The sequence below is a fragment of the Scyliorhinus torazame genome, chromosome 7, assembly GCF_047496885.1.
Source record: "Scyliorhinus torazame isolate Kashiwa2021f chromosome 7, sScyTor2.1, whole genome shotgun sequence".
NCBI classification, from domain to species: Eukaryota; Metazoa; Chordata; class Chondrichthyes; order Carcharhiniformes; family Scyliorhinidae; genus Scyliorhinus; species Scyliorhinus torazame.
In genome coordinates, this window is record NC_092713.1 from 248063657 (window position 1) to 248135745 (window position 72089).

General features: G+C 47.7%; 1 protein-coding gene across 3 annotated transcripts; it reads left to right on the plus strand.

The window, feature by feature from the left end:
• The first annotated feature begins 5526 nt into the window (after positions 1–5526).
• Positions 5527–45725, plus strand: LOC140426934 (CXXC-type zinc finger protein 5-like). Of its 3 annotated transcripts, XM_072512233.1 has the most exons (5): positions 5527–6094; positions 18826–18892; positions 27172–27216; positions 27343–28133; positions 42896–45725. In XM_072512233.1, the coding sequence occupies exons 1-5, from the start codon at positions 5873–5875 to the stop codon at positions 42938–42940; spliced, it is 1170 nt and encodes a 389-aa protein (XP_072368334.1). In that variant the 5' UTR covers positions 5527–5872; the 3' UTR covers positions 42941–45725. The 3 variants fall into 3 exon arrangements, with proteins under 3 accessions (XP_072368334.1, XP_072368335.1, XP_072368336.1); XM_072512234.1 differs by lacking the exon at positions 18826–18892 and having other exon boundaries at positions 5528–6086; XM_072512235.1 differs by lacking the exons at positions 5527–6094; positions 18826–18892 and adding an exon at positions 7677–9869.
• Positions 45726–72089: the final 26364 nt, after the last annotated feature.

The following is a 72089-nucleotide window of genomic DNA, read 5'->3' on the forward strand; positions in this document are numbered from 1 at the left end:
CTCTCATCCTCAGTCCCTCCCCTGTCTGTCTTAGTTACCTCCTGCCTCTGGCTGCTTCTGCTTCTCTTTTCTGAATGGTTTCATGACAGGACCCCCTTACAGCAATACATAACAATCATTTTGAACACTGGTCAACCCCCACCCCTGCCAAGCCCCCAAATCTCTCCCCCCCACCCCCATTTGCCACAGTGCTCTCACCCTGTCTTCAATAGGGAGTTTCGGGGAGCCTGGGAAACTTATGGATGCTAGGTTAAACTTCAAACTGAGTTGAAATATCACTCTATTGAGCATTTATGTTAATGGATAACCCGCCTCTTCCAAGGCGGTCATGTGCAAGCAACCCAATAGCTCAAGTTAAAAGTGAAGGTTGCTGGTTCAAACTGGTCTCCCAATGTACTCTCATTTTATCAAGTTTAACCACCCACTAAAGAATCTGTACCTGAGTGATGCAACTCTGCACCACTGCAGCCTAGAAGATTTTGCAGAGATTTTCCAATGCTGTTTTAAAGGATACAAAGGCATAAAGGTTTGGTGAAGTTGTTATCTTTGAATCTTACAGTACAGAAGAGGCCCTTCGGCCCATCAATCCTGCACAAAATAAAACTACTCTAATCTACACTAACCCCACTTCCCAGAACTTGGCCCATCGCTTTGAAAGTTATGACATTTCATCCAACTACTTTTTAAAGATTGTGAGGTTCCCTGCCTCAACTACCCTCACAGGCAATGCATTCCAGATTCCCACCACCCTCTGGATGAAAATTATTTTCCTTAAATCCCCTCTAAACCTCCTGCCTTTCACCTTAAAATGGAACCCTTGTTATTGACCCTTTAACTCGGGGCAACAGCTGCTTTCTATCCACCCTGGCCATGCCACTCACAATCATATACACCTCAATCAGGTCCCCCTCTCAGCCTTCTCTGCTCCAAATAAAACAACCCGAGCCTATCCAACCTCTCTTCATAGTTAAAATGCTCCATCTTAGGCAACATCCGATGAATCTCCTCTGCACCCTATCTAGTGCAATCACATCCTTCCTATAATGCGGTGACCAGAACTGAACACTGGGGTTGGGATTCTGTGATCCTGAGGCTAAGTGTTGAATCCGTCGAGAAACGCCGTCGCGTTTCTGGACGGCATGAACACGGCCTCAGGATCAGCAATTCTGCCTCTTACAGGGGGTCAGCACGGCACTGGAGCGGTTCACGCCGCTCCAGCTGCTGATCCTGGCGTCAACTGGGCACCGCGGGATCTGCGCGTGTGCAGTGGCACCGGCGCCAATGCATGCATGCGCAGTGGCTTCCTTCAACGCACCAGCCCCGACGCAACATGGTGCAGGGCTACAGGGGCCGGCGCAGAAGAAAGGAGGCTGCCAGCCAGAGAGGCCGGCCCACCGATTGGTGGGCCCTGATCGCGGGCCAGGCCACAACGGAGGTACCCCCCCGGGGTCGGACCCCCCTCCCCCACCCCCTACAGGCCGACCCCCGACCCTTCCACACCGCTTTCCCGCCGGCTGACAGCAGGTGTGGACGGCGCCGGCGGGCATCAGCTCTTTTACAACGGCTGCTCGGCCCATCCTGGGCCGAGAATCAGTGGGCCGGCCGCGTAGAGCAGCCCTCGACAAGCGCCGTACCAAACACGCCGGTGCCAATGGCGCCGATTCTCCTCTCTGCGAAGAATCGCGTGCCGGCATCGGCGGCGTGGCGCGATTCGTGCCGGTCGCAGGGATTCTCCGGCCCGCCCCGGGCTGAGAGAATCCCGCCCTGGATATCCAGCTGAGGTCTATTCATGTACAGCTCCAACATAACTTCCCCGCTGTTATAATCTATGCCATGACTGATAAAGGCAAGTGCTCTGTATGCCTTCTTAACTACCCTAACTATCTGTCCTGCCACGTTCAGAGATCTGTCGACAAGCACCCCAGGATCCCTCTGTTCCTCTAAACATCCTCGTATATTGCCATTGAGTACTCCCTTGTCATGGTTCCCCCTTCCAAAGTGCGTCACCTCACATTTTTCAGTGTTAAATTCCACCTGTCACTGATCTGCCAATCTGACCAATCCGTCTATATCCTCCTGTAACCTAAGACCTTCTTCTTCACTGTCAACCACCCAGCCAAATTTGTATTATCTTCAAACTTGCTTATTATCCCTCCCCACATTTTCCTCGGTCATTTATATATATCACAAACAAAATAGTACTGATCCCTGTGGTATGCATGGGACATGGGCCTCCAGTCACACAAACCGTGGGCAGCACGGTAGCATAGTGGTTAGCACAGTTGCTTCACAGCTCCGGGGTCCCAAGTTTGATTCCTGGCTTGGGTCACTGTCTGTGCGGAGTCTCCACATTCTCCCCGTGTCTGCGCGGATTTCCTCAGGGTTCTCCGGTTTCCTCCCACAGTCCAAAGATGTGCAGGTTAGGTGGATTGGCCATGATAAATTGCCCTTCGTGTCCAAAAAGGTTGGGTGGGATTACTGGGTTACGGGGATAGACTGATGGTGTGGGCTTGGATAGGGTGCTCTTTCCAATGGCCGGTGCAGACTCAATGGGCCGAATGGCCTCCTTCTGCACTGTAAATTCTATGATTCTATGATTCTTTGATAACAGCCTTCTGCCACCACCACCCTCTGTCTCCTATCACTAAGCCAATTTTGGATCACGTTACCCTGGATCCAATGTGCTTTTACCTTTATCAGTCTCCCATATGGGACCTTGTCAAAGACTCTGATGAAATCCATATAAACTACATCAACTGCACTACCCTCATCTACACACTTGGTCACCTCCTCAAAAAATTTAATCAAATTTGTTATTCATAGAATTTACAGTGCAGAAGGAGGCCATTCGGCCCATCGAGTCTGCACCGGCTCTTGGAAAGAGCAACCTACCCAAGGTCCACAACTCCACCCTATCCCCATAACCCAGCAACCACACCCAACACTATGGGCAATTCTGGACACTAAGGGCAATTTAGCATGCGTGATCTCCCTCAGACAAAGCCATGCTGACTATCCCTGATCAAACCTTGCCTCTCCAACTGGAGATTGATTCTGTCCTTTTTGCTTTTCCATGACAAATTTAAAACGTACAGTGTTGTGGTCGCTATCACTAAAATGCTCCCCCACTGCTTCCTCGAACATCTGTCTGGCTTTGTTCCCCAGAACTAAGTCCAACACTGCACCATTCCTTGTTGAACCTTTGACCTGTTGATATGAAAATCTCTCTTGAATACATTTCAAGAAATCTGCTCCCTTGAAACCCTTTATAAAGTCACTGTCCCAATTAATGTTGGGAAAGTTGAAATCCCCGATATAATTACACTAGTATTGTTTTTACACACCTTGGTAAATTGTTTACATATCTGCTCCTCTATTACCCGTTGACTATTTGGTGGTCTGTAATACACTCCTAACAGTGTGACTGCACCCTTTTTATTCTTAAACTCTACCCACAAAGCCTCATTAGAAGACCCCCCTCTTTTACACCCTCCCCTGTCCTGCATGAAGATCATATACCCTGGAATGTTGAGCTGCCAGTTCCTGTTCCTCCTTCAACCATGCCTCTGTGATGGCAACAACATCAAAACTCCATGTGTCAATACACACTTTCAACTCATCTGTTTTACCTATGATACTCCTAGCTTTAAAGTAGAGGCCATGCAGCCTCGCCTTACTCCCTTGAAACTCAACATGCTGTGTCCCAATTGCATAAACACTCTGTGTCTCCTCCCCCTACTGAACTAGTTTAAATCCCTCCTTCTCAGCTGCTGATGGTCATCCTTGTCCTGGAATTTGTTTACACAATGGACTGCAGGGTTATGTACAGTGCAGTGGCAGTTTTGAAAAGTAATCATTGTCTTGCCATTGCAAATGTCTTCAAATATACACACGTACGATTCCTTGGCCCAGTACACATGTACTGTGACGTGTCCTCTGTTCATTCCAAGAATCTGAACCTTTACTTCAGGATGCCAATGGTGTCATCCATCAAGATATTGGGGGACATAAAGATGAGTCTTAAATGTGTGTCTAAAGTGAAAACACACCTGCCTAGAATGTCACATCTATTCATTTGTTCAGCTTTTCCTCCGACATCTGCATGGGAGGATCCCCGGAAGGATGCCCATTTGGATATACCCCATGGAAAATGGGCAGCGCTGGCAGATGCTGTTCCACTTGAGGAAACTAAGCTTCCTTATGTGGCGAAAATAGCTGCACAGCAAAAAAGCGGAAAAGTAAATATCAAGTTCAAAATAAATCTACTCTTAGAACAAAGACCCAACATAATGGATGTATTTTCTTGCAGTGCCAATTTTTAAGCTTGCTGTGTATTTGAAGTGCTTTCAGGTAGGTTAAATCCAGCACCTATTTTCTTCAGGCCTTAACAAAGTTACTGCTCATTATGTGTACAGGTTCTCTGTGCTGGGAACATTTTTCCAGTGCATTGTGCCTGATACAACACATGATAAACTTCAGGACCCCATCATTCAGAACATCCAGTGCAAAACAGTGTTACCGGCACTGAACATCAATACATATTTATTCCAACTGCAGCATTAGTAAGTAGCTGCTTTGTAAGCTCTTAATTTAGAATACACCAGCCTAAATATATAGATATTTGTCACTCTGTATCAAAGGTATATAAAATGACATTTTGTTAACCTGCTCCCTAATACATATCCCTCAGATTCTCATGTGGGAACAACTAGCCCCCTTCTCAACCCTACCAAGTATTCAATTATCCAAATGGCTAAAAATGGAAAACAAAGAACCGGCATCAGTTTATTTTCTTCTAAACCTAAAATCCTGGGAGCCAACCCCATTGGCATGGATAGTGATCTTAGCCCAATGACAAAAGCCCTCTTGCAGATCCAGCCATCATGGTAGCACAGTGGTTAGCACTGTCGCTTCACAGCGCTAGGGACCTGGGTTTGATTCTCGGCTTGGGTCACTGTCTGTGCGGAGTCTGCACGTTCTCCCCGTGCCTGTATGGGTTTCCTCCGGGTGCTCCGGTTTCCTCCAAGTCCCGAAGGTTTTGTTGTTAGGTGTATTGGACATTCTGAAATCTCACTCAGTGTACCCGAACAGGCGCCGGAGTGTTACGACTAGGGGCTTTTCACAGTAACTTCCTTGCAGTGTTAATGTAAGCCCATTTGTGACGCTAATAGAGATTATTATTATTCAGTGTTAATGTAAGCCCATTTGGCTTCTGTATAACATTTTACAACCACCTTGAAATGGAGTGGAAATCAAGAATGCCATAGGGAAAATCAATACTGCCCTGACTGAACTCCCCAGGAAAATATGACGATAGTTAAAAAAAGTAATGTGAAGATGTTGAGAAAAGTATTTTTTCCAAGTACAATGGAAGTCATTAAAAGTTTAGTTAATGGTTCTGAGTTTTCATATTAACAGCAATGTTCAGTCTTCGCTGAATCAATTTTCCCACATTTGTCAACAGGGCGAGACTGAAATATGGACTTAATTCACTTCTTTACACGTGATTGGAAATCTGAATTGGCTGTTCATTCAGATTTTGTCACCAAGGCCAACAAAAACCCCAGGATAACGGGGGCTGGGGGGTTATTTCAAAGTACACCGTGTGCACATTGTGTGCAACTGGAGGTCGTCTGGGAAAATATGGAGACTGCCTGAAGTGAGAATGCAAGAGCGGGTCTGTGTGGAGGGCGGGGGGTGGAAGGGTTTCGACAGTCCGACTGTGAAACGAAAGATTAAGGCAGTCAGTGTTGATGTGTTGTTTGCTCGTTGCAGAGGCTCAGTCCGATCGATGCTCATTGATTGTCCCTGACGACCTGCTCCACTTTCCAACCAATGTCAGCCTGTCTCCGGCTCGCCAGGATGGGGAAAAATGAAATTAAGGAAAATCTCTGCCGCCCTGGCGGTGTCGTTTCCACACACTTCACTTGGCAGTCAGCCAAATCCCAAGGAGAAGCACATGGAAAAGATGGACTGGCAATCTGTATTGAGGATCAGATACGTTTTCAAATGCTCTCCAGAACACAGACTCACGGCATTTGAACGTGTTCCACATATTACTTGGTCTCGCTGTTCAATACAGACTGGTCAGTGGGTGAGAGATTGCGAATGTTAGTGCGTTTAAATTACAAAAAAACACGATTTGCACATTCCTGGCCAAACTTCTGACCGCAATTTCCAAACATTTATACCTTCCTGCAAAGGAAATTTGGTGTTTCAGAGACGCGGATGACAGGAAGGGAGAATGTTGTCACCGGCTTGCCTTGATTTCATGTTTGGTTCGAAAGGTTGAGTCTTCAGCTCACCAAGATCCACTTCGGTTTTTGTGGCGCGCTCCAAAAATCTATGAAATGTATTTGCATGTACTTCCAGAGCGATCTGGGATGTAGAGGAAGGCTTGCAGGAATCGGAAGGTTGTAGCCCCCCTCACTTTTGTGTTATTGAGTGAGTTTTTTGCCACACAGTCACCTTGTTGCAGAGTTTCGGACGGGATTGTTATTGCTGCTGGTGAAGTGTGATTGTGATCGGTGTCTCTGGGCTTGTTTGATCCTCAGCACTGCAGCTGTTAGTCACCGGCTGGACTGGCACATCCCTCCCTCTGTTGGTTCTGCCTTTTGGTAGGTGCGGGAGGAGGGGGGTGGGAAAGGGCCTGTGTGTTTGCAAATATGCAGATGTTATCATTGCTGAAATCTTAGTGTGCTGTGGTGGATCGGAGGCACAACAAAAAAAAAATTGCAATTTTTTGGATGGCCGGTGGGAAAGGAAAGTAGTTGCTTTTGAGCGGATAGTGAATGTGCCGTGGTGTTGGGGCGGCTGTGAACATACGGGTTTCAGCTCATTGGTGGAAATTAGAAAAAAAAATGAAACAAAAGTATTTGATGTGAAATAGTAGAGGCAAATAGTCCATGCTGCCAAGCCTGTAACTTGTGCAGTTTGTAAATTGGCAAAGGCGTGTTTACAGACTTTTTAAAAAACTGTAAACATCTGCTTCTTTTTCACTCAGTCTTTCTTTTTCTCCCCTCACCTCCCCCCGCCCCCCGTACAATTTATCGAGGGCAATGTTTGCCAGTTCCACCTTTTGTTGAAAGAGGTTTTCCCTTTCTTTCGGAAGGATGTACGTTTTATTTATCAATCGAGAAGTTGCGGTTATTATCCGTGGACAGAAAAACAACAACCTTAGGACGGTGTCTGTGATCGTTTAATTTTTTTTCTCAGCCCACAGTCACTCGTGTCTTTTCGAAACTAGTTAGTATGTGTTGGTTGTTGGAACGCTGTTGTGGTTCGGTTCAACAGGATAAATAAATAAATTAGCTGGTAGTTTGCTAAACCGGAATAGTGGGCAGGATCAAAGCAGCGTTTCCCCCTCGAGCGCTTGTACAAGACGTTAAATGCCACCGTTCAAAGGATAACCTTTTGTGTGGATCAAGAAGTACCCCAGTGGTATAGCAGCGATTATGTGAAGTTAAATTGTATGAAAGACTTAAAGCGCATCTTGAAATAAGTAAAGCGGGGGGGGGGGGGGGGGGGAAATGTAATGGATATTTATGCTACACCTCCGAGTAATGTTTTCTTTAATATTGCACCTCATCCTGAGAGAAATGGGCAGAATTTCCAGTGGCTCTTTGGGTTCCTGAATCATGTCACTGTGCAATTATAGGTGGGTACGGTTGGCAAAATGCTGATGATATTTGCCAGGTAGGTAATGAGGTGGATATCGGAGCAGTTTTTCGATGGGAACAATTGGTAAAAGGCGCTGCCAGATTATGAGTTGGAAACATACGGTTGTGGAATGAATAATTTATTTCTGTTAGTTCATACAGCAAAAAGTGCAAAAGTCAAAATTGAGATCCTGTGTTCTTATGGTAATAGTACACATTTTGATGTGTTACATGGTTTAAGAAGGTTACCTGAAAGCTGGTTGGGGCATTAGATGTAACTGCTTTAACCAGTTCATAATTATGATGAAGATGTGCTGAAACGTTATTGTTAGTTATTACATGGTTAACATCAAACAAAGGAACATTTTTAAAAGCACTAATGTCGACAACCTTTAATGGGTGAGAAGTTGGTTATGTCAAATGCTGAGCAAGCAGACTAGAAAGGTATGATTGGAATGTTGGTCTGCTTGGTTATCAACTAGCCTAGGAGTAGGAGTGCTATTGTCCTCTGCTTTTTGGCTGGACAGAGGGGGGAAAAGGGGATCCCACAAGTTATCACTATAAAGATATGTATTTTACAAAGGACGTGTGTGTGTGTGTGTGTGTGTGTGTATGCTAGGTGAGGGAGAACGGGACCAGACTTGGTTATATTATCCTTTTCCCTTCTCAGTGGTTGGGTGGCCTATCAACCCTCAATTGAAGAATGTTTATTTGAGTGAGTTTTCAGAGGGCAGCTGGATCCCATGTGCTCCCACTGCAATGCGACTCACTGCCTTCAGGAGGAAAGAAAATTAGAGACAAATTGTACTGAATGTTGTTGCATTCTAATAAAGAAGATTACAGTTCAGATTCTTACTTATTTGTAAATGTTTTTACTTTGGCTCATTGGTGATCCTATAGCTTGTAATAGAAAGGAGTTTATTGTAGGGCAGCACGGTAGCACAAGTGGATAGCATGGGCTTCACAGCGCCAGGGTCCCAGGTTCGATTCCCCGCTGGGTTTCTGTCTGTGCGGAGTCTGCATGTTCTCCCCGTGTCTGCATGGGTTTCCTCCGGGTGCTCTGGTTTCCTCTCACAGTTCAAAGATGTGCAGGTTAGGTGGATTGGCCATGATAAATTGCCCTTAGTGACCAAAAAAGGTTAGGAGGAGTTATTGGGTTACAGTGATAGGGTGGAAGTGAGGCCTTAAGTGGGTCGGTGCAGACTCCATGGCGTGAATGGCCTCCTTCTGCACTGTATGTTCTATGTAAGGAATGGCAACACTAGGGGCAACCTTTACTCTGGGAAGGGCAGTAAGTGTGCCATTGTTGGATCAACTACATGATATATGCACCGTCCAATTGTCCCTTCTGTTGACTTGAACTGAAAGGAGAATTGGGAAGTGGGAAGTCTGATCCACCACTGCCAACTTCACCTTCACTAACACAACTGAAAATGATTTCCATTGACGTTAGGCAATGATAGTTTTCAGTAATGGCAAAGAAATGTGAAACCCATGAGGGTTTTTGCCATGAGGATTGAATATCAATGAATACCCTTTCAATGACAGCAAAAATTTGAAAAAAACATTCCATTTTAATATTTGGAAATTGTCTGGAGAAAGTGGCACTGTAGCTGGTGTAGCATGCTTGTTGAATGCCTGCATGATAATGTGATCAGTGAGCCTGCTTTAGGAACGGTTTAATAAATAGCAATGTTCCAAGTGACGCCTCATTGGAATGAGTAAACCTGCCTATCGTTAGCTTCCTGGGTTGAAAATGAAATTTTGTTATGACCAAGTGTTAAGTTTAGTCAATTGTAAAAATATTGTGATGTAATCTTGACTTTTTATATTGACAAATGGATGGTCAATGTGTATAATTAATTCACCTATTAAAATTACATTCTGTTCCCAAGTATAATTAATTAAACTAACTATGGATCTGCTGTATTTTGCTGTAGTCTCTTAATTTTACATTGATTTTATACACTGCCTGTACTTACACTCTTTGGGTTGCTGTGACTGCACAGAGATCTCTCCCAGTGGCTGTGATTCAGCTTGTACTGACCTCCACTACTGATTAGTTCTGTCTGCAGCAGAGGGAATGAAAGGAGAGCTCTTACCTCTCATGTTTTTTGCAGGACTCAGGGCTTATGATTCTAGTGCTTCAGTGCTAATACTGGATGAGGTTTCTTCAATTTCTAAAGATCTACAGGCTTTATGTGGCAAGAGGTACTTTATTACCACTTAACATTTGTGTCCCTACTTTTGTGGGTCTGTTTCAGATCAGTATATTTAGGGAAATAAGGACTCACAAAAGCTGTTCGGGCAGAGATGTCAAGCAGATTATCTTGTTGTAGGTAAATATTTGCAGCATAGGTAGGTAAATATGTGAAGCATATTTGAGGAATATATGATTAAGAAAATGAATGAAAGGAAAGAACACCTTCACTGGAATAGATTACATAGTACACTTCCCTGACAGTTCTTCTGCATTGCTGGATGGTAATAACTCCTCCCTGACTGTGGTAACTGTTTCAGTCTGAAACCCAATATCGTGCCAAAAGAAGCGGCGCGAGTTGGTTTTTTTTCTCCTTGACCTTATTTGAACTGTATTCATTCATCAATCAATGAAGACCGCCATTTTTAACTCTGAAATGCAGGTACTGCTTGAAATTAATTTTGATTTTTTTTTTGTTAAAATGCCTCTTATTTTTATTCTAAATTGACAAAATGCTTTTTGTAAAAATAGAGAAAATTCTTATTGCTGCAAAATCTTTGAGACGCATTGACTCTTGATTCCATTAAAACCCATCTATAAATACACTCATAAAGTGTTTGAAGGTGGGGAGAGAAGACAGTTCCTGGGTTAATTGAATAGTAAAACTATCAACTGTGTAACAATGATACCATAAATTCTTATTTATATGTCCAATAAATGTTGCCCACTTTTAAAAAAAATTCTCATTGGCAACAATTTATCTGTCAACATTTTAAAATTTAAATGAGTATTTTTCAATAGTGGATATAATTTGTTGAGAAATGTATCAATACTCCAAATACTACAGATAATGTTGCTCTTAAAACTGACAAAGTTTTTGTATCATTCATAGAAATCAGTTAAAGTACTGATATAAAGCAGGAAGAAGTTGCAAAGAAGTCTGTGCGGAGTCTGCACGTTCTCCCCGTGTGTGCGTGGGTTTCCTCCGGATGCTCCGGGTTCCTCCCACAGTCCAAAGATTTGCAGGTTAGGTGGATTGGCCATGCTAAATTGCCCTTAGTGTCCAAAATTGCCCTCAGTGTTGGGTGGGGTTACTGGGTTATGGGGATAGAGTGGAGGTGTGGGCTTGAGTAGGGTGCTCTTTCCAAGAGCTGGTGCAGACTCGATGGGCCGAATGGCCTCCTTCTGCACTGTAAATTCTATGATTCTATGAAATTCTAGGCTATTATTTGTAAGCTTAGATTTAGCTATATAATACTGATTTGCAGAGGTTTGTGATTGCAATGTAAATATAGTCCTCCTGCAGGTATTAGTTTGTTTTATAGTCAAACTGGTGTATGTGTCAGATGTTTTGGGTAATTAGTACTTGTTAATTGATATGTAATTTTACATGTCATGAATATAAAAGATATTATTGCAGAAACAAACATGTTGCAATAGCAAAACATAACCTGAAGGATAATTGAGCATGGCAACATTGGGATACTTTTTAAATTGGTAAAAATATCTATTTTAAATAAAATGTAAGTGCAGTCTGCTAGCAAGAAAGCATTATTGATGAATGTATAAATTAATTGTTCTTTTCACATGAAGAAATACATGTGGATATGTAACTCACTGGACCAGAAACCAGAAACCCAGGATAATGCTCTGGGAACCAGGGTTCAAATCCTGCCATTGCGCGGTAACACAGTGGTTTGCACTGTTGCTACACTGCACCAGGGTCCCATGTTCGAATCTCGGCTTGGGTCACTGTCTGTGTGGAGTCTGCACATTTTCCCTGTGTCTGCGTGGGTTTCCTCCAGTTTCCTCCCACAAGTCCCGAAAGACGTGCTGTTAGGTAATTTGGACATTCTGAATTCTCCCTCTACCCGAACAGGCGGCGGAATGTGGTGACGAGGGGCTTTTCACAGTAACTTCATTGCAGTGTTAATGTAAGCCTCCTTGCGACAATAAAGATTATCATTATGTAGATGGTGAAATTTGAATTCAATACAAATTAAACCATCTAACAATGACCATTAAATTATTGTCGTCAAAAATCATCTGGTTCACGAATGTCCTTTCGAGAAGGACATCTGCCATCGTTACTTGGTCTGGTGTACATGTGACTCCAGACCCACCGCAATGTGGTTGACTCTTAACTGCCCGTCAAGGGCAATTAGTGATGGGCAATAAATGCTGGCCAGCCAGCGAGGCCCGCATCTCATGAACGAATAAATAAAAAAATTACAGCTACACCTTTGCTGAACCAAGCCAGTAGTGTTTGAAGTATTGATGCTGAAGCTGATCTCCACCGACTTTAAAACGCAAAACATACTATATTATTGCTATTTGTCATCACCTCTGTAATTATTATGAGATTATACGGAAATGAAAACAGAAAATGCTGGAATACTCAGCAGGTCTGGCAGCATCTGTGGAGAGAGAAAAAGAATTAATGTTGCAGGTCAAGGATCTTACTTCAGAATTTAGTCCTTCAGGTTCTGAAGGCAGGTCCTTGACCTGAAACGTTTATTCTCTTTCTCCCTCCAAAGGCACTGTCTGACCTGCTGAGTATTCCAGCATTTTCTGTTTTCATTTCAGAGTTCCAGTGTTCACAGTATCTTGCTTATGTTCAGTGGTTACATGGCCTATTTTAGTTCTAGATTTTCTGCATTGAACATACAATTGAACATTGGTTGAACATGAACAATGAAGATTGGGCATCTTGGTGGCATAGTGGTTAGCATAGTTGCTTCACAGCTCCAGGGTCCTGGGTTCGATTCCCAGCTGGGTCACTGTCAGTGCAGAGCCTGAACGTTCTCCCCGTGTCTGCGTGGGTTTCCTCCAGGTGCTCCGGTTTCCTTCCACAGTCCAAAGATGTGCGGGTTAGGCGGATTGGCCATGATAAATTGCCCTTAGTGTCCAAAAAATGTTAAGTGGGGGTTACTGGGTTCCGGGATAGGGTAAATACGTGGGCATCAGTAGGGAGCTCTTTGTAAGGGCCGGTACAGACTTGATGGGTCGAATGGCCTCCTGCACTGTAATTTCTATGATTCAAACGAAAGCTTGCCAATTGCTTGAGCTTAATTCCTTTAAGCAATAGAATTTTGGGAAGAGGTAGAAGAAAGCTACCAAGCAAAGGGCAGTGGCTGTTAAGCAGTTTTCTTCAGTCAAAATTATTTCTGTGCTGAGTCAAGACACAAGAGACTAACTCATGAGATTTGTTCATCAGTTTCTTTTTCAAGATCAACCTTGTGGGTCCTTGATTATTTTATATTAATTTCTTGTCCATAAGATCACTTTTTTGAATGTTTTGTGTGAAGTCAGAAAAAACTAAAATTATGTACATGGATGCCACAAGGTCTTCTGCAAAATATGCTTAGTTTTGAGGTTTTTTTTGATCTAACTGAAATAATTAAATATTATACAATAATCCTGTTCTGAATGTTTCTGGAAACCTAATTAAATGCCGTGGTAATTCATCATGATATCTATTTATTCAAGATTAAATTATTGTTGGTTTTTGAAATGGGCAGCAGACAATTTCTGCTGAACACAATGACCTCTGCTGGGTTCTACAGGTGTGTGCCCAATGCCTTATCTAAGAGTTTATTTCCATTTGTAAGCCAAGGTGGTAATTGTTGACAGGAACTATTTTATTGTGGAGGTATTGCACCATGCCTGAATCTGCCCTCAACCAGCATCCACATTCAACTAAAAGCAGGAATGTAGTTGACTTTATTCTCATTTACCAAAGCCAATTCTAATGCTCCCTATAGCTGTTCAGGTGGGGGATTAGCTAACTCAACCAAACCTGACATTTAACCAACAGAGATGTCGGAGCCATGTTTATTTAGAACTTATGAAGAAAACCATTGCTTTTAAAGTTTTACTCAACCGTGCCAACTTCACGATAGAAGCTCAGAATTATTTTTGATTCTTTCACGGGCATCGTTGGCTAGGTCAGCCTTTATATTTCCCATCTGTAATTGCCATTGAGAAGGTGATGGTGAGCCATTTTCTTGAACTGGTGCACTCAATGTGGTGCAGGTACATCCACAGTGCTGCTTTGGATGGAGTTCCAGGATTTTGACCTAGTGACGGTAAAGGGAAGGCAATAATATAGTTCCAAGTCAGGTTGGTATGTGGCTTGGAAGGGAACTTGCAGGTGATGATGTTCCATAATACCATAAAACATTAACGGAGATTTAAGCTATTTGGCCCATCGAATCTGCTTTGCCATTCAATCATGGCTGACATGTTTCCCTTCACCATTCTCCTACTTTCTCCCCATAACCCCTGATTCCATTATTAATCAAGAAACTATCTATTTATTCAGTTCCTCTGCCATTTCTTTCGATAGGACACATACCCTTGGATATTTAGATCCCCGCCCTGATTCTCTTGCAGCCACCTCTCTGTGATGCCCACAACGTAGTAGCCACCAATTTCATTTACCTTGTTTCGTATACTGCGCGCATTTAGGTAAATGTCCTCAGTCCTGTATTGACTGCCCCCTTCTCATAGTTGTACCCTTTTTTGCTGTGCTTGAAGTTGTATTCCTGCCACTTTCTGTACTCTCTGCTCTATTACGTGTTCGGGAAACTTTACTCTCCATCTCCTTTAATTTTGTTTTTCTAATTTTCCTTACAACTGAACCCCCTCTACGGAACAGCTCCCTCCTTCCCCAGTACTGGAGCCAATGACCCATGAATTCCAACGCATGCATCTGCTGCCATTGTCCTTCCAGGTGGTAGAGATCACGGGATTGGAAGGTGCTGTCAGAGGAGCCTTGGTGCTTTGATGTAGGGCATCATGTAGATGGTGCACATGGCTGCTACTGTGAGCTGGTGATGCAGGGAGTTATGTTGTGGGTGGTGAATGGGATACTAATCCCCTCGATGGTGTTCCGCTTGAGTACGGTTGGAGCCGCACACATACTGACAAGTGGAGAGTATTCCATCACAGTCCTGACTTGTGCCTTGTAGGTGATGGACATGCTCTGGGGAGTCAGGAGATCAGTTACTCACCACAGAATTCCCAGCCACAGACCTGATCTTGTAGCCACTGTGTTTATATGGCTGATCCAGTTTAGTTTCTGGTCAATGGTAACCCCCGGACTATTGATGGTGGGGGGATTGAATAATGGTAATGCCATTGAGTGTCGAGGGGAGATGGCTGGATTCTCTCTTGTTGATGATGGTCATTGCCTAGCACTTATGTGGCATGAATGCTTCTTGCCAATTTTCAGCCCAAACCAGCATGTTGCCCAGGTCTTGCTGCATATTGACATGTATTGCTTCAGTATCAGAGGTGTCACGAATGTGCTGAACGTTGTGCAATCATCCGCAAACATCCCACTTCTGACCTTATGATGGACGGAAGATCATTGATAAAGCAGCTGAAGTTGGTTGGGCCTAGGACACTACCTTCAGTGATGTCTTGGACTATGATGATTGACGCTCAATAGGACATACCTGGGCAATTTTGCACATTGCTGTGTAGATGCCTGTGTTATAACTCAGGTTACAGCTAGTTCTGGAACACAAATCTTCAGTACTGTTGCTGGGATGTTGCCAGGGCCCATTGACTTTGCCCATCAGTCGTTTCTTGCTATCCCATGGAGTGAATTGGATTGGCTGAAGATGGCATCTGTGATGCTGAGGACCTCTGAAGAAGGCCGAGATGGCCCATCCACTCAGCACTTCTGACTGAACATTGTTGCAAACGCTTCAGTCTTCTCTTTTGCACTGCTGTGCTGGGCCCTGTGTCATTGAGGGGATATTTCTGGAACCTCCTCCTCCAGTTAGTTTAATTCCACGACTACTCACGACTAGATGTGGCAGGATTGCAGAGCTTAGATCTGATCCTTTGGTTGTGGGATTATTTAGCTCTGTTCATCGCATGTTGCTTTCAGCTGTTTGATACGCAGGTGGCCCAGTGTTGTAGATTCACCAAGTTGTGATCTTATTTTTCGGTATGCTTGCTGTTGCTCCTGCCATGCCCTCCTGCAATCTTCGTTGAACCAGGATTGATCCCCCAGCTTGCTGGTAATAGTAAAGTGGGGGATATGACAGGGCAAGAGGATACAGATGTGGTTGAATGAAATTCTGTTGCTGCCGATGACCTACAATATTTCATGGTTGCCCAGTTTTGAGTTGCGATCTGTTCAAAATGATCTATTTAGCACAGCGGTCGTGCCACACAGAACGATGGACGGACTCCTCAATGTGAATGCAGGACTTTATCACCACAAGACTGTGTGGTGGTCACTCCTACCAATACTGTCATGGACATGTACCTCTGCAACAGATAGGTTGGTAAGGATGAGGTCATGTAGGTTTTTCCTCTTCTTGGTTCCCTCACCACTGCCGCATACCCATGGTCAAGTAGCTATGTCCTTTAGACTACCACACAGAAAATATTCTGTGCCCCTGGCACCCTCAGAGCATCCTGCAAGTGGTGTTCAACATGGAGGAGTACTGATTCATCAGCTGACAGAGGGCACTAGGTGGTAATCAGCAGGAGGTTTCTTTGCGCATATTTGACCTGTGATCATGAGACTTCATGGGATCCAGAGTCGATGTATCAGAAGGAAGATGTAGTTTTAATATGTTTTTTTTTAAATTAGTGTACCCAATTCATTTTTTTCCAATAATCTACCTACCTTGCACATCTTTGGGTTGTGGGGGTGAAACCCACGCAAACACGGGGAGAATGTGCAAACTCCACACAGACAGTGACCCAGAGCCGGGATCGAACCTGGGACCTCGGCGCCGTGAGGCAGCAGGGCTAACCCACTGCGTCACCGTGCTGCCCGTAGTTTTAATATGTATGAGTAGAATGATCATAACTCACAATTCAGTCTGGCACTTGTTCTCCTTCTGTGGAGAACAATTCAAGAGAAGTTGAATACTTGTCAAAATTGGCAACAAAAAAAGCCACCATTATGTGAAATGGCAAATTTGGGAGCACAGCAGAGAAATAAATGTTGTTATGGTACAACTTAACAGGCAAGTGGAACAATTTAAGGGTGTGGTAGACATTAACCTGTACAAGTTTGAAGAAATAAAAACTTTCCAAAATGAACTTGAGCTCGAGCTGAGTCAAAGCTTTGGCTTGGTTTGCGCAACAAAACCTCAGGATTGAAAATGATGCTTTATACGTGAAAAATAAGAATTGTAAAACAAGGACAAATGCCTTGTTCAGCAATGACCAATAGCAATTGTAAAACTCATGGGGCAGAATTTTCCTTCTGGTGGTGAAAAATGAACATCGGGCTGGATTTTCCGATTCTGGGGCTAGGCCCCCACAAATGGGAACGGTGGCATTTTATGCCAGAAAAACTGGCGCAAAACGGCCACCGATTCCCTGTTTTGCTGGGGGCTAGTAGGAGGCAACGTAGAGCACCCGGCTCTAGCTGCCGATACGCCTCGGAGAATTTCCGGGTCCATGGCCGCACATGCGCACGGTGGTGGCCTGCAGCGGCCGCACCTTGCTTCGTGACGGAGGCCGCTCGCGGATCCGGCCCGCGAAATAGTCCCCCCCTTCGGCTGGCTCGCGCATCCCGGACTGTTTCTGGGTTCAAATCCTGCCTCTGGGGAAAATAATCCCTAATTTTCATAAGAGGCAGACTGTTAATTGGCTAGAGGATAGATTGGGTGGCCAATTAGCAGCTGCAGGAAAGACGCGTGGACCTGAAAGAATGCAGGCCTGATTGATCAATTTCTACCATGGCAGCTAGTCCTGTGACTAACATTTCAGCAGATGTCTGGAACACACGGCAGGGCTGTCTCTCATTTCAGAAGGAGACCGGTGGGTCCTCCTTGGAGAGAAAGGAGGAGGTTCCCTTCCCTGAGCATGGTAAATTGAGGCCATCCTTCCCAGGCAAAGCAAGCCTGAATGTAAATTGTTGCAACAGTGAGTAACGGGGTTTAGTCCGCAGGAACTGGGCCTGGTGCAGGAAAAGGTTCAATGAGCTTATTCGCTCTGGCAAGGTGACTGCAATACTGAACCCTCGGAAAAGACTTCTGGGTTTTCACCCTCCAGCAGACCCCTCAGTTAAAGAGCCTTGGGTCTAATACTGGCCATAATTCTCTGGTTGTTGCGATTCAATTTTCCAGCCAGCAGCACACACCCGCCAGGTTTCATGATAGTGTGGGGTGGTTACAATGGGAAATCCAATTGACAATCGGCGGGAAGATAAAATCCTGCCGCCAATGAATGGCACATGACCGAGAAATACGGGGCTGGTGGACCGGAGAATCCTGCTCCTGAACATGGGAGTAATGTGTACCTAGGGTAGTTACTGATACAGCAACAAAGCTTGGTGCTGCTGAGGACCTGCCAGCACTGACACATGCCGTCTCTTATGTATATGAGCTGTTGACATTGGGCACAGAGGTCAGAAATGTCCTATCTCTTTTTTTCTGTCCTTGGAATAAAAACAGGCACATAATACTGTCAAAAGGGCCTAGTTGGGGGCAGGGATTCCCTACCTGCACAAGGAAGTGGGAGGCATGGAGTTCGCTAGAGTTGCTGATGAAGAGCAAGTTGGGGACGGCGAGAAGGACATTCCTGGTAGAGATTGCGAATGCAGACTAATACTTTTATTAAGAGGATGCTTGAACGGCACGGTGGCACAGTGGTTAGCACTGCAGCTTCATGGCGCTGAGGATCCGGGCACTATCCCACCCTGGGTCACCAACCATGTGGGGCTTGTACATTCTCCCCATGTTTGCGTGGGTTTCACCCCAACAAAGATATGCAGGGTAGGTGGATTGGCTTTACTAAATTGTCCCTTAATTGGAAAAAAAAAGAATTGGTTACTCTAAACTTATATTCAAAAAATTAAGCGGGTGCTTGCACTGTCGTCCATCTGACAGTATGTCGAAGACTCAGCTGTATTGGGAAGTCTCTGCTCTGCAGAAACTTCTGCTCTTCAAGGCTAGCTCTCATGATCTCTTCTTGTGTCTCCCATAGGTGCTAACGTTGAGGTGCTATGACAGATTCCTTCACCAACACCAGAAAAACTGCTGCCAGAGTGGAGGTCAGACCAAGCACCATCACATCTTACAAACGCACCCTGCATCAGCGCAGATACAGTATCTTCGGTGGGTCCTCGTGCAAGATTAGATAGGATGGCACTGGGTGATGAGTGAGTATGTCATGGATGAGCAGGAGGAGGTAAGAGAGACAGCTGTGGGCATTTCCCCTCCCTCAAACATAGAGTACATCAGCTGGGCGCAAATGCAGGGCCTTGGGAGTTATAGGAAAGGATGCTCTGCATAAATCAACAGCAACAGATGTGGCTCCACATGTTGGAATTCCATGAAGCATGGGATGAGCATGAAGGAATCCATTCAGCACATATGAGCTAACATGGCTCAAGGACCTGAATGCATGAACTCTCCCATTGAGTGAGTGACCAATCTCATGGAGAGCTATGTGCAGCAGCACTTGGAGTGCATGCAGGAACTACACATTGACATTCACAGGATGTATGCCACACTGAATCCATGATCGGTCCGTGGTGCTGGTGCCGTAGAGAGGTTTGGAGGGAATGCCAGTTGCACCTGAGCTGGTGGTCCCCAACCAACCATCTGCGGTATCAGCCAAGGGCTGAGGCTCTAGGGAGAATGAGGGTGCCATCCTTGATGGGCATCATCAACCTCCTTGGATCCGCTTACTGAGGGAGCATCCATGCAGCAGGGCCCATGCAAGATGGAGGCTACCTGTTCAATGATGTCCGTGGAGCAGCCTCTGGAGATGTACCTCCATAATGAGGGCGACGGCCACATGCACTATGACAAATGAGCCAGCTGCCTCCACCCGATCCAATGCCAAATGGAGAGGACCAAACCGAACAGCCTGAGAGCAGAGCCATGCTTCACAGAGCGGGTCACTATGCAGTGCCTCTTTGAGCACCATGTAAATATTGACACACATTGAAGCCAGACTTGAGCCTTTTTAAATTAATGATGGTACAGTGAAAGAGAGATGAAGTGGAACAAGTGTCTGTGAATAGTGACAGTTAAAGTTCTGAGCAACTGTGTACCCTTCATTGTCAGTTAGAGTTGATGCTGTGTTTCCAGTGGAAGTGTTCTCAAAGTGATTCCACATCATGCTGCCCCTGGTCTAGAGGGATTCAGCTGAAAGGTGGCTGGATCAGGTGATCCCTGATGTTAATGACACCCTGATGAGATCCTCGAGCTCTGCCATGGCACTGCCCACCTCCTTGTGCAGGGACCTCTATGATCCGCATCTTCTTCCTCCTACTTCCTCCATCCAATGCTTCAGCCTCTTCAAAGTGCGCACCTCTGTGGAGGACCATGTTATGGAGAGCGTGGCAGACCACCACTATGCACAAGGGGCGGGATTCTCCAACCCCCCACCCCCCCCCCCCCCCCCCCCCCGGGCTGGAAAATCGCTGGGGGGCGGCGTGAATCCCGCCCTGACGCCGGCTGCCGAATTCTCCGCCGCCGTTTTTTTGGTGGGGGCAGGAATCACGGCGCGCAGTTCGGGGGCCGTTGGAATTCTCCCACCCCCACCCCGGCGATTCTCCGCTCCGCGATGGGTCAAGCGGCCGCCCGTTTTCGGCCAGTCCCGCCGGCGTAAATTACACAAGGTTCTTACCAGCGGGACCTGGCTCTGCGGGCGGCCTGCAGAGTCCTCGGGGGGGGGGGGGGGGGGGGCCGGGGGGATCTGGCCCGCGATCGGGGCCCACCAATCTGTGGGCGGGCCTGTGCTGTGGGGGCACTCTTTCCCTCCGTGCCGGCGCGGAGAAGAAACCCCCTGCGCATGCGCAGGAATCACGCAGCTGTTCCGGGAACACGCTGGCACTCCTGCGCATGCGCCAACTCGCGCCGGCCGGCGGAGGCCCTTCGGCACCGGTTGGCATGGCGCCAATCACTCCAGCGCCGGCCTAGCCCCCGAAGATGCGGAGGATTCCGCACCTTCCGAGCGGCCCGCGCTGGAGTGGTTCACGCCACTGTTTGGCGCCGGTACGGCCCGCCTGCTGGAGAATCCCAGCCATGACATATCTTCAGAAGCCAGATGGTCTAGGTGAGGGCTTCAGTTATGGTACTTCTGTGTCGGGATCTTGGAGGGGTCGAGTAATCATTTCTCCAAGAGATGTCCCTCGTCTCCATTCACTTGAGTTTGTGGGGCAAAGTGAAAAGCTGGAATACCCAAGATTACCAGCGAATGTAGTACTTGTGGCAGCTGCCAGAAGAATAAGCGCGCACGTGCAGGAAACTCTTGTGCTCTTGACCTTTTGAAAGTTGAGTGAGTGGAAAAACTTCCTACTGACAAATCTAACTAGGTGCTCAGTTTGTGTCTTGAGGGCCACATGGGTGCAATCGATAATGCCCTGCACCTGGAGGATTTCAGCAATGGAGTCAAAACCCAGTGTCCTCCATGCACGACAGGTGTCAGCTGTCTGGAATTGTACACACTGCTCAGCTTTCTCAAAAAAGAGCATCCGTGATCTGCAAGATAAAGTGGTGTGCAGTTGTTTGCGAGACACCAACAAGGTCAGCAGCTGACAATTGGATGGAGCCAGAGGTGAAGATGCTGAAGGACACTAACTTTGATGGCTACTGGCAGGGCATTATGGGTAATATGGTGAGGTGCGAGGTCTTCTGCAAATCTCTGTGGTCATCTGCCTGTCTCATGCAGCGCTGGTTCTCAGTCATCTCCAAGTAACTCTGACTTTGGTGGCAAATTCTATGTGGAGGATATTGACTCCATTGCCTTAAGCCCGAGTCACTCTCATCTATTCGCCTGATGCCCTTGGCTTTAATTCTCTGTGGAAGATGTTGCTTCTCATTGCCATTGGAGGCAAAATCGGAAAGTCACACTCTTGTTGACCCCGTCCTGCTGCTTCCTTCTGCTCAGCTGGCCGATCAATTAAGTTTGGAAGCTTTTTATTGTGCCCCATATGATGCCAGCAGGGTGATTGCCACCTGCACTGCCCAAGCACTTAATGATCACTTTCCCTGCAACCTGTGCTGTGCCAATGGCTGAGTACAGCTGTGCACTGTTCATGGAGTCACTTGATTCCCTGTGCTGGCCATGACTGACTCCCCACTGTGAATCTGCATCCATTCATCTAGTCTGTCCCAGACCCAGCATGCAGGCCATGCACCCACACCAAATTCGGACCATTACCCTGAATGAGCTCTTTAGTAAGGCAGTGATAGGAAACCAGCACATTGTTCAGCGGCAGTATGTACATTTCCATGTCCACCTTCATTCCCACCTCGGCAGGACCTAAAAATCCTGCCCATGGATTTTAATAACTTGATACTGGGTTTTCAATGCTTTTAATTTCAACATAAAAACATTGTTTTGCAGATGTTTGGAGTATATTCAAAAACTGTGCAACCATCAAGATCGTATTATCCATTATTTTTTAAATAATTATGCAGTACCGTCTTAAACAACTGAAATGTCTGAATTTTTAAATATAAATTCTATACTGTCACTGTATATCTGCAGCCTCACTTTAAAAAAATCTATTCTTGATATGAACTGGACCTATTTAAAACTCCTGGATAGCCATCAGAAACTCATGTGGCTACCAAGGCAATAATCAAATCTTCACCAAAATGTTTTAATTTGTTGAAGATATTACTGCAATGTTTTTATTCAAACCTTGTATAGATTGTGAAAAAACGCTTGTCACAATATCACAAATCTGTAAATTATCAGAAGATAAGGCATTTTAGTAACTTGAAGGAAGGCTTTCCACAGGAAAGATTACAAGCTAAAGGAGGATTCACCAACAGCTTTTCAGGAGTTAAGAAGTTGTTCTACTACTCCATGGAAGAGAGCAAGGTCCCCACTGACACTTGTGATTATTTCGAATAATGTTTTCTCACTAACTGCTCATTCATTTGTTTGAATAAAACAGTCTACATTTCACGTTAAAAATAATAATTTTTCTAACTCGGGCTCTGAAATAGCATCCTAAACTTGCTCAGATTGAAATACTCACTGAATAACATTTTCAGCATTCCTAGACCTTATTTAATCGAAAGAATAATGATCATCAGGGAACCTCTGAATATGAATGCATGGTAGTCGCTTTGAAGAAACACTCTAGTCTACTGATATAATTCTGTACTTTTCCAATAGGGCATTGCAGCATGGTCCTCCCAGCTTAAAAGCCACTTTAATCAGTTTGTTTACCTGTGATGATTACCAAGTTTCCTTCTGGGCAAATGATTAAGAATGCTACCCCGTTGTATTTATACTGAAATTACGACATCCTGTCCAAATTTATTAACTTTCGTGTCGCTCTTGTATTGAAGCAGGGCTATATGTTATGTAACATAGATCAAAGGATTCTTAGTCACATTCCTTTGCACGTGTTTGTCCATACTCATGTCTATAACAGTAACATTTATGTAGTACCTTTACCAGAAATAGCATCCCAAGGTACTCCACAGAAGTGTGATCAGAAAAAAAAGTGGACGGTGAACAGAAGAGGGAGATTCTAGGGGAAGTGCCAGACCACTCAGTTAAAGAGATGGGTTTTAACGAAGATCCTAAAGGAGGAAAGAGTAGTAGGTTTCGGAGGAAATTTGAAATCATAGACAGGTGGCTGCATGGCTGCTTTTGGTGGGATGAAGTGATTGAACGATGCTCAAGAACAAGGGATAATGATGCCAAGTACTTTTTCATAATTTTTTATAGCCTCTGATCTTCTCTGTTAAAGCTATTAACTTTATTTGGGGTGTGCTCCTATGGTTACTTGTCACATTTTGGTTCTTTAAATGACCATTCTACAGGTCAGTGGTTATAGACTGAGATGATGTGGGAATATGACAGTTAATCCTGTTTTGGCTTTCACCCAACGTTGATAGACATGCAAATTTGCCAACCATAAGACACAGCAGCAGAAGTAGGCCACTTGGCTCATTGAGTTTGCTCCGCCATTCAATGAAATCATGGCTGATCTGATTAACCCTCAGCTCCATTCTCCCACCTCATCCCCATAACCCTTGATTCCCTTACTGATGAAAAATCTGTCTATCTCAGCCTTGAACATCTTTCATAAATCTAGAGTACCCAATTATTTTTTTTTTCCCAATTGAGGGACGACTTAGCGTGGCCAATCCATCTAACCTGCACATCTTTTGGTTGTGGGAGTGAAACCCACAAGACTCGAGAAGAATGTGCAAACTCTACACAGACAGTGACTCAGGGCCGGGATCGAACCCAGGTCCTCAGCGCCCTAGGCCGCAATGCTAACCACTGTGCCACCGTGCTTGAGCATACTTAACAACCCACTCTCTACAGCCCTCTGCAGTAAAGAATTCCACAGATTCACCACCCTCTGAGAGAAGAAATTCCTCCTCATCTCGGTCTTAAATCACAAGTGTCCGTGGGAACCTTGCTCTCTTCCACGGAGTAGAACAACTTCTCAACTTCTGACTCTTTGATTATGCCCTCTGATCCTAAACTCTCCCACAAGAGGAAACATGTTCTCAGCATCTACCCTGTCAAGCCCCATGAAAGTCCTATATGTATCAATAAGGTCACCTCTTATTCTTCTAAACTCAAATGAGTACAGGCCCAACCTACTCAACCTCTCCTTACAAGAAAATGCCTTATGATAGCAGCTAGGTGTGGAAAAGCTGGATGATTTTCCCCTCTCCAGCTCAGGACTACCAACATCAATTGTAACATTCTCTACTATAATTGGTTAAATTACTCCTGTGCAATGTAGAGGAAAATCATCTTCAAGTCATAAAGCTATTTCTAAATTCTAAATAAAAATATGTCCACCCTTATGTTATCTGACTGTGCTCAAAATGCATCCTGGAAGGCTACATCTAATACAACAAAGTAACTTTTCTATTTCTTGTTTCTTACAATTATGTTGAGTAAAAGACAAGAACAAGTGCAAATAACAGTTAATTTGAGGACAGTCGTACAACACTGAATCATGTAGCATTTTTTCTGGGCTATATCCAGGTACTGGTGATGAAAGAACTGTTCCAACTATCATTTATAATCCCAGTGTTTTTACTGCAAAATCATCTATTAATCGAGTCAAGAATATTGAAGTACCGGAATGTTGAATTCGGACGGTGAAGGAAATTAGTTTTTAACATGGCTTTGGCATTAAAGGCATGTCTACATTAGTCATACATGAGTGGAAACTTAGTTAAACTTGATTAGAACATTCTCTAGTTTGTTAAACTGGTCAAAAAATGTTTCTGATAGTTTACTGTTGAGTAGACATTACATTTTAAACCCTTTGAATTGTTTGGATGAGTCATGTAAATGTTTTCTGCTTAGCTACTTTATGAATTCCTCCTGAAGCTATACTAATACATTTAGGGCTGCATTTTATATGCCCCTGGCTGGTGTGTTTTTGGAGAGGGGAGGGCACGTAAAGTAGGGTAGTTGCCCATTTCACCACCTTCCCGCTCATCCCCATAATCTGGTTGGGGGAAATTCTGCCCATGGTGTTAAACGGTTTGCGTGGGCAGTCGGGCGGGAGTGAGAAGGTACGTTTTGAAGGAAGTGGGAGGGGAGGGGAACTATCTTTGGGATGGGGCCCTTTGCCCATCGGGGTGCAGTCCCTCCTAAGACAGTACCCCACTCACCCCATTTCTTCCTACCTGCCTGCTGTATAAAACACACCACTACCGCTCCCGTCCACCCTAATCCTTAAACTTCTCAATCCTCCCTGCCTAAGATCCCGGACTTACCTGGCTCCAGGTTCCATGGGCCACCATCTGGTTGTGATCCCAGCAGGGCCCACTCATGCGCTCTTGGTGCTGCCAGGACTGCTGGAGTTGTCGGCCAATTCGATTGATTGGCAGCCCACAAGGACGGGACTTCCTTTCCAGTGAGGGGTGGAAGTCCCACGATGCTCAATTCAGCCTGCCCGCAGTGCATTGTGGCTGCAGGGTGGCTCCATGCTGACTTTCCTTCAGTTGGGCTGTGCACGATCTGTCCGTCCTCCTGTAATGTACTGCCCTTAGTTGTTGAGACAATTACTTTATCCAGACTGTTCTGGTTTCAATACATTGCCCCAGGTATAACCACTGCAAAATACTCTTCCTAGATGCTTTATAAAGACTCCCAACTCAAAGATAAGAAGCAATTCAAATCCAATGAATGTGAATCTCATTTTTTACAAACTCAATCAAGTGATACCGCAGCGAAAAAACCTTGTTATAATCCTGTCGATCTAGTGAAAGAGTTCTCTGGGTGCTTTGGAAATCAACAATTGACAAAGCAAAGGGGATGAAATTGAATTCAGCGGGGCTGCAAAATGGTTAGCAATGGATCAGGTACTCATAAACAGTACCCAATTTTGCTTTCCATCAAAATCAAATTGGACCAGGTGTATAATGGGCAGCTGACTCATCACCACATAGGGTGTACCTTCTGCAAAATATTCTTATTCCTACTCCCAAAGTTTTTTTTTCTGTATTAAGGTTCGGTGACTTCCTAGTCCACAAAATCCATGAGATTGTTGTTTTATGTGGGAATGGGTTAACGGGGAAATTCAGTCAGAAATTAAACACGGACATCTCAAAAAATAGCTGAAGGTATGATTTCCTCCCGTTCCTACTGTGGTCACTGGAACAAACAAATAGGTCCCTGCTGGATATTCATACAGAACTTCCTAAAAACAGTTTTCATTCTTCTCTAACACTGTGCTGTGGGCCAAAATCAGACATCTCCCTATTACTCACATAGCAAGTACAGCTGAAATTAAGAACTCATGAGTGAGGAATTAAAATACATCCCCCAATGCTGTAAATCCATATATTGGTGGTCTGAGATACTGTATTATTATACAATCTGCATTTTAAACAAAACAAGTAGCTAATAACAACAGTTCATTAGTTCCCCAGCATGAAATAGTGTATACGGGTAAATTTTCTTTTGACATGTTACAGTAGCTGCACGAGGTAACAATCTGTGACAAATACTTCAATATCTTCATAGAAATTAATTTCTATCTTAATTTTTGAATTGAGAATTCATTTCATACTACATTTATCGTTACCTGTATTTTACACTTCTAAACTCATTTCATATACAGTTTGTTGCGAAGTAGAAAAATGTAAATACATAAATGTGTCACTATTTCAGAAATACATTGATTTGTAGAATATTAAAAAGTCATGAATATCAGCTATGAATGTTATAATTACAAAGTTGTGAAATGTGTGGAAAATTACTGCATGGTGTAGTGTTTTATCACACCCACAGCATGACAGAGTAGCAAATTAATTTTTAAGATTTCCTAAAGCAAGGCCAGGGATAACTATTTCTTATTTCCTTTATTTAAAGAGCCTCCTGGTCCCCGGGGTAACTGCAGAAGGTGCCAAACAGAAGGTACACAGAGGTTTTCCTATCAGCTATTGAGTTGGTCAAGATTTGCAAGATTTTTCGAGTTCAAATTGGTAACAGAGAGCTGCTTTACATAGATTCTTCATAATTTTGATTTTCAAAATACTTCAGAATCTTTAATGATGTCTAATACCAGCAAACTTACTGAGCAACAAATCACTCAGAGCACAGATCGATTGGAAAAAGATAATCCGAAGGATGATGAGCTAACTGCTGACTTAGAAAAAAGGAGCAGAAGCGGCATAATAAATGAGCCAATAAGTAAAGTTCTAAAGAAACCTCGTTCATCAACACGCTTTTCTACATTCGGCAGTACCAGCTCAATGAATGGGCAATTGCAGAATGGAAGTATTTTAGTATATGGTAAAGAGTCAACAGTTGTTCAAAACAGTACTACCTCAAAGCATAAAAGAATCTCTCACATGCTAGACAAATCACTGGAAAGCTCATCAGAAGTACAGAGTGAAGTACACATTGCTTCTTCAGATCTTCAAAAGCAGGTGGAACCTGAGCATATTTTCCTCTCCAGTGAGCGAGAAGCTGGCATTTCTGACATGGAGGTGGTATCTGCTGCTGAAGCAATAAGCAGTCCTGTTGATTTACCCTTCATGAGTGGCATTCCATTGAATCCAGGTGTTTTTATTATGACTCCTGCTGGGATATTCATGGCAGATAGTGCACTCCAGATGGCCGGTCTGGTAGAATATCCATTGCAGAATGACCTTGCTTCAGCCATTCATTCTGGAAAAAAGAAGAGGAAGAGATGTGGCATGTGTGAGCCCTGCAGAAGAAGATTAAATTGTGAGGAATGCAGTAGCTGTAGAAATCGCAAAACTGGCCACCAAATTTGCAAACTGCGAAAATGTGAGGAACTTAAAAAAAAACCAACAGCAGCATTGGAGGTAAGGGTAACTTCTACAAGGTTTTTGTTCAAAGTTTTTTTCCTTCAAAAGTGAGAAAATCAGGGTAAAACGGTTCAAAATGCATCATGAGAAATAATTTTAATGTTGTGAAATGCTGCTTTTTAATGGTTATGCTTGAATGATTTAAGCAGCCCTCAGCATATTGGGATTGTGCTAAGTATCTTAGATAAATCTCTGACAATTACATAATTGTAATTATTATACAGTATATATATTTTAGGGGCACAAGTTCTTCTTAAGTAAAAACTTCATTAATTCATATATTTGTGCAAAAGGCAAGATGTTCTGTTTCCAGAATTTATTTGCAGCTTCTGTAAAACCACCTTATTTCTTTGAGACCAACAGTCTGTCAATGTTAGAAAGAATAAACCAGAACTAGCTTCAGAGTGAATTGAGAGCAGATGATGCTCATTGAAGCTTGTGGGCGAGATCTTCCGGCTGTTCACACCAACAGGATCTTCCGATATTGCCGATCACACATCCCCGTGGATTTCCCGGCAGTGTGGGGGCGATTCAATGGGAAATCCCATTGACAACAGCGGAACTAGGCCAGAAGATCCCACTGCTGGCCAACAGCGGGGCATCTCCCGCCGCCAAGAAACATGGGAGGCCAGAGAATCTTGCCCTATATTTAAGAGCTGGGTTTTTCCCATTGAGAGGGATTTCTTCTGGACAGGGAGAGGATTCAGACGGGTTGAATGGAAACCACTGCGCGTGTGTGCTGAAGGATAGTATCACAATAAAACAGTTGCGGTTTATCAGGCTGTTTCTTGATGCCTTATTCGGTAAATGGACTGTTATGGCAGTCTGGGCCACTAATTAACAATTACTGATTTACAGTCATATAATATTTTGTTTTTATATCCTGAATGTTGTAAATGGCTATTCTTGAGAAGATAAGTACAAAAATGTCATTTTACTTCAGCACCACCCATTGGTTCCTTGATGCTACATAATTATCTCCATTTTGTTTAGTCCGCCATGTTTTTTTTGATGAAGGTATTATATTTTAAAGATTTATTTATTTGAAATTGTTTAACTAAAGAATAATTTGGCACGTGGCAAGTGTTGCGTCCATTAATTACAATGGAAAGATGTATTCCAAGAATCGAAGAGACATGGGCCGGGAGTCTCCGGGGCTGCCTGCCAGCGGAGGGAACCCCAACCGTTTGTTGAACCCAGGGTCGGGCCAAAAACGTGTTTCACGCCGGTTGTGAAACCTGTTGGCAGTCTTCCAGCCTGCTTCATCGGCCCCGACGAGCTTCTCGACGTCCCCAACAAGGTTCCCGCTCAGACCCGGTGGGAACATGCAAATGGCTGGTTCAAGTTGTTTTGCATGTAATTTATGGGCAGGACGCCCGATTCAGCTGCCTCCTGGGATGCTCCAGCCCCACAGCCGGAGTCCCGTTGACATGAATTGGTGCAAGTCCTGAGAAACGGGGATCTGGCAGATTGCAGTCTGAGTGGGGTGAGTACCCTCCCTACAAATGACTCCAGGGTGCCGATGGGGGTCCTTCATGGGGGGTGAGGGTCAGGGGGGCTTGTGCTGCGCTGGAGGAGCTACGATTGTTTTTTTTTCCGGGGATGGGATCATTTTGCTGCTCTCCCCATCTGCAGGTTAAACCCTTTAAACAGTCAGTCTGTATCTAAAATTTTATTCTCTCATAATAAAGTGAAAGTGTTCCCATCTGCACGCCTGAACATTTTAAACAGCCTGTCAGTATGCCAAGGTGCATGTGCTCTTTCTAGGAAGCGCTTGAGAATAAAGAGACAGCCTCTTTTTAAAAAAAACTGCGGTTAGAAAACCATCCACTCCCGAGTTAATAGATCCATACAGAGCTATATAAAGAAATCATCTTAATTCCCTTTTTGAAACTGCCTCAATGTGTCAATCAAAAAACGTTTAAGAGGTCGTAGCCCATGAAATTGAATATAAACAATGTAGGTCAAAGGTTTTAAACTTCTAGGCACACAAACATTTTAAAGGGCAATGAAATTGACTGTGAAAAAATCACTTCAAAGATTTCCACCACATTAAAGGGAAATTATTTGCCTTCAACACTTAGATCTTTGCACATGGCATACTGACAGACTGTTTAAAGGGTTTAAAGGCTGCAGATGGGAAGAGTAGCCAAACGCCCTTCCAGCCTAGAACAAACACCCTGAACCCTACCTCCCATGAAGGACCCCCTCCACACCCTGGACGCATTTGTAGGGTGGGTACGCACACTTTTGCCACCCCTCAGACTGCAAGGTTCCAGGTTTACACTGCCAAGGGGTGGGAAGGGAATAAGAGGATGCTGAAGGGGGGTCTGAGGGGTGGGAGGAGACGGGGGTTGAAGGGGGGAATGGGGGTGGCTGAAGGGGGGCACGGAGGGGGTTCCTTGCCAGTGATTCGGGGGTATCTGCAGCAACATTCTGAGATCGGAGCGCCCTTTAGAAATGGCACCTCGGTCTCAGAGAAGCGGGACTTGTCAGCGAGATTAGGTCCCACCCTCTCATGTCCAGCGAGAACCCCTGTGTGCCACTGAATGGCACATCACAGGTTTGCCCCTAGCACCAGCAGGAATCACTCCGTTTTTTCTGCTGGTGGGTCTTCATTGGGAAAAATTGCACCCATGCAATATGTTGGGGGAATGGCACCTGTTATTGAGAAAATTATAATATACACACAAGTGATTTTTAAAATGTTAACAGCTATCAAACCCTATCTTCCAGTCTTGCAACCTCTCTCTACACAGGTTTCTGTACCCTTCCCATTTTTTATTCAAGCTTCTGTTACATTTTCAAACTGTATATTTTGATGTTAATTTCCTATCTTCTGCTGATATGTTCTCATCTGGCTTCAAATCACAATGGAATAATTTGATCTTTGGTGTATATCAAGTGATATTGTAACATCCTGGCGGGATTCTCCGACCCCCCCAGCCAGGTCGGAGAATCCCTGGGGGGCGGCGTGAATCCCGTCCCGACGCCGGCTGCCGTATTCTCCGGCACCGTTTTTCGGGCAGGGGCGGGGACCACGCCGCGCCAGTCGGGGGCCGTTGGCAGTGGCGCCCCCGGCAATTATCTTGGCCACGATGAGCCGAGCGGCCGTCGGTTTCCGGCCAGACCCGCCGGCGTGGATTGGACATGGTCCCACACGGCAGAGCCTGGCCGGTAGGCCAGCTGGTGCAGTCCTCGGGGGAGGGGGGGGGGGGTGCGCGCGCTCGGGGGACCCCACTGTGGCCTAGCCTGTGATCGGGGCCCACCGATCTGCGGGCGGGCCTGTGCCGTGGGGGCACTCCTTCCTTCTGCGTCGGCCTCTGTAGGGCTCCACCATGGCCGGTGCAGAGAAGACAACCCCCTGCGCATGCACTAGAATACGCCAGCTGGTTCTGCGCATGCGCCAACTTGCGCTGGCCATTCGGTGCCGGTTGGCGCGGCGCCAACCCTTCCGGCACCGGCCTAGCTCCCGGAAGTGCGGAGGATTCCGCAACTTACGGTCGGCCCGACGGCGGAGTGGTTCACGCTATTTTTTACGCCGACGTCAGGCCATCGCGGGGATTCGGGAGAATCCCGCCCAGGTCTTTATCCATTGGTCAGGATTGAAGTCAACGGAGTTGAAAACTGAGAGATGTATGATGGGTGACCAATACAATGCTATCTGGTCCACTAATATTCAATCATCCTTACCTAGTCTAGCCTATATGTGACTGGTAGACTCTTAACTGTCATCTGAAATGCCACAACAATCTAGTTTGTTGTACCAAACTACTCCCAGAAAAGCATAATATGAATAAAACAGGACAGCTCATTTGACTTCAACCTGGGCATCTGGTTCAGATACAACAATAGAATACTCAAACCAGTCACCAAAAGGAAAATTGCTGGAAAATCTCAGCAGGTCTAGCAGCATCTGTAGGGAGAGAAAACAGCTAACATTTTGAGTCCGGATGACCCATTGCACGGTAGCATTGTGGACAGCACAAATGCTTCACAGCTCCAGGGTCCTAGGTTCGATTCCGGCTTGGGTCACTGTCTGTGCGGAGTCTGCACATCCTCCCCGTGTGTGCGTGGGTTTCCTCCGGGTGCTCCGGTTTCCTCCCACAGTCCAAAGATGTGCGGGTTAGATGGATTGGCCATGCTAAATTGCCCATAGTGTCCAAAATTGCCCTTCGTGTTGGGTTGGGTTACTGGGTTATGGGGATAGGGTGGAGGTGTCGACCTTGGGTAGGGTGCTCTTTCCAAGAGCCGGTGCAGACTCGATGGGCCGAATGGCCTCCTTCTGCATTGTAAATTCTATGCTCACTCATGCTCAGCTTGGTTTCCACTCAGCTCCAGATCTCATGACAGACTTAGTCCAAAAGTGGACAAAAGAGCTGAATTCCAGCAGTGATGTGAGAGTGACTGCCCTTGACACCAATGCAACATTTGGGCAAATGTGGCATCAAGGAGCCTGAGTAAAATTAAAGTTAATAGTAATTAGGGAAGATCTCTCCACTGGTTGGAGTCACTGCTAACACAAATGAAGATGGTTGAGGTTGCTGGAAACCAATTAACTCAATCCAATGACTTGCTGCAGGAGTTCCTCAGGCCATTGTCCTGGACCCAACCACCTTCAGTTTCTTCAACAATGACCTTCCCTCTGCCATTAGATCTGAAATTTCGCTGATGACTGCAGTGTTTGGTTCTATTGCAAACTCCTCAATGAATAATGAAGCACTTCATGTTGGCATGCAACAAGACTTAGGTAAAGTTCAACCTGGGCCGGTAAAAGAGAGAGTCAAGCCACTTCTCCTTTTATATTCTGTGGCATTGCCATTATTAAATTCCCCACCACCGATATTGCAGGTGTTACCATCCACCTAAAACATAACTGGACCTGCCACTTGGGTACAGTGGTCACAAGAACAGGTCAAAGGTTGGGAATTCTGCAGTGAGTAACTCACCACCTGACTCCCCAAAGCCTTCCCCAGAGGCATAAGTCTTGAGTGTGATACAATCCCCTCCAATTGCCTAGATGAGTTAAGCTCCAGCAGCCCTCAAGAAGTTAAACATCATCCAGGACAAAGCAGCTTATTTGATCAACACCCAATCCACCACCTTATCCCCTCCTTCCCTCCACAACACTGCAGCAATTTGCCATAGTTTCTCCTGCAAAATCTCCCTGGAAAGATAAAAACAGCGAATGCAAAGGAACACCACCACCTATGTGCTCCTCTCCAAGTTACACTCCACGCTGGCTTAGAAATATATCCTTGTTCATTCACCATTGCTGCATCAAAATTCTGGAACTCACTACACGGCACAGGCTACAATGGTTTACGAAGGCGTCTAACCACCACCTTGTGGGTAATTAAGGATGGACAATTAATGCTGGTCTTGCCAGCAAATCCCAGATTCTATGAATGAATTAAAAATCATACTGCCTCCAAGAAAGTGATAATGCTCAGTGACAAACGTAGTGCCCTGGTTCATGATCCTGGAACAAGTAGGATGTATTCATTTGCCAATTTATTTTTTATTTTTAAATTAAAAAAAAAAAAAATTTTAGAGTACCCAATTATTTTTTTCCAATTAAGGGGCAATTTAGTGTGGCCAATCCACCTAACCTGCACATCTTTCGGTTGTGTGGGTGAAACCCACGCAAACATGGGGATAATGTGCAAACTCCACACAGGCAGTGACCGGGGCCGGGATCGAACCCGGGTCCTCATCGCCGTAGGCAGCAGTGCGAACCACTGCACCATCGCACCGCCCCGCATTTGCCAATTTAATATATTTTGCAGATATTATTGCACAATTTTACTAGCATAGCTTCTGGAGTAAGGTAATTTTTACGAAGAAATGAAAGCACATGATATTGTGGTTTATGTTAGTGCTGTGTGGTCATGGTGGCAGAATACATTGATGTGATGGCATGCAACACTGTGCAGTTTTAGGACAAGGATTCCTGATAACTCTCCCACATAGTGATCTCAGTCAGGCCACCGGTAGAGATGTCAAATGTAGCAGAATTGCCAGAAAGGGAAAATTTAACTGACACAGTAGTAAAGGTGCAGAAGTTGATTATTATACCTGTGCCCATGCATTCAGTTAGCAATGTAGTGTGACAAATAGAAGTGTAAAATAAATCTGTATATGTTTTATTATTTACTCATATGAACAGAAATGTTGGTTCATAACATTGTTTTGCATTGTGCATCAAATTCTGTATAATTATTTTGTTTTTCGTGAGTTCGAGGAAAATTATTTATATATTATATTGACTACAATTAAACAATAATATTTAGGGGTAGGGTCTCTGCTTGGCTGCAATCGATGATCTGGGTGAAATTTGTGCTCAAACTCGGGCCAGTTTAAAGAAGTTTATTTTTCCTCCAATTTCCATTCAAGCTCATTTTGCTTATCACCAAATGTAAAATCTGCCTTCAATCGGGACGTAGTCAGAATTTAAGAAAAAATTGCTTTAAGACTATTTCTTGATATTTTTAAGTGGTAACTTGGCAAGTTGATTTGATAGAGCTGCATATGTGCTCATCACAAATAATCATTATTATTTTTAATCAATGTCCAGTCACAACTTCTGAGCAACCAGTTTTTAAATAAGTGAGAACGGTTTTCAAGAAAACTAGACAGAACCATTTGCTAGTTGTAATCTGTACAGTAGTCAGTTTCCTTGTCAAATTTAAAGATATATATTCAAACGCTGGCCAGTTTACTTTTAAAAGCCTCTTCAAAGGTTCGCAAACAGATGCATTTAGTGGGAATTAACAATCTCGATTAGTTCAGCTTGGAGGTGTGGCTGGTTTTGTGGGCTGGTCTCTGGCGCAGTGCTTTTTAAGCCAGCGCAAAAAGTTCACGGAATTTTATTTACGCCTAACATCATTTATGTTTGAAGTTCCATAATCTTTTGAACTATTTTGGTTGACTGGATGAATTCCGCTGGAGCAGCATCACAAGAAGCTCCAGGTCCTGATCACTGTTGGTGGAAATTTAGTGGGAGCCATGGATTAACATAATTCTGACACGTTCATCCAGATTTTTGAGACCAAAATTTAAAATGAGCTGTTTAAATGCAATGGTTATAATGGACTTTATTGTAATTTTGAACAAAAGTAGTTTGAAAATTATATTTATTAATTTCCCTGACACTGCTGTACTTGATTTAAGGGAAGTACTGACCAATTTATATAGACTATTGCTGTGACAAATCTGCGAATATTTACCTAGTGCTGTGCATATACCCCGGTTTCATACTCCAGTACTGTGGTACTTGTGGTAAAAAAAGTGAATGATTGTTACAAACCAACCCAACCTACTTGTCATGTTAAAGAATGGTGAAACTTGGTTGTTGTGAAGTATGTATAAGAAAGTAGAGCAATTGACAAGTGCAGCAACTGGATTTTATCAAATAATTCATGATGCTGCTCTGTACGAGAATAAGAATATTATCCAATAAATGTCTAAAATGAAAATTGCATCATGCATTCTTAGAAAATAGTTTACTTTCACAAAAAAAGCCTTCCCTCTCTAATTTTACCTCCTGTTAACTATAAATGAGGTAGTGAGGGCGTCATGTGGTGCAGTGGTTAGCATTGCTGCCTACGGCGCTGAGGACCCGGGTTCAAATCCCAGCCCTGGGTCACTGTCCGTGTGGAGTTTGCACATTCTCCCCGTGTCTGCGTGGGTTTCATCCCCACAACCCAAAGATGTGCAGGGTCGGTGGATTGGCCACGCTAAATTGCCCCTTAATTGGAAAAGAAAAATAATTGGCTACTCTAAATTTAATTAAAAAGTCTCATTTTGTATTTTCTTTCTTTTAGTAGTTTTGTTGTTGCTAATGGCTCAGAGGGTACACGAGACAAAGGACAGAATATTTATTGCCCCGTTGCGGCGGGGAGGTGGCCAGAATCTGTGATGAGCCTTCCATTGACTTTGGTAGGACCGAAAATCCCGCCAGCAGGAAGGGCTGTAAAACAATACCGCAAAGAAGCTGGAAACAATCCGTATTCTGTGCTGAGCCAGCTTCAGCTGATGTCCGTGAGTGTACTACAGTTAACTCCCAACACCCTTGGGTAAGAGACAGGAAATCAAAACTCTGTTGGGACTGCAAGATGGGGATTGCGAGACAGTTCGAGTGCTTTCTGCAGAGAAAAATAGGAAGTGAGAGCAATTAACTGGCTTTCACTGGTTCAACAGCTGCCAATCATAGTCTATCTTATCGGGGGCTTCCAGGCAGGGGTCTCTCTTATGGGGGGATTTCTGGTGGGGTCTCTTATGGGAGCATTTCTGGTGGGAGTCGCTGTAATGGGGGAACTTCTGGTGGGGATGGGGTGGGCAGGAGTTACATTGTTGGGGGCGGGGAGGCTGGTCCTCCGATGGTCCCTGATTCTGCAGAGTGACACCGGCCGTATGGATGCCCTTACCCCACTGCCCCACTCTCCAGCCAACAACCCCGACCAGCCGGAACCCACCGGCAGGGTATCACGTGACTCACCGAAGGACAATGCCCACAGTACCCCCTACAGGGGATGCCAGATGGGGGTCACGGAGCATACTGCTGGCAAGGACAGCTCCAGCTGACTTTACCCCTGGCAACAGGGACGAGCGCCAGGGCCAGAGGCTCCCACAATGCTGGGCACCAATGGGGCCAGGGGTGCGCAGAGGATGGGGGGGTGGGCGACATGTTGGGGCAGTGTCCGCAGTGCCAATTGGGGCCACCATGTAGCCCATTGGACCTGCTTGGGCACGGGGGTACGCACCTGCTAACATGTCGGTATTTGCTGACAATGGATTTTGGAATTTAACCAGCAATGTTGGCCTTCCTCCTAGTGCAGCAGTCCTGTGGGATGCCCTGTGGTTGTACGAGCTGAAGCTTCTTGAGGAGGAGGAAGCTGCAGCAATGGAGCGAGCAACAGCGGAACATGCAGCACCAAAACAGGAGGCAGCCGCTGAGGATGGAGATCCGGCCACCCAACTGGCCGAGGAGAAGGTGGTGCAAAGGGGGCGCCGCATGAGGCCTTGCATGTACCGGCGGTGTCGGTCATTCGAGGACCTGCCGGACTGGACATGCTGTCGAAGACTCCGGCTGAGCAGGGGGACAGTGCGACATATTTGCCAGATCATGGTTCACCTGGCACTGGGAGGGAATGGGAGAGGACATCTGCTCCCGGTGGCCATCTCATGGTGACGGTTGCTTTGAACCTTTATGCCACGGGGTCCCTCCAGGCGTCGAGTGGGGACCTATCCGGGATCTCACAGAGCTCGGTACGCAGGTGCATCTGCGCCATCATGGGGGCCCTATATGCCCATATTACACAATACATCCCATTTCAATGTGGACCGAGCCCACATGGGTGCTCGAGCAACGGGGTTCGCCGCCATCGCCAACATGCCTTGGGTCCAGGGGATGATTGACGGGATTACTGGCGCCCTACGAGCACCTGCAGATTACAGATCGATGTACACAATCCGAAAGGGGTTCCACTTGATGAATGTGCAGCTGGTATGTGACCATTAGATGCGCATCATGCACGTCTGTGCCCGATACCCAGGCAAAGTGTACGACTCCTTCATCCTGGTACAGTCAACGATTCCCGGCCTCTTTGAGGCAAAGCCCCGGCTGGGGGGTTGGCTCCTGGGCGACAGTGGTTATCCGATGCAGTCGTGACTGATGACCTATCCGATGCCACAGATTGACGCGAAGATCCGCTACAACGATGCCCATGCTGCGACCAGGACGTGATCGAGTGGTGCTTTGGCATCCTGAAAATGCAGTTCGGGTGCCTGGGTCACTCTGGAGGAGCCCTCCAGTATCACACTGGGCGGGTTGCCCCTATCGTGGCAGCCTGTTGCGTCCTCGACAACATAGCGCAGCAGAGGGACGACGTGCTGGAGGAGGAGGATGAACCGAGGCCTCCTCCAACGAGGAGGATGCGGGGGAGGGGGAGGATGAACACGACATGGGGCCCGGGAGGCCGCATGACACGTGGCCAGGGCCAATGCGTACGGGACGGTCCGATCGCCCCCAGGTTGACTGACTATGGGGGAGGAACTGGCCAGGGGCACGGATACCGTCACTCACCCACCTGTCCCGGATGGCACCCAGCTATTCCAAGGGAGAGGCGTGCAAGCGGAGCTATCCCTTGAGGCTTTCCTGCCACCTGGCATGACATGTCCTGGAGGCCCGCCCTCGTCTTGGCCAGGGTCTGCATACTCGTGCTCATGGAGCACAGGGACTGGAAAATCTCCGTCTACGACTGCGTCACATCACGCTGTGACTGTGCCACCACCTTCCGGATCGATGCCACATCAGCCAGTGACTGCGCCATCTCCCTCCGGGACTGCGCTACCTCTCTCTGTGTCTGTGCCACGTCAGTCAGTGACTGGGTAATGCTGCCGACGCTCTCCGCCATGGCCCGCTGTGACTGGACCAGGCATTGTCGAAGTGGCTCTGGCACGTGGCTGCCTTTGAAGAGGGCAGCTCTGTCCTGGGCCTTGGCCACCATCTGCACAGAATGCCCCACGCCTTGGGCATGCTGATCCATAGCTATAAACCTCAACCCCAAGGCCTCCAGTGTGGACGCCACCCATGAGGTGTTGGCCTGGGTGGCACGCATGGGTGGCACCACCTCCTGCTCTTGCACTCAGTTGGACTCCTCCACCTGCAGGTGTTGGATGTTCGCCGACAACCCCTTCAACTTGTCCCTGGCTCTGCGACTCCACAATCGATGGGACTGTCCGTTCCTGAAGCCCGAACCCCATCTGGATGGCAGCTAGTCGCTGGGGACGGCCTGCCCTCCGACTGTCCGCCTCCTCGGGTGTTCCTACCTCCACCTTTTTATGTGGTACGCACCAGATAGTGTCCCATGAGCCTCTTTGCTAAAGTGCCTACCGAGGTGAGTGTCTGGATGGTGGAGACAGCTGTGATGGGAAATCCATATCATCCTCAGACTCGAGCTCCGGGGTGGCCTGGGGTTCGGGCATACAAGTCAACTCATGTCAGTGTTGTCTTCGCTACTTGTCTCCCGGGATTGTGGCTGTGGCTGGGGGCTGGGGGATGCCAGAAGGCCCCCCCCCCCCCCCCCCCCGGTTCCTGCAAAACACAAGTCAACACGCATGATTAGATTGCGGACCGGGGGGTAGTGGGAGTGTGAGGGTGGTGGAGGTAGGGGGGGGGTGAGGGTGGTGTTGGAGGGGGTGCTGATTCACGGGGAGCCGAAACTCCGCAGGTCTCACTTCCTTACCCGAGGCCGATCTGCACCCAGGCAACCGCTCTTTCCTCGAGCCCACCGACCACATCCAGGGCCCGCTGCTCTGCCGTGGTGAGTGGCCGCAGGTCTGGTGGGCCCCCTCCAGGTTTCCCCCACTCCCTGAAGTTATGAGCGGCCTTCTCCTTCGGGGGGCAGTGGGGGGGAATCAGAAAATGCACACTGTTAGACAGTCTGACACATGCAGCCCAGGGGTTGGGCAGCTGGTGGCTTCAGCAGCCAGGGCACTCGGCCATGGCGACTGGTATGGGTGCCGGCAAGTGCAGCACGGTGAGGGTTCGGCTGTCCTCCTGGTGCGATGGGGGGGGGAATGGGGCTATGGGTGTTTGCGGGGGGGGGGGGGTTGGTACCAGGGCCACAGTGGTGCCCACTCACCCTGGCTACCCTGAGGATGTCTTGCAGTTGTTTACGGCACTGCAGGCCAGTCCGGATGGTGTTGCTGGTGACTCTGACCGTCTCTGCCACCTGCGGGACAGCGAACGGCTGCGGCTGGCAGCCCCCTTCCCGTGCCGGCTGCAGGTGACTCGCCTCTCCTCCACGGCATCCAGGAGGGTCTCTAGCTCGGCGTCGGTGAACCATGGGGCCGCACGTCTGGCTGCCATCTTGTTAGCTGGGATGGTCACTGTGGGGTGTGAAGTGTGTATCTGCAGCTGCAGCTTGTCAGCCTCCAGAGTGTCAATCGTGAAACCGGCGAATCCCTCATAGTTTCTCATTGGAATCGTTTGTGTTCCATGTGGTCCCAATGCTAGCCCCTTCACAGTAGCTGAATCGGTCCAGGTGCGGCGCCAGTTTAGCTGTCATGGAACTCCACGAATTTTGCCCCAGCATCAACACGTAGTCTCATGAACGGAGAATCAAGCCACAGAGCTTTCCTTTAATAGTACCTTCACAATAGACTGTTCCAGGAGCTAGTGGTGAAAATGGTGATTCTGGCCTTTTTTTATTGATGGAGAGATCCAGCAGGCTGAGCTGATTCCATTTACAGTGAGGGATGCTGAAGCCTGAATTAATTAATTAAAGATTATTTTTATAACACACTGGATATAGATCACTAGCTCTTTAGCTTTAAATTGACGCTTATTCAGTAGTTTGAGGACACAGCATGTCAGAAAACGAGTATAATGTTCCAAACAAAACTCAAGTACAGCCTGATATTAGAGTTAGTTCTATTCTTCAGCTTATCGATAACCTGGACTCCGATCTATGAGTCAATTCATCGTCAACAAAGAGGGAGAAATAGGCCAATCTATTTCAGCGCGCAGTTTATAGATGACAATTGATATTCATTACTCTGCTGTTGTTGAAAGAACAAATTCACTATTGAGGCAATGGAAGGCCAGCCTACCAAAATCCTGGCTGTGTCCTTGACCAAAGTGATATTAGTATCACTCAGCAATCTGCAACATTAGTTATTCAGCATGCTTTTTAATGGTATATTTAAACAAAAGTTCCTGATTGGGACCAACTTAGCGCTGGAATTTAGTGCCCACCGCAGAAGATAAATGTCTTCACATGTGTGCCCCCCCCCCCGGTGGAGGGATCACCATGACAGGTTACCTCTTGGGTAAGTACAATTTTGTCTTTCCATAGCCACTCCTCAAATGCGGGGAACACCTCGGTAGAAGAGAAGTGGGTTACTCAATGTTTTTCTTCTTTTATATTTAAATAAAGATCTGTTAAACATTTGTTCTGTGTTCCTGGGTGAATTTAAGATTGAACAACATTAATTTGGGTTGAAAGTATATTTGATAGTTAGACAATTTATATCAATTCTTCAGCACTGACGTAGATAGGTAAATCACTTCTTGAACATGCAGACTACAAATAACAAGGATTATTATTGCTGCAACCAACTACAGTTGAAACAAAATGTATACATATGTATAGCACAGTGGTTAGCACTGTTGTTTCACAGCGCTGGGGACCTGGGTTCGATTCCCGGCTTGGGTCACTGTCTGTGCGGAGCCTGCATGGGTTCTTCCCGTGTCTGGGTGGGTTTCCTCCGGCGCTCCGGTTTCCTTCCACAAGTCCCGAAAGACGTGCTGTTACGTCAATTGGACATTCTGAATTCTCCCTCAGCATAACCGAACAGGCGCCAGAATGTGGCAACTAGGGGGGCTTTGCACAGTAACTTCTTGCAGTGTTAATGTAAGCCAACTTGTGACACTAATAAAGATGATTATTATTATTATAAGCCTGAATTTTGAAGATGCTGTTATAGTTGCTCTGTGTGGAACTGTGCTCAGTTAGCCATTTTGCTGTGGTTAGCTTGGCACCCCTCGAATATGGGCAGGGATATTAGCCTGGATTCTTGTGTGCTTATCAGTGATTTTGGATTGAAGTGAAGTGTGTGTGTGGGGGGGGGGCGTGGAGAATGGTTACTGGATTCAAGTGTGCGGGGAGCAGGGAGGTGCGATGGTGGCAGCAAGTTAACTGTGTGATTGCTCCACAAACGAAGCTCTTACATGAAAAATCATCACTTTGACAAGGTGTAGAGTTCTCTTATTCAATCAAACAAGCACCTCTCCCTGATATAAGACGCAGCTGCTGATTGTGAAGATTTGTGAGGAAATAAATTTGGATGAAGAAGGTAAGAGGGCCCTGGGCACCATCCAGCGGAGACCAGGGGCTGGATTCTCGGCCCCGCCGCGCCATATTTCTGTTTTACCCCACCGGCGGGATGCTCCGTTACGCCAGCTAGTCAATGGGGTTTCGCATTGTGGGGCAGCCCCACGCCGGTGGGAAAACCCTGGGCTGCCGGCAAAATGGCGCATCCCGCCGACAGAGAATCTAGCCCCAGGAGTGATTCTACACCAGGAGTGGTGGGTGCATTGAGTCTCCAGAATGGAGGATCTAGCCCTATTTCTCCCACTCCAGTCCTTGGGAGTTTTGAAAGAAGGAACGCTTAACAATAAAGTATGAGTTGGTGGAAGGGCTGATGCATGATCTGTTCCCACTGTGGGACATTAGCAGTAGCCAGATAGAAATTGATCATTGTGCAACTGATGAACAGGTAGGCACTTTAAGTCATTGTTGTTGGGTATTGTGCTCAGACATAATGCTCTCCATATATTTAAGAGAGAATTTATAATAAAATCAACAACTCAAAAGGAAAATGGGCAGAATTAGCATCTTTTTTATTGTGGTGGAGGTCAAACTTTGGAAAATAAGTGAAAATGTGATGCAAAGGAGAAATCCGTCTATTTGGCAATGGCGGATTAGCTACTGAAAATGTCAGTGATTATTCTTTGCTGCTCCTTCTTGAGTAAGCGTATCCAATGTACTAATTTTTTAATGTTGTAAATCTGGGTGGGTACTCAAAAGTAGCTTCGTCACAGACCAGTTTTCTTAAAACCGCTTGTCCTTAAGATATCGAACATGGCAGGATTTCACTTTGCAGCACTAAGAATATTGCGTGTCAGCAGTTATTACTGTTTATTTCTTGTATAAAGTAATTATTATCCTTTTCTTTTTTTCTGTTTTCAGAAGGTGATTCTTCCTTCAGGAGCAGCATTTCGATGGTTCCAATAGATGTGAGCACGCAATTCCCAGAGTTGTGTCATTAAGTGCAATGTGTCTGCTTGCTTGTATTGTCTCAGGCAAACATTGTCGGCTGAAGTAAATGGATGCACCCTGTGTTTTCTTAGAACCAAAACTCTCTTTCTGCAACTTTCATTCCAATTTTTATGGAGGTGAATTTTATGTTGTAAGAATGAATATCTTTAGTCATTGTACAATGTGTCAGTGCTGTTACAACAAATCTGTAAAATGCAGTACCAAGACAAAATGGGCACAGTATGGACAATCAGATTTTATTTGTTTGATGTTAATGTCTGTTGCGTATATTGGAAAGTGCTAGGAGTGTTTAGGAAGTTAATTTTACAGATATCTTTTAAGACTAGTTGACTGAACACACTGTTCTAGACATAGCACAATGGTTAAATCACATGCCTTTTCCAATCTACCTTTATTCTATATTTTATTGCATATTTCCCCAGCTGTCATTGAGTTGATCGTTGTATCATGGCACCTCTTGACATTGTAGTCTTGGACACTTAAGTAGACACTAGGATATAATTTTCATAATTTTGTTTATAAACATCATTTTTGTAAATTGCTGAAGTAACATCACTTCTGTGGTGGTCATTAAGCCACTGGTTTTCATGTAAAATCACCAGCTTCACACCTATTGCATGGTGCATTTTGTATTGATTTGGCTATTTTTGGCTGTTTTGTGGAAAAAAATTAGTGTTTGTTTTTTTTGTGTGTCAAATTTCAATTTGCAGCTCATAACCTTGCCTGTGGAACTTGGCATCCCTTGTCATGGGCAGACTGATTCCTGGAAATGCCAATTTGGGAGGTTAGCTTGTCATCATAGTCTAGCCAACTTTATGTTGCTTCTGGTATGAAGATACACTGAACACAGTTGTTTTAGTTGCCTGCAAAAGAAAATCAGTGCCCCAGTTATATCTAGGCATGATGGATCACTAGAATCCCATGTTTGTGAAATATTTCAAACCTCACAGCTGTTGAATCACAAAAGCATGTCATTTTAGGGACACAGGATATTATGGAAATGCTTTAAAGGTGACCAAGGAATCAAGGTTCTATACTTGAGAAGGAAAAACATTTTCAGCAATCAAATACTTTTCTTGCCAGATAAATTGCAATTTGTTGATTGATTAATGAAGCAGAGAATGGGTATTTATGTTTATATAACATTTGTGGAAATGAGAAAGAACTGCAGTACTTTGAAACAAATGATGCACACCTTGGCTGTAATAATAGTAGCCAGCTAATAGCAACTCACCAAACTGAGCACTGAACCTCTATGTATTACCATTTCTCTCCACACAAAAGTATATAATAAAATCACATGCACAAAAAGTAATTTTAGATAAAATATATGGTTTAACCTGTATTTACTCTGCCCAAGTGTAAGACCCATGTGACCTGATTTAAGCTTCATGCCGCTGCCCGGTTTAAGTGTAAATCCATGACGGTACCACCTGCTGGAGCGAAATTCTGTGGATTGGGCAGTATCACACTTGACACCATATGGAGTGTAAATTCACCATTGCCTGGGTGCTTTGTAAACTTATTTTACCTCAGTAAAAGGGTTTAGAGAGAGTTTCCCCTCCTTGCTTTCTTGACATTCAAATTACTAGTTCTTGTGGGAGAACTCTGGATATGTGTCTATTCAGACACGCACAGCTCTCTTATAGAGGACAGTTGAAGTTCCAGCCAGGCAGAAGCCAAGCAATGTAAACAGGAATTGTGGACAAGTGTGCATGATGTAAACGCACCCTTTAATGCATGCATTTGTGCTATTTAAAAACGAAAGAGCCAAAATTTCTTCTTGAAAAAGCAATCATCTCAGTAAACATCTTCTATTGAAACACTGGTTGGGGGGGGGGGGGGGGGGGGTGAAAATCCACTTGGAAAGTAACACAAAATGGGCAATAGCAAATAGATTGGAAATTAAAATCAGGCAGAGTGTAAAACAGATATGCCATCATCCATTTTGATCACTCTCCCAAGAAAAATTGCATCCCCAGGGAGACCACATGGATGACGTTAGTCACCTTTGTTTGCTATGTTTAAAGTAAAAACAGATCTCTGTCTGACAGGCATTACAAATGACTGCTAAACTGCGCTGGTGAAAATTAGTTTTGAGAAGAACCAAGGCCCAGAAACAATTAATGTGATGATTTCAGTACTGTCGCTGTGCCACGTCTGAGTTTGCTTTTGTTTTACTTTTATATCATATTGGACACAAAAATATGGTGAAAATTCTTTGTTTCCCGGAAACAAAAATGTTTTAAAGTTCTCATAAATAAGCAAGACAAAAAAAGAAAAGAATGGCTGTTATAATGCATAGATTCTAAAGAATGTACATGTTTTTCAATGATTTGTATGAGTCAATACTGGTTCAGGGTGAATCATATGACTCTGTGCAAGAATCTGTAGCTAGATGGACAGAATTCGAGCTACTTTGAAATAATCACTGTTTTAGGGCCTTTGGCTGCTCTGTCTCAGCTTGAGCACTGATTTTTTTTCTGTTAATTCTTAAAAAATGCCCTCCAGATATTGTCAAATAACAATGCAAATGATTTGCAAAGAAACACAAAATATTTGGATATGTTTTTTTTCCAATTCTGTAATTCATTTCAGTGTTGTAAACTGGTCTTAAGATTTGTTTGGTATGTTTAAAGCAAAAACAGCAGAAGAAAATGGAACAAATTATATGCATCAGCAATGGTGTCTCGTCTGTAGCGATTCTGTATACAAATAAAATAAGTACTGTAAAATGTAAGCTTCTCATTTTTAATCATTTTAGCTTTTATATTGTTTTAAATTCAGCACTTCAAGTATATGAATGGAATATTAAGAGTGGTAACGAGACAAATACTGGCAATAAAAAACAAATAACCATTGAGTTCAATATGAACTGCTGTGTCCATGAAAATGGCTGCGGTTTTCTGTCTGGCAGTGATCTTGTTATGGTTGTTTCAACTCTGGGGAGCAACTGGTGACTGAGATGTTTGTTCCTACAGTTATGTTCTCCCGAGGCATGAAATATTGTTTGCAGTTCTGTAAAGGTCTTGCGTTATGAATATTTCCAATTAAACATCCGTTTTCAAATTTGAAATAATGGCTTCTAATACAACAGGATCAAGTAAATATACAGTGCCATTACTTTCTGTCATTTTCTTACTCAACAAACATAACTTTATTCTCTGGTGGTTAAAGATGGATAACAATATAATTGCCACCCTTGAACAGAAGTTATACAGCAAATAATTTTTGAATAATTGATTATAATAAAACCAATATACTTTTCTGACTTCTTTCAACCTGCAGTTTCATTGGGGATAATTTTAACTTTAGATTGTCACCCATCATTTCTGTGCTCACTGACTTGCATTGGCTCGTGGTCAGGTCACATGACTACAGGATCCTCATCCTTGCTTTCAAACTCTTTCATGTCCTTACCCCTCCCTATCTCTGTTACACTTCCAACCTTCCATCCATCTCTGCACCCCCCCCCCCCCAAATCTGCCTCTTGCGGGTCACCAATTTTAATTGATTCACCATTGGTGGCATATTCTTCAACTGTTTGAGTGCTAAACTCGAGAATTCCTTCCCTACTCTTCTCTCCCTCTCTAATTCTCTTTCTTTAGGATGTTCTTCATGATGTTATATATGAATGAAAGTTATTGTATATTACAGATATGCCTTAATTAACGAATATGCTTCGGGATGCCTGAAGTTACAAAAGGCACTAAATAAATGTGCATTCTTTATTTTGCGAGAGAGCAACCTTTTTTTTGTTTTCACAAACTATTTTAGTTTTTCCAACTATTTTAAATGTGTGAATAAATTGGATAGAATTTCATGCACCTAGTCAACTAACAATGCACGAAGATAACTCGATTCCCAGTTCATCTGTAATCAATAGCATCAGTGTAAGTTATCAATTGAGCATTGTCACCTAATTTGTTTTTCTTCGAATTAACAATTTCACTAAATCACATTCAAAATATAGGGGTAGAGTTTGCACTTGGCTGATTCTGGTGCAAATTAAAGGCACAGTTTCACTTCTTTTAAAGTATTTTCTTTTCCTGTTGAGTTTCCATTTAAACTCACTTATGTATCACTGAATGCAAGATCTGTTGTGAAGTAAATTAACTGGGCAGTGTTTTGAAATGTAATTTTACTTGAAAAATATTTCTTTATATATTTATAAATTGTAACTTGGTGAACTTTTTTGAAACAGATGACAATAGGTTTATTTATATGGCAGTTTATATTTGACAAGACATCCGAAGGTACTTCACAGGGGCCTGATTGAACAATATATGACACCAAGTCACATAAGGAGATATTGGGTGTGAATTAATTGTGCTTAAGCGAGAGCTGATGAGACCGTTAAATCATGGGTGAGGCCAAAATCGAGAACCGCGCCGGGCGCAAATCTGTTTGCGATCGATCCGGACCGTTTCTGTTGGTGAATTCTGTTGGCCGTAGTGTGGCGAGAAATGAATAATCACCACTTAAGCCCAATCTCCATACAATTAATAGCAGCGACCCCCTATCTACGGCCCTCCATGATCTAACAGCCTCCCCAGCAAATGGTCATGTGGGCGCTGATTAGTACTTTTTAAAACCTGAAGCTGCGAAGGGCTGTTTCGGGGACCCGAGGAGGTGAGTAGCCATCTTTGTTCACAGGCAAAGAGCCCGGGGGCACTGCGGTTGCTGCCTCTGTGCTCAGAGGGGCGTGTGGGAGCCACTGGGGGGGCCAGCCTCGGTCGGACGTTTTGGAGCAAGAATGGTGGCCACCTATAGCCTGGACTGGGCTGGCAGGTGGGGGAGGGAATGGGTGTCTCAGCGCCCGTGGGTCCTCCATGCCAACCCCTGGACTTGTGGTCCTGTTCCGGGGGCAACCCCAGCCCGACTGTCGCACCGACCACCCATAACTCCCACTGACCGTGGAGGCCTCAGGCCAAGCGGCTGAAGGCTACTGCTAATATGGAATTGGCAATCGTAGTTAAGTGACCACTTCACACATCCCAAGTGGATCCCCGTGAATAGGAGTGCATGTAGCATGTGGGGGTTATTGCCTAGCATCCCAGTCAATTCGTGATGCCGAAGCACTGTGCCTGAGCACGGCAGGAAGCAACACCACGGATGCAGCTACCAACATCTGAACACCCTGGGGCTGGACCCCAGCACCAGGGACATTTCCCCCAACTGGAGCGTGGGTGTATGCACCGGAGAGAGGACTAATGCCCAGTCACAGGCGGGTTTCTGGGGTATAGGATCTGGGGTCCAGTGAGCAAGGTTGCCCGCTGCAGCTGGGGGTGCATGGGCAAGGCGTGCTGGGTTGTGGGGGGGAAACAATGGGGGGATTGGAGGATCCCAGGATGGAAGACATCGCTGCTTGTCAGTCTCTCACCCTCTCCCAATTCATTACAGATATTAAACGGTATGGACAATATCTTGGACCCTGCGGAATCTGCCCTAGTGGTGCTGCTGGCAGGCCAGGCGGTCAGACAGCAGACAAGATGGCAGCAGCAGCGTCAACAGAGACTTAAGGCGGCAGCCCATGTGCAGAGCCCCGCCCCACACCATGGGTGGGCACCCAACAGGTCAGGGTGAGACTCAGAGGGGGAGGCCTGCAACGGCCCAAGGTGTACCAGCGTCACTGGGCTTTCGAACAAATGACAGACAACTGCAGGAGGCTCCGCCTCAAGAAGGGGACGGTGCGGCACTTGTGCCGTGTCCTCACGGACTTACCACTATGTGGAGGAGGAGGATACCCAATCCCTATGGCCATCAAGGTCACCGCAGCCCTGAACTTCTAGGCCTCAGGCTCATTCCAGGGCTTTAGCAGGGATTTGTGCGGCATATCACAAACTATAGCCCACAAGTTCACCTGTGAAGTCATGGATGCCCTGTTTCCCCAGGCAACCAAATACATAAAATTTGGCGGGTTTCTGTCGAGGGCAGGGGGGGTGGGTGATGATAACCCGCTCTGCGCCTGTGCTCCACATTCAATGCCATAGTGTGATCCCTGCCAGTCTGCTGAGTGCTCGCTCACACCCATCACCTGCATGTAGTGTGCTGGGGTGGAAGTGGTGCGGTGACGGTGGGGGGAAGAATCCAGGACCTCCATGTCTGGGGAGATGGGGAATGGGATCACAGAGGCCGAGGTCAACAATTTTTAATAATTTACATGTGCCCCAACTGCCCCAATCTCCCGATGGTACCACCTCACCCTCCCCACCTCTCCCAGACGCTCCCCTCACCCTAGTGCCCTCTCAGTGATCCTTCACCTGCTTCGCCTTCTGTGCTCTCCTGCTGCGTCTAGGTGAATCCCCAGGATGCACATTGGACCTGTGGACAGCCCGCTGCCTACCGCTTTCGTAGCCTCTGGTGCCCTTGACGGGTGTCCTCTGAGGGCTCTGAGACCAGAGGGCCCCAGCACACTTGCCGGCGGCACATGCCCCGCCGTGCCACCCTGTTCTAGGCACTGACTTGAGATGCGTCCTTGTCAGTGGGGTAGGTCTCGGGGGAGCGGATGGCCACCACCACCACTCCAGATGGTGACTCCAGGTTGGCACCCAGCGATACTTCCTCCCGGTCGGTACCCGTAGGGCCTTGGGATTCACCTCGGCATGGATGGGCAGCTGGATTGAACCCTGGCAGTTCCTGCATCATTTGGCTCTGCCAGCCCTGGGGACTCCCCGATGTATGCAGCAGTGTCGATGCCGTCAGCGAGGCTCTCAGTAACTGGGGAATGCTCTGGAGTGCCCCGGCAATGCCCATCTGTGACTGGGACACGTCCCCCAGTGACCGGGACATGCTCTGCAGCAGTTCAGGTATGCCCACCTGAGACTGGGACGTGCCTCATCAAGGCCTGCCTGGTACTAGGTCACGCCCCCCAGCAACTTGGACATGCTGTCGAGGTGCTCAGCCATGGCCATCACCGACTGAGCTACACTTTGACAACTCCACTCATGCTGCCGACGTCATACACCAGGCTCTCCACGGCGATGGAAACCTCAGTGTCATGCATTGCCGGCACCATCTCCTGCGTCCGTAGCCTCTGGGACTCCTCCAATCGGCAATGGGCCTGCTGGAGGGTTCCTGACATTCCCCTCTGGATCTCATCAGCTCTGTGGTCCAGAGGATCAGCATCTGAATGGGTCCCAGCAGACCTCCAACTGCTACCTTCCCTTGCATCAGCAAGTGTGTGGTCCTCACCAGAATGTGCCCCAGAGGTCTGTCCACGAACGTTGCTCACCAATGTGTGTGCCTCTGCACTAGTGGAGGGTGAGGATGACAGCTGTGACGCATTGACGGTGGTATCCTTGGTGCTTTCCTTCAAGGTGTGGGGTGGGGGTGAGAGGTTAAACCCCAGATGGGCAGCACTGTCGGATGGGGATCCTGAGGAAGAATGGACACATGGTCAGTGAGAGGGGTGGGTCATTTTCCATGGTATTAACAATTCACGTGTTACAGTTCACCTGGGTGGTGACCGGTGGACCCTCACCTCTGCGCTGTATACCGACATCTACATTGGTGACAGATTGGTCCTTGGCCAACCTGCGATCTCCAGGGCCCATTCCTCATAAGGGATGAGGTCTCTCATGTTCGAAACCCCCCCCCCCCCCCCCACAAGCCTATCTGGGCCAGCTTGTCCTGCAGGGACACAGAGAGTGCACAGTTAGCCGCATGCGTCGTCCATCGCGGGTCCGGGAGGTGGGGGGCTGGTGAGGAGGGTTTCGGCTGGAGGAAGTTGGGGAGATGGGCCTTATGGAGGGCTCAGGAGTATGGGGGGAGATGGAAAGTAGGGTGGGTTGTGGGGGGGCAGTGTTGGCAGCACTACTGGACAATGGTGGACCGGGGCACAGAATGGTCCTGGATGGGGGGGTCAGGGATCCGGGTGCCAACACACGTGTGCCACCAGGTGGAGGTCGTTGATCATCTCACACAATAGGTGCTGGTCGTCCTGGTCACACTCCCTGAGCTGACAGCTGCCAGGCGGTACTGGCTGCCCTGAGGCTGACCCTCCAAGACACTCGGAGGAACAGGGTATCTTGTCTGGTCTCAGCCATGTCCAATAACCTATCCAGGTTGGCATCCCCGAATCATGGGGTTGGTCTTCTCGGAGGCATGGCTGTGAGCTGGGTGGGGTTGGTTGTACAAGGAACAAAGAAATGTACAGCACAGGAACAGGCCCTTCGGCCCTCCAAGCCTGTGCCGTCCATGCTGCCCGTCTAAACTAAAATCTTCTACACTTCCTGGGTCCATATCCCTCTATTCCCATCCTATTCATGTATTTGTCAAGATGCCCCTTAAATGTCACTACCGTCCCTGCTTCCACCACCTCCTCCGGCAGCGAGTTCCAGGCACCCACTACCCTCTGTGTAAAAAAAACTTGCCTCGTACATCTCCTCGAAACCTTGCCCCTCGCACCTTAAACATATGCCCCCGAGTGATTGACCCCTCTACCCTGGGAAAAAGCCTCAGACTATCCACTCTGTCTATGCCCCTCATAATTTTGTATACCTCTATCAGGTCGCCCCTCAACCTCCGTAGTTCCAGTGAGAACAAACCAAGTTTATTCAACCGCTCCTCATAGCTAATGACCTCCATACCGGGCAACATCCTAGTAAATCTGTTTTGCGCCCTCTCTACAGCCTCCGCATGCTTCTGGTAGTGTGGCGACCAGAATTGAACACTATACTCCCAAGTGTGGCCTAACTAAGGTTCTATACAGCTGCAACATGACTTGCCAATTCTTATACTCAATGCCCCGGCCAATGAAGGCAAGCATGCCAAATGCCTTCTTGACTACCTTCTCCACCTGTGTTGCCCCTTTCAGTGGCCTGTGGACCTATCCACCTAGATCTCTCTGACTGTCAATTCTCTTGAGGGTTCTAACATTCACTGTATATTCCCTACCTGCATTAGACCTTCCAAAATGCATTACCTCACATTTGTCCGGATTAAACTCCATCTGCCATCTCTCCGCCCAAGTCTCCAAACAGTCTAAATCCTGCTGTATCCTCTTACAGTCCTAATCGCTATCCGCAATTCCACCAACCTTTGTGTCGTCTGCAAACTTACTAATCAGACCAGTTACATTTTCCTCCAAATCATTTATATATACCATGAACAGCAAAGGTCCCAGCACTGATCCCTGCGGAACACCACTAGTCACAGCCTTCCAATCAGAAAACCACCCTTCCATTGCTACTCTGCCTTCTATGACCTAGCCAGTTCTGTATCCATCTTGCCAGCTCACCCCGATCCTGTGTGACGTCACTCTTTTTACCAGTCTGCCATGAAGGACCTTGTCAAAGGCTTTACTGAAGTCCATATAGACAACATCCACTGCCCTACCTGCATCAATCACCTTTGTGACCTCTTCGAAAAACTCTATCAAGTTAGTGAGACACGACCTCCCCTTCACAAAACCGTGCTGCCTCTCGCTAATATGTCCATTTGCTTCCAAATGGGAGTAGATCCTGTCTTGAAGAATTCTCTCCAGTAATTTCCCTACCACTGACGTAAGGCTCACCAGCCTGTAGTTCCCTGGATTATCCTTGATACCCTTCTTAAACAAAGGAACAACATTGGCTATTCTCCAGTCCTCCGGGACATCACCTGAAGACAGTGAGGATCCAAAGACTTCTGTCAAGCCCTTAGCAATTTCCTCTCTCGCCTCCTTCAGTATTCTGGGTAGATCCCATCAGGCCCTGGGGACTTATCTAACTTAATATTTTTCAAGACACCCAACCCTCGTCTTTTTGGATCTCAATGTGATCCAGGCTATCTACACATCCTTCTCCAGACTCAACATCCACCAATTCCTTCTCTTTGGTGAATACTGATGCAAAGTATTCATTTCGTACCTCGCCCATTTCCTCTTGCTCCACACGTAGATTCCCTTGCCTATTCTTCCGTGGGCCAACCCTGGCTACCCTCTTGCACGTGTACCCTATGTACGTGTAAAAAGCCTTGGGATTTTCATTAACCGTATTTGCCAATGATTTTTCGTGACCCCTTTTAGCCCTCCTGACTCCTTGCTTTAGTTCCTTCCTACTTTCCTTATATTCCACAGGCTTTGTCTGTTCCCAGCCTTCTAGCCCTGACAAATGCCTCCAAATACAGGAGTGGTTTCGTGCTGCTCTCCCTTGTCAGCGGGGAGCAGGTGAGCACGCTCCTGGCGAATCAGCCTGCGGGACCGTCATTTGAGGCTTGAAGCCTGTGGGCCCTCGTTAAGTGGACCAATTACCTTTTTATAGTGGTGACAACCTCACTGGGCCGAGCGTCTGGAAGCTCAGGGCAGTTCCCGCTCGCTACCACACTTCAAAACTTTTCCATTAAATTGCGCCCATTGGGTCAGATGATGGTGGGTGCTGGTGAAGAGGAAAACTAAGTTTCAGATTATGGAGCCGCGGTTCAGGGATCGTAGTAGAGATGCGGAGTGGTATCGGGTACTGAGTGTCGAGGAACATGGGGATTGCATCAGAAGTAGTGGAGTGTACAGGGGGACCGAATGTTGAGTAGAGGACAGCAGCAATGGGGATAGTGTTGGGAGTAGCTATCAGATCCAGGAGGCGCACTCCTTCATTTCATAGGCGGGTAAGTTACTTATCATCTTGTCTATCACTAGTTTTCCTGAGTAGAAATGGAGTCAATCTAGATGCTTTAACAAACAAATCTTACAGCGAAATGCCCCACATAGGTGTGGCAACCTTCAACCTGGGAGCAATTGAGCAAGGAATTTTTAAATTTTCATTTGGATGTCTATGGAAGCCAACATTTGTTGTTTCTAAGAATGTTTGAAACTGACTATTAGAAGAGTTTGCATCAATTGCAAAGGGATTAATTGTAATTTTCTCAAATATTAAGAAATACTAGTTCATGTGACATGGCAAAGCTTGACCTGGAAACAGAAGCAACAGAAAGGAATGAGGCACGATCAATTGGACAAAAGACAATAGTTGAATCCAACTGAGGCTTTATTGCTATCAGATGTGTGGCCTCCCACAGCAGCTGGCGAAATGGCTGCTGGCTGGAGGACACGCATATTTATACCCCACCTCCTGGGCAGAGCCAGCAGGCAGGGACTACCGGCGAACCTGTAGTACAGGTCCTACCGTACATCACCTGATACAGGTGCAACAGTGGTTTACCACATTCACCCCCTGTTAAAAATTGAGTCCGGCGGGGTTGGTGGATAACTATGTACAATAATGAGTTAATATTTACAAGATTTGAGCAAACAAATGTCCTTTGATGTCCGGTGGACCGGTCAGAGGTTTAGCCGGTCCGGGGCCTTGATGTTCCTCTGGGAGCGACGCAGTGGTGTCGGCTATGTTGGTGCTGATCTGGTCGATGGTGACCCCGGGAGCGTGCCAAAATCCCTTCATCATCGGGTGTGGGCAGGGCGGGGGGGGGAAAGATGGTCCTGGGGGGGGTGCTGTTGGGAGCGACGGGGGAGGGGAGGGTGGCACCGGGGGCGGAGGGAGGGTGGCACCAGGGACGGTGGGGGTGGAACCTGCAGGTGTCAGGTCCCTGAGGGAGACAGTATCCTGGCGGCCGTCGGGGATCGCCACGTAGGCGTACTGGGGGTTTGCGTGGAGCAAGTGCACCCTCTCCACCAACGGGTACGCCTTGTGGAGTCGGACGTGCTTACGGAGAAGCACGGTTCCCGGAGCTGCGAGCCAAGTCGGGAGCGACACCCCAGATGTGGACTTCCTGGGGAAGGCAAAAAAACGTTCATGGCGTGTATTGTTAGTGGCAGTGCAGAGTAATAAGCGAATGGAATGCAGTGCATCAGGGAGGACCTCCTGCCAGTGGGAGGCCAGGAGGTTCCTGGACCGTAGGGCCAGCTGGATGGCCCTCCATACCATCCCATTCTCCCTTTCTACCTGTCCGTTTCCCTGGGGGTTATAGCTTGTCGTTTTGCTGGAGGCGATACCCGTGCTAAGCAGGAACTGACGCAGCTCATCACTCATGAATGAGGATCCCCTGTCACTGTGGATGTAGGCGGGGAAACCGAACAGAGTGAAGATTGTGTTGAGGGCTTTAATGACGATGGCAGACGTCCTGTCGGGGCATGGGATGGCAAAGGGGAATCTGGAGTATTCGTCGATCACACTGAGAAAATATGTGTGACGGTCGGTGGAGGGGAGGAGGCCTTTGAAGTCCACGCTGAGGCGTTCAAAGGGGCGGGAGGCCTTCACTGAGCGTAATACGAGAAGAACCCCAGGCAGCATTTGAGAGCCTTGGGGCAGTGGGGGAGGGGGAGCTCCATGAGGGGCCGCATGTGGTCGGGATCGGGCCCCTGAACTCCGTTCTGGACCACATAGCCGAGGATGGCTAAGCGGTTCGTGCTGAACACGCACTTCTCCTTGTTGTAAGTGAGGTTTAGGAGAGTAGCGGTGTGGAGAAATTTAGCAAGGTTGGCGTCGTGGTCCTGCTGATAATGGCCGCAGACGGTGACGTTATCTAGGTACGGAAAGGTGGCCCGCAACCCGTACCAGTCGACCATTCGGTCCATCTCCCTTTGGAAGACCGAGACCCCGTTTGTGACGCCGAAGGGGACCCCCAGGAAGTGGTATAGGCTGCCGTCTGCCTTGAAGGCGGTGTATGGATGGTCCAATTTACGGATGGGGAGCTGGTGGTAGGCGGATTTCAGGTATACTGTTGAGAAGACCCGGTACTGCGCAATCTGGTGAACCATGTCAGATATGCGTGGGAGGGGGTACGCGTCGTGCTGCGTGTACCGATTGATGGTCTGGCTGTAGTCCACGACCATTACCGTCTCCCCAGTTTTAACTATTACTACTTGAGCTCTCCAGGGGCTGTTGATGGCCTTGATGATGCCTTCCCGAAGCAGCCGCTGGACTTCAGACCTGATGAAGGTCTTGTCCTGGGTGTTGTACCGTCTGCTCCTGGTGGCGACGGGTTTGCAATCTGGAGTTAGATTGGCAAAGAGGGAAGGTGGGTCGACCTTTAGGGTCGCGAGGCCGCACACAGTCAGGGGTGGTAAGGGCCCACCGAATTTCAGATTTAAGCTCTGGAGATTGCACTGGAAGTCCAGGCCGAGGATTAGTGCAGCGCAGAGGTTAGGGAGGATGTAGAGGCGGAAGCCGCTGAATTCTGCGCCCTGGACCGTGAGCGTGACTGTACAGTACCCTCGGATCGCTACGCAATGGGATCCGGAGGCCAGGGAGATTTTTTGGTTGGTGGGATGTATCGTGAGGGAGCAGCGCCTTACTGTATCCGGGTGTATGAAGCTTTCGATGCTCAAAGAGTCCAGCAGACAGGAGGTTACATGTCCGTCGACTTTCACGCCGGTGGATGCGTTGGTCAGGTTATGCGGGCGAGACTGGTCGATTGACCTGGAGGCGAGTCTTGGTTGGTCGTCGGGTAATGGGGCGGCTGGTGAGCCCGGGTCCTGGAACGCTGGTGGTGCCCATGTGCTGAGGGGTAGACAAGATGGCGGCGCCTGTAGATCTTGAGGGTTACAAAATGGAACGCACATTGCGGGGGTGGAACAAGATGGCGGCGCCCATGAAATGCACGTGTTGCGCAGAGGGGAAGATGGCAGCGCCCACTGGCTGCATGTGGTCTGAGGGGGGGGGATGGCGGCGCCCATTGTCCGTGACCGAGGGGGTGGGGGCGATAGCGGCTACTGAGCAGGCCTGGCACACCGCGGCGAAGTGGCCCTTCTTCCCACAAGCTTTACAAAGGGCAGCGCTGGCGGGGGTGCTTCTGTTGGCTGTAAAAATAGCAACGGGGGCCCCCGGGGTTCGCTGGCTGGCGTGTAGCGCAGGCATTTTGGGTGGGCAGCGCCCCCGGTGGGGCGGCTGTCTGTGGGGTCCAGGAAGCATAGGAGGGGTGGGCCGCGCACGGCTGGGGGTGTAGGTCTGGACGTTGCGCAGGGCGACCGTCAGGGAGAGCGCTAGCGTTTTAGTCTCTGCGAGGTCACGCATGGCCCATTCTAGGAGCCACTGGTGTATGAGATCTGACCCAATTCCAGTCACAAAAGCGTCCCGCATAAGGAGGTCTGAGTGTTCCGTGGCCGTAACGGCCTGACAGTCACAGTCCTGGACTAGTGGGATTAAGGCCCTCCAGAAGTCTTCTATGGACTCACCAGGGAGTTGAGAGCGAGTGGCGAGTGCGTGCCTGGCAAAGAGCATGTTTGTTTTCTGTGCGTAGTTGTCCTTGAGTAGAGTCAAGGCTTCGGCGTAGTTCAGCGCGTCCTGGGTTAACGGAAAGACTTTGGAGCTCAACTTGGAATATAAAATCTGAATCTTCTGAGCCTCCGGAACAGGGTTTGGTGCCGCGTTGATATACGCTTCGAAGCAAGCTAGCCAGTGCTGGAAGTCCTTTCTGGCGTCGCTTGAGTGCGGATCCAGCTGCAGGCGATCCGGTTTGATACAGATGTCCATCCTTAGAAGCTGATAGCAGTAAATTGATGCACGATCAATTGGACAAAAGACGATAGTTGAATCCAACTGAAGCTTTATTGCTATCAGATGTGTGGCCTCCCACAGCAGCTGGCGAAATGGCTGCCGGCTGGAGGACATGCATATTTATACCCCGCCTCCTGGGCAGAGCCAGCAGGCAGGGACTACCGGCGAGCCTGTAGTACAGGTTCTACCGGACATCATCTAATACAGATGCAACAGTGGTTTACCACAAGGAAGTTAAGGTAGAAGCCATGTGGCTGACAGACACAAAGGAGAATTGCAAGACAAAGGAGAACTGTAGACTGAAGGCAATCTGCACAAATGCAGACACAAAGGGAAAGCAGACGGAGACAAAAGGTAGAATTCATGTGAGATGAATCCAGCAAAATTCTTCTTGAAGACATTGGTTTCCTGTTTGGAAGTAAGAAGAAAAATAGAATTCCAGAAGCTCTTAGGGCAGCGATATTTGAATCCGACAAAGCAGTGCAAATCACTCGGGCAGACAAAAAATGTTGTATCAGAGGACCAAATCGTGCATCGGGTTTGTTGGTTGACTGGTTGAACAGGAACTAATGTCATTGGGTCTGACATGACCTGACGAAGAGAGGGTTCATAGATGTCTGCCTTGTCGGTGTCAGCCATATCTGGGGACCTCTGATAGATTCCAGACGCCATTCCGCGTGACTCGAGGCCCAAATTGATTGAATGGGAAAATAATTTTACACATGGTGCCACATGTTTGCAGGGAGTGATGCGGGTGTTTAAAAGAACAACAAATAGGAGTAGGCCATTCATCCGACTGCGCCATTTAATAACATCATGGCTGATCTGATAGTAACTTCAAATCTGCACTCCAACCAACCTGCAAACACCTCCTTGCTTACCTAGAATCTTTCCACTTCTATCTTAAACATATTCAAAGACACTGGGCGGGATTCTCCGTAGCCCGACAGTGAAATCGCATTTGGCGATCGAGCAGAAAATGGGTTTTCGCGCCGATATCGAGGCCGGTGCGTCCGCCAGGCTCCGCCCCCTCCAAACTGGCATCAAATTCACGCGAGCCGTTTCAACGGAGTTGGCGCGTCATCGGCCGGCTCACCCACGATGATCCGCCTCCAATGGGGCGGGTTCCTGACGGCGCAGGACACTTGTGGCCCCAGCGGTCGGGAACCCGGCCTGCCGGCTGCGGACTGTGTCCAGCGCCGCCGCGCTCGGCCAGGATCCGTGCCGCTGGCCTGAGGGGCTACTGCGAGGGATGGAGTGGCCAGGGGTCGGGCTATGGGGTCGCAGATGGCGGGTTGTGTCCGCGCATGGCTGGCGCCATGTTGTACGGTGCGACTGCTGCAGGTCGTCAGCTGTGTGCATTTGCAGCCCGGGACCCGGCCATTCTCCGGCCGTTTTCAGCACGGGAGGCGGAAGTTTCAGTTGACACCGGTGCGAGCCCCTCACCGGTGCTGGAATCGGTGAGGGTTTCACGCTGATTTTTCGATCGTAAAAGACCAGGGTCTGGATTCTCTGTCTTTGGGACTATGTCCCCACGCCGTCGGAAAAACTGTGGCCTTTCATGCCAGAAAAACTTATTCATAGCCCTGCAAATGACTAGCAGAGATGTCGGGAAACTCACAACTTTAGTTGCAGATACGGGCCCCCGCACTTCCGGGTCAGAGGACGTGGCCACGCTGTGCTCCATGGCAGACTCAGACCGCAGAGCTGGACCTCCTCAATAGTGCCCCCGATCGGCCGCGCGCCCGACCCTGACCGCCCACCCAAAATTAGCTCAGTCCCGTATGAGGCCCCCCCCCGTCCTCTGATCAGCCGTCCCTGACTGAGTCCGCAGCCGCCACGCGAGTATCCCGAACGGCAGAACCATGAGTGGTACACGTCGTCGAAGAACGATGGGGCGGGCCTCCAGCAATAGTCACAGGTAAGGGATACACAGTGAGGCGTAATCTCGGATACTCCGCTTTTCAGGGCCTGAAGAATCGGGGAACCGGCGCCGGTCCCGATTCCACGCACGGAAGTGGATTTTCCGCCCCGGCGCCGGGCGCGATTTCGGCATCGGGGTGCGGAGAATCCAGCCCCACACATGCTCCGCTGAAATGGAGAATCCAGCCCACTGTTTCCACCTCCTTTTTAAGAAGAGAGTTCCAAAGACTCACGACTCTCTGAAAGACAAAATTTCATCTCATCTCTTTTTAAATTGGTGACCCCTTGGGCTGGTTCCCCGCAGCCCCGCACCAAAGGGTGACCCCTTGGGCTGGTTCTCCACAGCCCTGCTCCGAAGGGTGACCCCTTGGGCTGGTTCTCCGCAGCCCCGCACCGAAGGGTGACCCTTTGGGCTGGTTCTCCAGAGCCCCGCACCGAAGGGTGACCCTTTGGGCTGGTTCTCCAGAGCCCCGCACCGAAGGGTGACCCCTTGGGCTGGTTCTCCACAGCCCTGCTCCGAAGGGTGACCCCTTGGGCTGGTTCTCCACAGCCCTGCTCCGAAGGGTGACCCCTTGGGCTGGTTCTCCACAGCCCCGCACCGAAGGGTGACCCTTTGGGCTGGTTCTCCAGAGCCCCGCACCGAAGGGTGACCCTTTGGGCTGGTTCTCCACAGCCCTGCTCCGAAGGGTGACCCCTTGGGCTGGTTCTCCGCAGCCCCGCACCGAAGGGTGACCCCTTGGGCTGGTTCTCCGCAGCCCCGCACCGAAGGGTGACCCCTTGGGCTGGTTCTCCACAGCCCTGCTCCGAAGGGTGACCCCTTGGGCTGGTTCTCCGCAGCCCCGCACCGAAGGGTGACCCTTTGGGCTGGTTCCCCGCAGCCCTGCTCCGAAGGGTGACCCCTTGGGCTGGTTCTCCACAGCCCTGCTCCGAAGGGTGACCCTTTAGGCTGGTTCTCCAGAGCCCCGCACCGAAGGGTGACCCCTTGGGCTGGTTCTCCGCAGCCCCGCACCGAAAGGTGACCCCTTGGGCTGGTTCTCCGCAGCCCCGCACCGAAATCGCGTTTGGTGCAGGGGCGGAGAATCAAAGTTTACAACGGAATCGGGGCCCGGCGCCGCTGTGGCGATTCTCCGGGCCCCGAATATCCGCGCGACTGCGAATTACGCCGCGCAGCCGGGGGGTCATTGCCAGAGGCCCGCCCAGCGATATTCCGCTCCCAGCGGGCCGAGTTCTCGACGGCGTGGTTCTAATCACGTATGGCCAGTCGGGAACTGTCGCCAGTCCGCGGCCACCCTGGTGCGGAGACTTTGGGCAACAGGGCGCGCCTTCGGGGCAGCCGGGCAGTGATTGAGCTGGAAGGACCCTCGGGCGCGTGACCAATCGGAGTGGCCTAGTTTGTTGGAGTTGGTCCGCAGTCCGAGTCCGCCATGGCAGTCGGCGCGGCCATTGGAGGCTGCTACCGTGCGCATGTGCGGATTCGGAACCGGAAGTGCGGGGGCCCGTTTCCGCAGCCAAAGCTGTGTGAATTACTCCGGGTCCCTGCCAGCCCCCTGAAGGTAAGTGAATCAGGATGTTATTTTTCTAGAAAACTCGGGAGTGCAACACCTGCGTTTTTACGCCGACGTGGGGACATAGCCCCATTTTCGGAGTATCCAGTCCAAGTGAACCCCTCATTCTAGATTCTCCCACAAGGGGAAGCATCCTCACCACATCCACCCTGTCCTGACCCCTCAGGAATTTATATGTCTCAATCAAGTCCCCTCTTACTTTTCTAAGTTCCAGCAGGTACAAGCACCACCTGTCTAATCTTTCCTCATCAGACAACCCACCCATTCCAGGTATTAGTCTGGTAAACCTTCTCTCAACCACTTCCAATGCATTTACACCTTTCCTTAAATAAGGTGACAAATACCGTACACGATACTCCTGGGGTGGGATTCTCCGACCCCCTCCCCCCGCCAGGCCGGAGAATCACCGGGGGGAATCCGGCATCTTGGGGGGCCGAGCCCCAACCTTAAGGGGCTAGGCCCGCGCCGGACGAATTTCCGCCCGCCAGCTGGCGGAAAAGGCCTTTGGTGCCCCGCCAGCTGGCGCGGATATGACATCTCCGGGCGGCACATGCGCGGGAGCGTTAGCGGCCGCTGACGGCATTCCCGCGCATGCACAGTGGAGGGAGTCTCTTCCGCCTCCGCCATAGTGAAGACCGTGGCGAAGGCGGAAGGGAAGAGTGCCCCCACGGCACAGGCCCGCCCGCGGATCGGTGGGCCCCGATCGAGGGCCAGGCCACCGTGGGGGCACCCCTCGGGGCCAGACCACTCTGCGCCCCCCCCCCCCCCAGGACCCCGGAGCCCGTCCGCGCCGCCGTGTCTCGCCGGTAAGGTAGGTGGTTTAATCTACGCCGCCAGGACAGGCATTTTAGCAGCGGGACTTCGGCCCATCCGGGCCGGAGAATCGCGGGGGGGGCCCGCCAACCGGCGCGGCGCGATTCCAGCCCCCGCCGAATATCCGGTGCCGGAGAATTCGGCAACCGGCGCGGGCGGGATTCACGCCAGCCCCTGGCGATTCTCCGACCCGGTGGGGTGGTCGGAGAATCTCGCCCCAGGTGTGTACCGGCGGGACCTGGCTCTGCGGGTGGCCTGTGAAGTCCTCAGTGGGGGGGGGGGGGGAGGGGGGATCTGGCGCCTGGCCCGCGATCGGGACCCACCGATCCACGGGCGGGCCTGTGCCGTGGGGGCATTCTTTCCCTCCGTGCCGGCCGGTGTAACAGTCCGCCATGGCCGGCACGGAGAAGAACCCCTCTGTGCATGCACTGGGACTCCTGCGCATGCGCCAACTCACTCCAGCCGGCGGAGGCCCTTCGACGCTGGTTGGTGTGACGCCAAGCCCTTCAGCACCAGCTGGACTCCAACATCGCCGGTGCCGGCCTAGACCCTGAAGATGCGGAGGATTCCGCACCTTCCTGGCGGCCCGACGCTGGAGTGGTTCACGCCAGTCCTCCCCGCCGGTAGGGCCCGCTCCGCCGGGTAGGGGAGAATCCCGCCCCAGATGTGGTCTCACCAATACCCTGTACAACCGAAGCAATACCTCCCTACCTTTGTATCAATTCCACTCACAATAAATGACAATGTCCTATTAGATTTCCTAATTACTTGCTGTACTAGCATACTAGCTTTTTGTGATTCATGCACTAAGACATCCAGATCCTGCTCCACTTCAGACCTCTGCAATCCCTCACCATTTAGATAATAAGCTTTTTTATTCTTCCTGCCAAAATGGACACTTTCACAATTTTCCCACATTATACCCCATTGGCCAGATATTTGCCCACTCACTTAACCTATTTATATATGTTTATAGTCTCCTTATGTCCTCTTCAACCTAATTCCCTACCTATCTTTGTATCATCAGCAAATTTGGCAACCATGCCTTCAAGTTGGCCTAAGCAGTCAAAGTCATTTCCCCAGTCAATTTGTAATCTCAATTCATCATTAATCCAAGTTGTTGTTGCTGCAGTTGACAGGCAGTATTGGGGAAATTACAAACAGTACTGGAATTTCTCTTTTTGAACACATGTACAGAGAGAGTCTGACCCCAACTCCCACTAGCAGAATGCCAACAACTCGCATTTATATATTGGCCTTAATATGGCAGCATGATTAACAATGATGCTTCACAGAACCAGGGTCCCAGGCTCTATTCCCGAAGTGCGGAGTCTGCACTTTCTCCCCGTGTCTGCATGCGTTTCCTCCGGGTGCTCCAGTTCCCTCCCACAAGTCCCAACAGACATGCCGTTAGGTAATTTGGACATTCTGAATTCTCTCTCTGAGTACCCAAACAGGCGCCGGAATGTGGCGACTAGGGGTTTTTCACAGTAACCTCATTGCAGTGTTAATGTAAGCCTACTTGTGACAATAAAGATTATTATTATATACAAGAATACTTCAAAGTATGTCACAGAAGTGTAATCAAAAATAATTGACACCAAATAAAAGAAAAGGACAATAGGATGGGCTATTAAAAGCTTGGTCAACGAGGTAGGTTTGAAGGAGGGTCTTAAAGAAGGAGAGAGTGGAGTGGCAGAAATGCTCAGGGGAAACAAATCCACAAGTTATAGCTTATGGTTAACTGAAGGCACAGCTGTCAATCATGGGGCTAAAGGACTGGGAGGAGTGCAGTGCGGACTTGCCAAAATGTAAAGGTTAGATTATGAGTCGAGATTATATAAACGAGGATTGTACTCTTCAGAATAAAGGAAGGATAAAGACTAATTTGATTGAGGTTTTTGGGGTTTTGAAGGGAATTGATAGGGTAGATAGAAGCTTTTATCTGCTGGTGAAAGAATTTGGAATGATGCTTCTCAAACTATTTTCCATTGTGACTCATAGAATCATAGCATTTACAGTGCAGAAGGAGACCATTCGGCCCATCGACTCAATTTTAAAACCTGAAAATTAATGTGATAACGATAGTAAAATTAAGTATTTAATTATTGAAGTTCTGGTATTATGGTTCAACATGTGATAATACATAATTTAAACATGGAAATTTGTGTTTCAAAATATTTCTGATTACACTTCTGTGACATACTTTGAAGTATTCTTGTATATAATAATCTTTATTGTCACAAAGTATTGTAAAAATGTTATATTATGGACTCGTGTGTTTTAACCAAGCCCGATTCCCCAAATAGAAGATCAATGAAACCCTCTCCCCGCAAGATTGCCCCACATGGGGGATCATTTGGGCTACATTTACTTTATCAATTCTTTTTAATATTTTATACACTTCAATCAGATCCTCTCTCATCCTCCTAAACTCCAGTGAGAATAAGCCCAAACTGTTTAATCTCTCCTCATACGTCAACCCCTTCATCCCCGGAATGAAGAGGAGATAATCGCCATCATTATCCAATGCTTCCGTTGTGATGTGAAAAATCCCCATCAGCGCAGCAACTGTCCTGCTATAATTACAATATGTCTTCCTACAGGAGACAGGGCCATCTTAAAGTGGTATGCCACAGCAGAAAGCCTTCCTCAACATTTAAAGGGAGAACAATCAGATCCATCGGCATCCAGGAAATATAAAATACAGAGGAACAGGAAGTACCCTTCTTGGGTGAAGTTGTAAAATTCAAGGCAACCTTCTGAAGTGTGAATATCATAGTGAATGGCCACAAACCAATTTTAAGTTGGACACAGGTGCAGGAGTGTCCATTCTTTCTGAAACAGAAGCATGGCTGAAATCTGAGTTCCTCAAATCATCCACTCCATGGTCTGCACCCCACTGAAGGTGCAAGGGTGAATGACTGCCACACTTACAATGGAAGCGAACCTACAAACACTACGTTATTCATAATCAAGATTGCTCTTTCTTTAGCAAGGAGCTTGTATAACTTTACAGCTTCTCTATGCACCAGATGGCGTAAAAATCCAAGTCGACTTAGAATGGTTTGAACTAGTCTCCATAAGAGAAAGCGCCATACCTGCAGCTGCAGGAAGAAATTCTAGAAATTGCACCCCTCGTTGAGGAGAGTGTGAGTGAAGAAGGAGACCAGAACACCACTGGCCTTGGACCTCAGCCAGATGAGGAAATTCTGGACTTCACAATACTTTTTTCAGAAAGAGTGGATGAAGATGATAACCAACATACCACTCATGAGTATGACCAGAACATCACTAATGAATATGACCATGATTCCAATCCACCTGACTATTATGGTAAAGACACAGATGACATAGAAGAACCTAGTGCATGAAGTATAACCAGGAACTCAAGCTCAGTCAAAGGCCAAGGAGACAATTGCAGAACATAAAGCTGCTTCCCAAGTTCTGATGTCAAAACTGAAAAGGAAGTGACTGACATTTCTGATATATTAACTCCTTATCTCACACATGCACTTCAGATGTACAAGGAAGTGTGATATCTCTGAATCTGGTAGAGGCAGGAAAATGACAATCTAATCCAATAAACCACCACATAGAACAGAGCCTGAGGTGACATTCACTTGTATGTGATGTTGCCTTGATTGCTGAAGCTCCCGAAATGCCAATATCTGATGAACAGATGGCTGGTTTGGGAAAGTGGCATTGTTGGGTGGGGGGGATGGGTCAGAGGGAACAATAGGTGGGAGACTTGTTGGTGCCAGAGTCGAGAGTCACCAGGCTAGCTGCGTGAGCTGGTCTACGGATGCCACGTGGGGGGTGTGTATATAGCTAGTTTAAGGCAGGGGTTAGGTTACGTGGTGCTGTTTCTGGGGGGGGAAGGGGGGTAGTTGATTTGCTGACGAGGGAGGGATTTGGGTTTGGTAACATGGAGGAGGTTGGAGGTGGGGACTGCCAGAAGGTGGGCCAAGGGAAGCGCAGCACAAAGGCTAGGGGCGGCCCCAAGAAAGGAGATGGCTGATCGGCGAGGGGGGCACGGTGCCCCTCAACCAGGCTGATCACCTGGAATGTTAGAGGGTTAAACGGGCCGGTAAAAAGGGCACGTGTGTTCGCGCATCTGAGGGCGCTGAAGGCGGGCGTGATAATGCTTCAGGAGACTCATCTGAAGGTAGCTGACCAGGTCTGATTAAGGAAGGGCTGGATTAGCCAGGTCTTCCACTCGGGGCTGGACACTAAAACCAGGGGGGATCGCGGTTTTGGTTAACAAACGGGTGCAATTCGAGGTGGGTAGTACAATCTCGGATAGGGGAAGCAGATTTGTCATGGTGAGTGGTAAACTCGAGGGGATGACGGTAGTTTTGGTCAATGTATATGCCCCAAATTGGGACGATGTGGATTTTAGTAAGAGACTGCTGGGGAAGGTACCTGACCTGGACTCGCACAGGCTGATTATGGGAGGTGATTTTAACACCGTCCTTGACCCCGGCCTAGACCGCTCGTGTTCAAAAACGGGTAAGGTGCAGGCAAGGGCAAAAGAACTGAGGGAGTTTAATGGAGCAAATGGGGGGGCTGATCCATGGAGGGCTAGTCGGCCGACGGAGAAGGAGTTTTCCTTCTATTCAGATGTTCATAAGGTGTATTCCCGAATTGATTTTTTCATCATGAGCAGGGATTGACTGGCGGGGGTGACAGACGTAGAATATTCGGCGATCGCTATTTCGGACCATGCTCTACACTGGGTTGATCTGCAGGTCTGCAAGGAAAGTTTTCAGCGCCCTCAATGGAAGCTAGAGGTCGGTTTGTTGGCGGATGAAGTGGTGTGTGAGAGGGTGAGGAAATGTATGCAAAACTACCTGCAGGTCAATGACACAGGAGAAGTCTCAGCTGCGGTGCTCTGGGAGGAGCTGAAGGCAGTGGTGAGAGGGGAGCTGATCTCAATTTGAGCACATGGGGACAGGACGGACAGGGCAGAAATGGACTGACTGGTAAAGGAGATCTTACAGGTAGACAGGAGATATGCGGAGACCCCGAGGTCAGAGCTATTAAGGGAACGACGAAGGCTACAGGCTGAGTTTGGGGTGTTGTCCACAGGTAAGGCGTGGAGCAGCTTAGGAAGGCGAGGGGTGCGATCTACGAGCATGGGGAGAAAGCAAGTAGAATGCTGGCACGGCAACAGAGGAAGACGAAGGCGGCCAGGGAAATAGGGAAGGTAGTCGATGGGGCAGGGAAACTTGGTAGGAGATCCGGCAGGGCTGAACAAGATGTTCAGGGACTTCTATAGAAAGCTTTACACCTCGGAACCCCCTGTGGGGCCGGAGGGGATGAGGCGCTTTCTGGATGGACTGACCTTCCCAAAAGTGGGTAGGGGATTGGTGGATGGGCTGGGGGCCCCGATTAGGACCGAAGAAATATTGGGGGGCTTGAGGGCCATGCAATCGGGTAAAGCCCCGGGGCCGGATGGATATCCAGTGGAGTTTTATAAAACGTTCTCTGAGATAGTGGGGCCGGTGCTGGTTAGGGTTTTTAACGAGTCAAGAGGCAGAGGGGTTTTACCCCCGACAATATCACAGGCCACCATCTCCCTGATATTGAAACGGGACAAAGACCCTGAGGCATGTGGGTCCTATAGGCCGATCTCTCTGCTCAATGTAGATGCTAAAATACTGGCCAAGCTCTTGGTGGCTAGGATTGAGGACTGTGTGCCAGATGTTATTATGGAAGATCAAACCGGTTCGTCAAGGGCAGGCAGCTGGTGGCCAACCTAAGAAAGCTGCTGAATGTGATCATGATGCCCCCGGAGAGTAGGGAGGTAGAGGTAGTTGTGGCAATGGATGCCAAGAAGGCTTTCGACCGGGTTGATTGGGACTATTTATGGGAGGTGCTGGGACGATTTGGGTTCGGGGAGGGTTTTATCGACTGGGTTCGACTGCTGTACCAGGCTCCGGAGGCTAGTGTTAGGACGAATAGGGCGACATCTGACTATTTCAGACTGTACCGAGGGACGAGGCAGGGGTGCCCCCTCTCCCCACTGCTGTTTGCGCTAGCAATAGAGCCACTGGCAATTGCCCTGAGAGCTTCTAGGGGTTGCAAGGGGCTGGTACGGGGTTGGGGGGGGGGCGGTTGGAACACAGTTTTGTTGTACGCCGACGACATGCTCTTATACGGATCCAGTGGCTGGGATGGATGAAATCATGGGAATCCTGACGGAATTCGGCCGGTTCTCGGGGTATAAACTGAACATGGCAAAAAGTGAGTTGTTTATAGTCCAGGCGATGGGTCAGGTGGGTCGGCTGAGGGGGCTGCAGTTTAGGTTCGTCGGGGACAGTTTTAGATACTTAGGGATACAGGTGCTGCGGGACTGGGGCCGATTGCACAAGTTGAACTTATCTCGGTTGATGGAGTTCCAGAGGTGGGATGCGCTCCCACTGACACTAGCGGGGAGAGTGCAGACGGTTAAAATGACTATCCTCCCGAGATTCCTGTTCATATTCCAGTGTCTCCCCATTTTCATTCTGTGGTCTTTTTCCAAGAAGGTCAATAAATTATTATGGGATTTATGTGGGCGGGAAAGTCCCCGCGGGTGAGGAGATTGATGCTCGAGAGGAACCGAGGGGAAGGGGGATTGGCGCTGCCAAACATTAGTAATTACTACTGGGCGGCCAACATAGTTATGATAAGGAAGTGGATGGTGGGTGCGGGGTCGGCTTGGGGGCTGATGGAGGCCGCTTCATGCAGGGGCACCAGTTTGGCAGCCCTGGTGACGGCGCCCCTGCCGCTCCCGCCGGCACGGTACTCCACCAGCCCTATAGTGGTGGCGACCTTGCAGATCTGGGGCCAATGGAGAAGGCATGTGGGGGAAGAGAGAGCATCAGTTTGGTCCCCAATTTGCGACAACCACCGGTTTGTCCCGGGGAATATGGACGGTGGGTTCCGAATATGGCGGAGGGCTAGGATTGAGAGGATGGGGCATCTGTTCTTGGAAGGGAGCTTCCCGAGCATGAGGGTGCTAGAGGAGAAATTTTGGCTGGCGAGAGGGAATGATTTCAGGTACTTGCAGGTGCGGAAATTTCTACGCAGACAGATTCCATCCTTCCCACGCCTGCCACCTAGGGGGATCCAGGTCAGGGTAGTGTCCAGTGGATGGGTGGGGGAGGGGAGGGTCTCTGATATATACAAAGAACTTATGGGGGCAGAGGAGTCGCAGACCGAGGAGCTGAAGCTTAAGTGGGAAGAGGAGCTCGGAGGTGAGATAGAAGAGGGCTTATGGACGGATGCGTTGAGCAGGGTAAACGCGACCCAACATGCGCTAGGCTCAGCCTGATTCAATTTAAGGTCATCCACCGAGCCCACATGACAGTGACCCGGATGAGTAAATTCTTTGGATTAGAGGACAGGTGCGCCAGATGTTCGGGAGGACCAGCGAACCATGTCCACATGTTCTGGCAGGGATTCGCGGACGTTATGGTGGTGATGAGTCCAGAGGTGGCAATTTTTGGGGTTACGGAGGACCCGGGAGTCCAGCAGAAGAGAGAGGCTGACGTTTTGGCCTTTGCTTCCCTGGTAGCCCAGCGACGAATTCTGTTGGCATGGAGGGACTCAAAGCCCCCGAAGTCGGAGGCCTGGCTATCGGATATGGCGAGCTTTCTCGGTCTGGAGAAAATTAAGTTCGCTCTGAGAGGGTCACTGTCAGGGTTCGCCCGGAGGTGGCAACCATTTATCGACTTCTTCGCGGAAAATTAATCATCAGCGGGGGGGGGGGCAACATAGATTAGGGGGGTAGTTAGGTGGGTCCTTGTAGGAGGGGAGCTGGTTGTTGCACTATGTTGATTGTTCTTTGCACACTGTTTTATATTGTTGTTGTTTACTATGCCAAAATGCCTCAATAAAACTGTTTATCAAAAAAAAAATCTGATGAACAGCAAACTCACACTGACGTGAAAGCAGAACACTCTATAAAGTAGGCACAGGAAAGAGTAAGAAAAAGAGAATGTCTGTTCATCATTTTTATATTGTACACTGGAAACAGGTCGACTGATTTAAATGCCTTCCAGGAAAATTATGGAGAAGATATATCCTACACATCCTCTCAGGGAGCCAAGATCACAGTTAGAGATTGTCGCCATACGGCGGAGGTGGGGGATCTTCTCCTTTTTGGCGATCACTCGCTAATGAGTATGATTGTCCACCTAGGAAACTCCATGTCACTGGTCATGGGTTTTGTGGGTCCTTGCGTGACTGACGAGCCCAATCCGAGAGCTGCATCTCTGATTTGATAGCTGTTTCCAGGAGGTGGAATAGTTCCTTGGACTCAAGATCACTGGTATTACTTTCTTAGGCTCTTTTTCCAGACTTCGTCTTGCCGTCAGGTGTTTTCAAAGCATGGTGTCCCTTCAATCAGGAGCTACCTCCAAGCAAGTCCCTTCTGAGCAAGGGTCTCCCAGGCGTTGATGTCTATGTTGCATTTCTTGAGGTAAGCCTTTAGGGTATCTTTGAAGCTTTGTTTGTCCTTCTCTTGTTCGGGTATCTTCCTTGAGCTGCGCAAAGAAGATTTGCTTTGGCAGTCGGAACTTTGGCATCCTCAGCACATGGTTGGCTAGCAGAGTTGGTTTCAGATCATCATGGTTTTGGTGCTGGTGCTCTTGGCTTCTTCAAGAATGCTGATGTCAGTATGGCTGTCAGCCCAGCTGATGTGGAAAATCCGTCTCAGACAGAATTGATACCTCTCCAGGGCCTTGAGGTAGCATCTGTACATACTCAAAGTTTCTGAGCCATATAGAAGTGTTGGGAAGACAACCGCTTTGTACACAAGGATCTTGGTATCAGCACGGATGTCACGCTCGTGGATTAGGTACGATGTTGGATCTCAACATCAATGTCAGCCTTAGATGAAAGGTGGCTCCCCAGGTATAGGCAATTTTCCATAATTGAAGAGGGTTTCTTCATTATTCATGTTGGAGGAGAGACCAGATTTGCCTAGTGGTGGGTGGATAAAGGACTTAAGGTTCTTGTGGTTGAGACTGAGACCAGTTCTTTGGTATGCTTCCGTGAAGGTATCAAGCATGGCTTGGAGATTCTCTTCTGAGAGAGCAGAGATGGAGTGCTCATCCTCATATGGAAGTTACACGAGCGATGCCAGTGTTACTTTCTTCTTGGGTTTCAACCGGATGACATTGAAAGGTTTTCCCTCCATTTGTAGACGATGTCCACTCCACTGGGAAATTTGTTCTTGACAATTTGAAGGATGGTGGCAACAAAGATGGAGAAAAGTGTGGGGGTGATGACACATCCCTGCAGAGAAGGTTTACCAGACTGATTCCTGGGATGGCAGGACTGACGTATGAGAAGAGATTGAATCAGTTAGGATTGTATTCACTTGAGTACAGAAGAATGAGGGGGAATCTTATAGAAACCTATAAAATTCTAACAGGACTAGGCAGCGTAAGTGGAGGAAGGATGTTCCTGATGGTGGGTGGATTCAGGAGTCACAGTCTGACGATATGGGATAGACCATTTAGGACAGAGATGAGGAGAAATCTCTTCCCCACAAACTGGTGAGCCTGTGGAATTTGTTACCATAGGATGTAGTTGCGGCCAAAACATTGTAAGTTTTAAACATTTTAAGAAGTGAGGGATCACTTTGGGACAAGTGACCACAACTCCATTAGTTTTAAGATAGCTATGGAGAATGATAGGTCTGGCCCAAGAGTTAAAATGTTTAATGGGGGCAAGGCCAATTTTGATGGTATCAGACAGGAACTTTCAGAGGTAGATTGGGGGAGACTGTTGGCAGGCAAAGGGACGGCTGGTAAATGGGAGGCTTTTAAAAATGTGTTAACCAGGGTTCAGGGTAAGCACATTCTCTTTAGAGTGAAGGGCAAGGCTGGTAGAAGTAGGGAACCCTGGATGACTCGAGATATTGAGACTCTGGTCAAAAAGAAGAAGGAGGCATATGACGTACATAAACAACTGGGATCAAGTGGATCCCTTGAAGAGTATAGAGATTGTCGAAATAGAGTTAAGAGGGAAATCAGGAGGGCAAAAAGGGGACATGAAATTGCTTTGGCAAATAATGCAAAGGAGAATCCAAAGAGCTTCTACAGATACATAAAGGGAAAAAGAGTAACTAGGGACAGAGTAGGGCCTCTTAAGGATCAACAAGGACATCTATGTGCAGAGCCACAAGAGTTGGGTGAGATCCTGAATGAATATTTCTCATCGGTATTCACGGTGGAGAAAGGCATGGATGTTAGGAAACTAAGGGAAACTTGAGAAGTGTGCATATTACAGAGGAGGAGGTGCTGGAAGTCTTAAAGCGCATCAAGGTAGATAAATCCCCGGGACCTGATGAAATGTATCCCAGGATGTTGAGGGAGG

What these genes read in the sequence shown, in the direction of transcription:
- LOC140426934 (XM_072512233.1), top strand. Translation starts at nt 5,873, where the DNA reads ATGAAATTAAGGAAAATCTCTGCCGCCCTGGCGGTGTCGTTTCCACAC. An exon ending in AAACTGCTGCCAGAGTGGAG is followed by an intron (nt 18,893 to 27,171) that starts GTCAGACCAAGC and finishes CTTTATTTAAAG; the next exon opens with AGCCTCCTGGTCCCCGGGGT. An exon ending in AACCAACAGCAGCATTGGAG is followed by an intron (nt 28,134 to 42,895) that starts GTAAGGGTAACT and finishes TTCTGTTTTCAG; the next exon opens with AAGGTGATTCTTCCTTCAGG.